Source organism: Coptis chinensis, chromosome 8 (assembly GCF_015680905.1).
Source record: "Coptis chinensis isolate HL-2020 chromosome 8, ASM1568090v1, whole genome shotgun sequence".
Classification (NCBI taxonomy): domain Eukaryota; kingdom Viridiplantae; phylum Streptophyta; class Magnoliopsida; order Ranunculales; family Ranunculaceae; genus Coptis; species Coptis chinensis.
The window spans coordinates 65,178,560-65,239,176 of NC_141463.1; the positions used below are offsets into that span (position 1 = coordinate 65,178,560).

At 37.6% G+C, this 60,617-nt stretch overlaps 5 protein-coding genes and 1 long non-coding RNA gene across 28 annotated transcripts; 5 read left to right on the plus strand and 1 right to left on the minus strand.

Moving 5' to 3' along the window:
• The first annotated feature begins 11,742 nt into the window (after positions 1-11,742).
• LOC147482458 (pentatricopeptide repeat-containing protein At1g62350-like) lies at positions 11,743-13,357 on the plus strand. Its single transcript, XM_086576847.1, has 2 exons — positions 11,743-12,383; positions 12,617-13,357. The coding sequence occupies exons 1-2, from the start codon at positions 12,237-12,239 to the stop codon at positions 13,037-13,039; spliced, it is 570 nt and encodes a 189-aa protein (XP_086432973.1). The 5' UTR covers positions 11,743-12,236; the 3' UTR covers positions 13,040-13,357.
• Positions 13,358-13,398: 41 nt separating this feature from the next.
• Positions 13,399-17,582, plus strand: LOC147482459 (chlorophyll a-b binding protein 1D-like). Of its 22 annotated transcripts, none has more exons than XR_015204248.1 (5): positions 13,405-13,539; positions 14,255-14,373; positions 14,464-14,564; positions 14,754-14,866; positions 16,678-17,582. XR_015204248.1 is itself a non-coding variant. In XM_086576838.1 (4 exons), coding segments are annotated over exons 1-4 (348 nt in total). In that variant the 5' UTR covers positions 13,405-13,412; the 3' UTR covers positions 14,755-17,582. The 22 variants fall into 22 exon arrangements, 16 of the variants coding, with proteins under 16 accessions (XP_086432957.1, XP_086432964.1, XP_086432969.1 ...); XR_015204246.1 differs by having other exon boundaries at positions 14,255-14,351; positions 14,464-14,639; XR_015204249.1 differs by having other exon boundaries at positions 14,255-14,351.
• Positions 17,583-22,321: 4,739 nt separating this feature from the next.
• On the plus strand, positions 22,322-22,928 carry LOC147482460 (uncharacterized). The gene is made up of 2 exons (XR_015205083.1): positions 22,322-22,489; positions 22,574-22,928. It is a non-coding gene; the product is annotated as an uncharacterized LOC147482460 (long non-coding RNA).
• Positions 22,929-43,281: 20,353 nt separating this feature from the next.
• LOC147482461 (chlorophyll a-b binding protein, chloroplastic-like) lies at positions 43,282-44,336 on the plus strand. Its single transcript, XM_086575353.1, has one exon. The coding sequence runs from the start codon at positions 43,364-43,366 to the stop codon at positions 44,165-44,167; it is 804 nt and encodes a 267-aa protein (XP_086431479.1). The 5' UTR covers positions 43,282-43,363; the 3' UTR covers positions 44,168-44,336.
• Positions 44,337-44,549: 213 nt separating this feature from the next.
• On the minus strand, positions 44,550-55,290 carry LOC147482462 (ras-related protein RABC2a-like). 2 transcript variants are annotated; one of them, XM_086575356.1, is made up of 6 exons: positions 55,012-55,282; positions 54,139-54,207; positions 52,480-52,545; positions 50,564-50,685; positions 49,951-50,079; positions 44,550-45,029 (listed from the first exon to the last, which is right to left on the minus strand). In XM_086575356.1, the coding sequence occupies exons 1-6, from the start codon at positions 55,145-55,147 to the stop codon at positions 44,919-44,921; spliced, it is 633 nt and encodes a 210-aa protein (XP_086431482.1). In that variant the 5' UTR covers positions 55,148-55,282; the 3' UTR covers positions 44,550-44,918. The 2 variants fall into 2 exon arrangements, with proteins under 2 accessions (XP_086431482.1, XP_086431483.1); XM_086575357.1 differs by lacking the exon at positions 44,550-45,029 and adding an exon at positions 48,074-48,442 and having other exon boundaries at positions 55,012-55,290.
• LOC147482463 (chlorophyll a-b binding protein of LHCII type 1-like) lies at positions 46,267-47,419 on the plus strand. Its single transcript, XM_086575354.1, has one exon. The coding sequence runs from the start codon at positions 46,726-46,728 to the stop codon at positions 47,206-47,208; it is 483 nt and encodes a 160-aa protein (XP_086431480.1). The 5' UTR covers positions 46,267-46,725; the 3' UTR covers positions 47,209-47,419.
• Positions 55,291-60,617: the final 5,327 nt, after the last annotated feature.

Consider the following 60,617-nt stretch of genomic DNA (forward strand, 5'->3'; position numbering starts at 1 on the left):
TAGGGGCTATCACTGGTGGGATTAGCATTAGCTCTAACTATGTGGCAAAATCTATGGCAATTGTTGAGGGTATATATAAAGAAATCTACAGAGTTGGGATGGACTAACATATGGGTCGAATCTAACTCCACAACTGTTATCAGGTCTTTTCAAACTGACAATGTACACTGGAAAGCTTGAGCTATATGGAATAGGGTGAAAACTCAAGAAAATATTTTGCTAATCAGTACTTAGAGGGAGGTAATAAACTTTGGAGTAGATGCGTGTGCCAAGAAAGGTGTTGCGCTTCCTATAGGAGCGAAGCAATAGTGGCCAAACAAACCTCAGTTTGTGCATAGGGTATAAAACCAGTATTCTACCTATTATAGATTTACAGTGCAACCTTATTCTTACATTATATCTTTTTCACCAACTGCACATTGGAGTGCCTACACAAGGCTCCCACATGTGTAAACTGTAAATTTATCTTTTTGCTCAACAGAATTACCATTTAGCAAAAAAAAAAAAAGGATATCTTATATATATATTGTGGCATATGAAGAAATGTTTGGTGTAAGAGTTCATGTTTGCTGATAAATAAAAAGGGACTTGCAACAAGGAGTTGAGCATATACATTCACATTTATTGTTTTCCGGCTTGAATGATTAGTTGATGATCGATGGTTTCGTTGTGTCCTGTCTGCTTCAGAGTAATGTGATTTTGCAAAGGATTTGTGATAATTAGGCATGAACAGATGTTATTGACAATGAAACAAAAGAAGTTGTGCACATGTTTGGAAGCCAATTCTATGCTTCCAATGAGAACAACTGGTCAAGGTGGGCACATTGTCAAACATATAAGACACTAACGGCATCAAAAACCTAATATAGTGCTACTGGTAACTGAGAGTATGGTAAACAATCTTTATACGAAAAATGACTAAAAAGGGTATCAAACTTTACACCTTTTGACAATATGGGGACCAAACATTTTTTCCTGACAGTTTGGGGACCAAATTGTTTGATTTTTGCAATGTAGTAACTTCCGTTAAATTTCTCTAACACCGTTTCTAATTTGTATTATTATTATTTTTTTCAACATTGCAAATTAGAAAATTTATATTAGTTTTTTTCAACATTACAAATTAATTTTCATTTGTATTAATTTATAAAATGAAAATTAATACAAATTATAAATGGTGTTAGAGAAATTTGACGGATGTTCCTACATTGCAAAAATCAAACAGTTTGGTCCCCATATTGTCAAAACGTGTAAAATTTGATACCATTTTTAGTCGTTTTTTCATCTTTATATTGGGTAATTCGTCCATAAATCTCTTTATATAGGGAATTCATTCATATCATCCTAGAAACCTTCTAAAACACTAAGAAACGCTTTCCTAATCTATCTATGTCATAATAGTAACTTTCTAAGACTACTAAAACTCAAAACTAGTCTTCTAGACACTTCTAAATTATGCTAAAATAATAAAAACGAAAATATCTTGTTTTTAGTAAACCTAATTAGACAATAACCATATGTGGCATATGTTCTGTACGAGCGAGGTAGAATATCAGATTCTATTGGGTAATGGGGTTCAAAGCTCCCGTCTTCCTAATTGTATCCACCTATATCATGTGGGTCCAAACTCCATGTTTTTTGCAATTAGTAATTTAATTATTCAAAGTAGATGGTGATTCGGTTTCCTTGAAAGTCTGAAGCTGATAGAGGGAACGAAGAATTATGACCGACAAACACAATAAGATCGTTGAGGCTCTTCATGTACTTCAATGCACTCGAGCTTAGTAAATTTAGGCAGTGACTCCTAAGGACAAAACTGCCGAAAAAGTAATTCTCAATGATACTTTTTTTTTTCATAATTCACAAGGACTGGGTAGATGAAAGGTCAAGTATACCCTTGACATGAAATAAAAAACGGATCGGCTAGATGAAATGTCAAGTATACCCCTAACGCAAAATAATTAATGGCCTGGCCCAGACGAAACGACCCGGTGTATTTAGTATGAACAATGCCTTTAAGCAGGTGTGAACACTCATCGTTCATTCCCCCATTACGAACATTAGTTATGAACAATGAGTGTTCATACCTATTGGAGCTATGAACAATGATCCAATAGGTATGAACATTGATCCAATTATGAACATGGATTGTTCATACTTATTTGGGAGTATGAAAAATCATTGTTCATACATCAACAGTGTTCATACATCAAACATGAACAATCATTGTTCATGACCATTTTTAAATTTTTTTCAATTGGTAGGTATGATCATTGATTGTTCATAGTCCTTGGGTATGAACATTGATTGGGTATGAACATTCAATGTTCATAGTCCTTTGGGTATGAACATTGATTGGATATAAACATTCAATATTCATAGTCCTTTAGGTATGAATATTCGATGTTCATAGTCCTTGGGTATGAACATTCAATGTTCATACATCAATATATTCTATAAGGTACATTCACCTATTTGGATATGAACAATCATTGTTCATACACCAACAGAAGGTATGAACACTCATTGTTCATAGTAAAATGACAAAAAGGGTAAAATCGGAAAATATTTATTTTAAATCCGAGTCATTTGTCCTTGAGGGTTAATTTCACGGAAGGGTATAACTGGTATTTAAAAAAATGTAAAAAGGCGAGGCCAACTTATTTTGTCCTTGAGGGTTTCTAATTTTGAAATAGTGGGTTAATGAGTTACTTTTTCTCAAAATTTGTCCCTGTGAGTTACTCACAAAAAAAATTTCCTCTAGACTTCCTTTTCCCCAAAATTAGGCCTTGGGACCAATTTCTTGTAGTAAATTCCAACTTGAATACAGCGAATCCGCGAGTATGATATTTATATGATTCGTCACTAACAAATCCTCTATCCCTCCTGATCATAAACAAGTCTCTAGATGATTCCACCAGATACTTGCCCACAATAGAATCGCACAATTAAAAGGGGATCATATGACCATGGACAATTTGGGACCATTAGGATCAAGGAGATCAACAACAGAAAGATCTCCAGTCCAATCCACCATGCAAAGCTGATGATATATATAGCAAAAGACATTGTTTTAATTCCGAGTCTACTTTTGTCCATGTTTTGTCACTCGGCATATAGAAGGCTAGTCTGCACTAGGGCAGGGATCGGGTTGGATATGGCTATATCCGAATCCGAATCCGAATAATTTTACAGTATCCGAATCCGACCCGAACCCGACTAACCCAATCGGATAACACTAAAAATTTATATCCGAATCCGAACCCAAACCCGACATACCCGAATCCAAACCCAATCTGAATACATAAACGGATATGAAAATTGACCCGAACCCGATGTATTCGGTAATAGGGTCGGGTCGGATTCAGGTCTACCCGACCCGATTCTCTGCACTACTCTAGATACCTATGAATGCCCTGATAGGCCTCACAACCTTTATATTTTCTAAAGTATGCAGTTTTATCTGCAAACCCGACATCATACCCTAATTATCTGACCCTAATTATCTAGTTTTGGCTATCTATGGTAATTGGTGGAGAACTAGTTTTGGCTATCAATGGTAATTGGTGCAGAGTTATAGATAGCCAAAACTAGATAATTAGGGTCTGATGTCGGGTTTGCAGATAAAACTGCACACTTTAGAAAATATAAAGGTTGTGAGGCCTATCAGGGCATTCATAGGTATCTAGAGTAAGTAAAGAAGGGCATACCCGCCACACATAGCTAGAAGCCTAGAACTTTATAGAAACTTCGTGTCTTGCCAGCGTGGTCAGATTGGGTGGGAATTATGAGCACAGGTACCCGTTGGGGTATGTGATTTCGAACATCCGAAATTGCTTACAAACAGCACCAAAGGGAATGTAATCCTTGACGTCGATCAACCTCTATGTTGGGGTATGCCATTACTTCTCTCAATGAAAAAATTGGGGGAAGAAGTACTTTTGACAAGAGTATGGTGGAGTTCAATGGTTTGATAAATGAGCTTGGCTTGATCGACCTAGGGTTCAAGGGCCCTAAGTATACTTGGAGCAATAATAGAGCCCCTCAAAGTCACATAATAGAAAGACTTGATAGAGCTATGGCTACTGATGCTTGGGTTATTCTTTTTCCTAACATGCATGTATACAATGTGGTTAATGCTAGTTCAGACCACCTGGCCATCATGATAAATCTAAATGACAAAGATGAGAGTAGAGGAGACCATGAAAAACCTTTTAGATTCTATAACATGTGGTTCACTGATAGTACTTGCATGCCTGTTATTGCTACTACTTGGAATTCTATTTCTCATGATTTGCCGGATATTAATGTCATTCTTAAACACAAGATAACAAAACAACATCTCTCCATTTGGAACAAGAAAGTGTTTGGCAATATCTTTACCAATATTAAAAAAGTCAATAAAAAGCTAGAAGATGTGTTGAAGAAACCTTTCTCTATATCCAATTATGAAACAGCAAAGGGTTTAAAAACTGAGCTGTTTGAGTGGTGAAAGCTTCTGGAAACAGAAATCCACTATTCACTGGTTGAAGGAGGGGGGGAAGAATACTAAGTTTTTCCACCTTTCAACCATTTTCAGAAGAAGGAAAAATAGCATAGAAAAGCTACAGAGGCAAGGGGGAGGATGGAGTGTAGGGAGAACTGAAGTAGGGGAGAATATAAACTCCTACTTTAGAGCTCTCTTCAAATCTGATCATCCCCAAAGAAATGAGAGTATTCTAAATCTGTTCAAACCCTGTATCACAGACAAGGAAAATGAGAGCCTTACTGCCATCCCTTCTTATGAGGATATTTGGAGAACAGTAAAAAAGATGGGCAGCCTAAAGGCTCCTGGACCTGATGGGTTCCAAGGGTGTTTCTATCAAAACACATGGGATATTATGGGCAGCAGTATTGTTGCTTTTGTACAAGATTTCTTTACTAAGGGGGAGCTTAACCCCACTTTTAATGAAACTTATATTGCTCTTATTCCTAAAATAAATAATCCGGAGACTGTGGCTAATTTTAGACCTATTAGTCTTTGCAACTTTTGTTACAAAGTTATCTCTAAGTTGTTAGCCAATAGATTAAAGAGGCACCTAAACAAGATTGTTTCTCCCTTTCAAGGGGCTTTCATAAAAGGGAGAAATATAGGGGATAATACTGGGTTGGCTTGTGAGCTCTTTCACCATATGAAAAACATGAAAGACAAGAAGAATGGGTGGGTTGCTTTAAAACTGGATATGGCTAAGGCCTATGATAGGGTAGAATGGTCTCGATGGATAACATTTTTTTGAAGTTGGGTTTTAGCCAAAGGTGGAGAAGCTTGATTAAGCAATGTATATCTACTGTTTCCTTTCAAGTCCTTTTGAATGGGAATCCTCTTGATAAGATCATCCCCGAAGAGAGCTGCGACAAAGGGGATCCTCTATCCCCATCTATTTATCATTATGTCTGAGGCTCTTTCAAGGATGATTGCCAAAGCTGAAGAGGAGGGGCAAATCCATGGGATTAAAATTAGGAGAGCTTCTCCTCCTATATCCCATCTTCTCCATGCTGATGACCTAATCCTGTTCACAAGAGGTAATCTTGAGGATGGGGGTCACCTCAAGGATATCCTGAAAGACTACTGTGATGCTTCTGGGCAACTGATTAATTATGATAAGTCAAGCATTTTCTTTAGTAGGAACCTGAAGTTTAGAAACAAAATAAAGCTAAAAAAGTTCTGGAAAATGAGGCTTTTTGATCCAAAGGATAAGTATTTAGGGATCCCTATTATGTTGTCTCAAAGGAAGGCAGAGGATTTTGACTTCTTAGTGGATAAGATCCACAATAAGATTAAAGGCTGGAAGGCTAAGGTGCTATCACAGACTAGAAGAGCTACCCTAATCCAGTCTGTGGTACAAGCCACTCCTCTCTATAATATGTCAACTTATATGCTTCCAAAGTCTACCTGTGACAAGATAGACAAAGCATGTAGAGAGTTCTTTTGGCATGGCACTGAAAATTCGAAAAGTGTCCATACCATTGGGTGGGACAACTTATGCAAACCCAAATCTGCAGGGGGGTTTGGGTTTTAGAAAGATGAGAGACATCAATGTAGCCATGTTAGCCAAGCTTCCTTGGAAAGCGACTCTTGACTTTGATTCAATATGGACAAAGACTCTTGCAAGTATATATGGAAAGAATTGGATTGGGGAAGTATGGAAACCACCTGGGTATGCTTCCTATTTTTGGAAAGGCATACACAAAACTTTCAATCTGATTAATAGGGGTTTGATATGGGGGATCCATAGTGGGACTTCCACATCTGTTCGGATGACCCTTGGGTGCTCAGAATGGGAAACCCAAGACTCACGAGAGCTAGGGGTGGAAGATCCCGTGAAGATCTCCATGTGGCGGACTGCTCCGTGAGGACAAGTCTGGATGGGATGAAGCAAAGCTCAATGCCTTCTTTCCTCCTTTCTTAGTTACAAGGATCAAGGAAGTTTTAATCAGACCTTTGGGGCAAGGGAAGGATAAGATGGTTTGGAGTGAGGAGAAGTCAGGGAAACTCACAGTGAAATCTGCCTATAAACACATCTCGATGGAGAAGGATATAGGGCAGAGCTCTAATCTAAATACACATACTGTGAAGCACATTTGGAAAGCTAGAATCCCAGCTAACCTCCAGCTGTTCCTATGGAAAGTGTATATGGATGCTTTGCCAATAGGGGATAGGCTGGAGGCTAGACATATGGTGGGGGATTTCTCCTGTCCTTTGTGCTACAAGAGTATGGAAACAGATAGTCATCTGTTTTTTGATTGTGAATGGTCCAGACTGCTGTGGTTCACCTCAGGCTTAGGTCTGAGAATGGAAAACAAAGGCAGCAACAATGCCAAAGTATGGATCACTAAGTTTCTTAGTTGGTGTAATAGCAAGAGCCAACACATATCTCAGGCAGGAGTCCAGGCTTGCTATCTGCTTAATAACATCTGGAAAACAAGAAATGAAGCCAAGTTTGAACAAAGGGTTCCAAACAGGGAAAGAACCATTAGAAGAAGTGAGCTGGAGGCCTGCAACTGCACCAATAGCTTTGAAGATAGCAAAAAACAGAATGAGATCTCTAACCCCCCTGAGTTTACTTTAGATAGATTTAATTATGATTTAGATGCTATGTTCCCTGAGATTCCTAATGATTGTGTTAACTTAAGATTTGATGCTGCGTTTCAGGCTTGCTCAGGAGAGGCAGCAGCTGGGACAATAGCTTGGGACTCGGAAGGCAAAGTGATAGGGGCAGGCACTAGGAAATTCAAAGCCAGGTCCAGAGGAAGCAGAGATGGTTGCAGCCGAGGTGGCTATAGGGATCCGCCCTTGCTTTTGGATGGACTGAAGTGTATATAGAAGGGGACTGTTCAGAGGTTATAAAGGCACTAAATAGCCAGTCGTGTTCATGGTTGTATGAGAGCTTGAGAGACTATGTAGTTCAGTCAAGCTCTGCTTTTGAGTTCTGTAAATTTAAGTGGATAAACAGGGAGTCTAATGGTGAGGCTCATCAGTTAGCAAAATGGGCCTCCCAACTGCAACAAAGGGAGCAGCTACCATTTTGTATCCTAACAAACAAGATTACCCCTGTAATGATCTAGTTCTATAAATATATAAGTTATTATCGAAAAAGACCTTGTCAGCACTACACCACCCACTATCCACCACCCATCACCACCACCATCCAGCACGGCAGCCACCACCACCGTTGGCCTTGAAAAACAGATCTACACACAAATAGAGCAACACCACTCGTGCTGCATCCCCACCATTCACCACCACTGCCACCACCCACCGCCATCACCATCGTCATCATACCGAAAACCCAACCTCGCAGCAACAGCACCACCACCATCCTCGACCTTCCACCCTCCGATCCCCACCATTCTCAGACTCTGCAACCACCGTTTTCCACCGCACCACCAGTTCAAACCGCCACCTAATCCCACCCACTATCCACCACCATCCACGCACCGCACCACCATCATCACCATACAAACATTCTGACCACGCAGCACCAGAGCCACCACCATTTTCAGACCTTGCACCCACCGAATTACACCATTTTCAGAATTTGCAATCACCGATTTCCACCACACCACCAGTTCAAACAGCCACCCAATCCCACCCCTTCCATCACCATCCAACTACCCACCCAGCTTCCAAACAAAAACGAAAACACAACCCCACAATTCTCACCAGCACCTTAAAAAATTAAAATAAATTAATTTAATTTAAAATAAATTAAATTAAATTAAATTGTTGGTTGGTTAATTGATTAGCTATTGGTTGGTTGTTGGTTTTGATGGCGGTGGGTTTGCGTCAATGCTCGGTTTGTTAGTTGGTTTTGTTGGTGTTGGGTTTGCTTCGATGCTATGGTTGTTGGTTGGGTTTGATTTATGGTAGTGCTCTTGGTTGTTGTGGTTTCTTATTGGTGTCGTCTGTTTTTGGGTTCGTTCGAGTATAGGGTATAGTCATCATGCTCTCTCAGAAGAAGCATGTGCATTGTCCTTTTCGTGAGTTTGACCAGTGCAAAGATGGGGCCAATGGTGGTGGCGGCTTTGCGGTTTCGTATATCGAAACTCACATTAAGAAACAGCACTTGGGTGGTCAGGGAGATATAGATAACCTGCGAGATAAGATTAAGAAGGACATAAGTTTATATTTATCCCTTCTTAACTTTTTGAAAACGGTGAACAAATGGATGTGTGGCCACTGTCTCAGCTTGCATGCATTAACCATACCATGTCGTCATTCAGGAGACATCACAAAACCACCGGAAATGACTGATAATGGAGAGTTGGGATGCCTTATTGTCGGCATACCAGAACCACCGCCTATCCCTATGACTATGCAATCTGCACTCTCATCACAAGGAGACGCTAGTGCTATCCTGAGGCCTCTGGGGGTTGTTCCCTCTCTTGATGAGACGTTACTTGATAGGGCATTTCGTATACCCTTTCGCACTGTGAAAAGTATACCACGTGCATGTCGGTTGGCATTTTCTGGTGCATTGAAGTCTGCTCTCTGGGATATTATGGCTGATCCTAGTTCAGTTTTGTCATGGGTTCGTCTTCTCCTTCTCCCGTGCTGCACTCTACAGGTTTTTCAACCACAGAATCGTCAGGAGCGTCGATCTGGTACTAGGAAAAACCTTCAGCAGAAACAGATACTCCATGCATTGATGATATGGAACGAGCCTGGAGGACTATTTCGCCTCTTAGAGTCTGCAGTAGAGCCTCCTTCAATCCAAACCACCCCAAATGATCTGTTTCTACTCGAAATCGCGCGCCCGATGCTTCTGAAGGTTCGATGGACATTTTACGGCCCGGCCGGTAAAAGTGTTGTCATCATCGGGGTCAAGCCCCCAACTTTCGGCGAGACTATCCAAGCATTAGAGGAGAAACACCCGGTCGACAACCACCGTGAGACCAACTATTCCCTTTGGCGAGCCTCCTTTATTTGTAGAGAGATACCCTTTTGTCATGCATTAGGTCGTTTCCGAAAGGCACTTCTTGTGGTCGGATGGTCTTCGAGCTCGGCATTTGTTGGATGCTATGAGTGGTCTTTGCGGCAGCTATATCGTCGATTTGCTAGATCGCATTGACCCTCGCGGTGAATCTTTGGTTCTGTGGACGATGTCCACGACCTTTAAGCGAATTCATAGCGAGTGCTCCGCTTTACTCCACTTCTTAAGCCGGATAACGATTCGCCTAAGCCCTATAGGCGTGGGCATGGTCCGGCGTCGTCGGTCTCCAAGATTGCAATGAGAGGTGTTTCGGAGATGTGGTTGGGTACTTACGAGGATTTCGGTATGGGGTGGGTGTTTCGGTGGAGCGGGAGGCGATTTTACATCTTGTCAACCGTATGGTGTATGCTAACAAATGACAATAGCTCTCTTTCTATGTTTGGTAGATTTTCGAATGCTTTTAACATGGTTGATCGAACCATCATGTTGAAAGAGGTTCGTGATCGATGCCCGACTATTGCTCCTTGGGTCGAAAGTACTTGTATTGTCGACCGCGAGGTTATCGTGGGGATGGCTATATATGGTCCAAGCATCAAGGGGTCAAAGAAGGCGACCCCCAGGTCCCCTTCTATTTTTGCCGGTGTTGCATCCTCTTATTCTACGGATCCAATCCGGTTGTCGGTTATTGCTACTGGTGGTGGTACCTAGATGATGGGACTCGATAGGGATACGTGAAGCAGTGGCGGCGGCTTTGGGTATGATTCGGGAAGAAGGACCTTCTTATGGGTTGGTTCTTAATGTGGCTAAAACGAGATATTTTGGCCATCACTAGATCCACGCCGCTCTACTCTCGGTCTCTTTCCTTCGATCCGTCCCATCCTCGCCAGGGGGTCGTTGCTTGGAGGTGCGATTAAGATCGATGCATCTTTTGTCATGGGTCTTGCTTTCATGGCGTATTGACAAGGCTATGACTCGATGGACCGTTTGGGCCGTATTAGAAGATCCACAAGCAGAGTTAAGCTCTTACGAGCTTGTGTTGGGCTCTCTAAGTTGGTCTTCGCGATTAAATACTTGTCCACCATCCTTTTCGCAGAGGCGTTTCAGATTTTTGATCGGCATCTCCGCGGTGTTCTCCGTGGTATTGTGGTTTCGATGGTCCCGCTTCGGTGATTTACAGATGGCGGTTATCGACACTCCCATTACGCCTTGGTGGTTTAGGTATTTATTGTGCCACCGATGTCTCTACATTTGCTTTTGTGGCCTCCCCATCGACGACTTCGAGCTTCAAAACCACATTCTTAGGAGTTGTGGCCCGATACAAGCCGGATGAGATTCTTGATGTTGCTAGCGATGCATTGAGTCGCTTCACCCGATTTTGACCTCGGTTCTATGCCCGTGAGTCTTCCGTCCCCTCAAAACCACAAAAAGTTTTGGCGGAAGCGTTCTATGGTAAGATTGTTCTTTGTCTTGAGAGGGAGTTTGTGTTATCCGCTTTCGTCGAAAAGCGATCGTTGGATGCTTCTGATCGATGAACATGCAAAGGATTTCCTACTTGCTATTCCGATGGAGGGACTTGGGCAAAGATATGTCGCGGTAGAGTATCGTTCTATTCTCCGCGACCGCCTCATGATTCCTTTGTACTCGATGGTGGTCTATGCCCCGCTTGCAAAAAGAGCGGACTAGATGCTTTTGGGGACCATCGCAAACATCATTGTAGATATTTCCCGTGGTTTCAAATACCGACATGATCATGTTAGAGATATTTTATGTGATGCATTTTGGAGAGTGGGTACGGTGAAGAAGGAGGCTCCGTGAATTTTCTCAATCGATCCGAATGAGGGAGATCGACGCTTCCGCCCGCGGATGTATTGATCTACAATTGGTCCGAGGGGAGGCATGCGTGTGTGGATGTAACCGAGCCTCTCCATTGGTAGGGCTTGGGAATGGAGTCTTTGAGGTGGGAGAAGCGACTAATAGAGCAAATGGGTAGGGAAAATTGAGAAACACGAGGAGGCTTGTAGAGCTAACCAAAGATTGTTTCATTCCTTTCGGTTTTGACACTTTTGGTTTTAAGACAACAAATCATTGAGCTCCTTAAGAGATTGCAAAAAGTTATGGACCGCAACGTAATGACAGTTGGTTCTAACGAGTTTGTTTTTAGGAGGATAGGATTTGCCATTCAGAAAGGACTTGCGGCGCAGCTTGTTGCACGCTTGTCCTAATTATTTGTAAAACTCGTTATCATTATTAATAAAATTTCCACTTAAAAAAAAAAAAAAAACCTCTATGCAATTAGACATAGAACATGATTCAGGGAAATCCAACCAGTCAAATCCTCATTGGAGTACTAGGGATATAGTCCATCAGTTCACCACAATTATTACCCTGGAATTCCCGTAACAATCTAATCGTGAAAGATTTCACAGCCCTGAAATTATTCAACAGCCATATATATGTTTATTTTTGTCACATACTCAATTGCTAGAGTTTTCACAGTTGGTCTCACTAAAATATATATTGTCTAAATTATTATTCACATACTCGCAAGTCGCAATTGGCACTAGAATGAGTGTGGGCCTCGGTGGCGTATCTGAAGAATGAGAACTCTGGAAAGAAAAATGTCTAGTAGGAAAAATGTTGCGGTCAGCTGCAAATTCACTCCAGCGACGAGCAACAACCTTAAAATCACTTATACTGAATGGCCCTCATTTTTCTAGTACAGCATCAAGTCCTAGTTTGTGAATATGGAGGAGAAAAAAGGAAATGGGAAAAGAAGCTTTGATTATAGTTAAGGAACTGAAAAGATTGAAGTCTGATGGAATAAGGTTTGATAGGTTTATGAAAAGTCAAGTTTCACGTCTTCTTAGGTCTGATCTTGTTGGCCAGGATCAAGTCTTTCTCTCCATCAAGGTCAATAACTTTCTTTTACTTTATTGTTTCTTTTGGTTCATGCTGTAGTTTGAAGGGGCAGTTGATTTTGTTATGGGCAAGATGTACTAGGCTGCGACCACCCATAATAAATTAAGAATGATGTGTTCATAAACAAAAAAAATCAACTTTATTTTTCACTGACCCCTCCCAGAGTAGTGGAGATTAGTTTCTATCTGTGTAACTTGTGAAGTTTCACATTTACTATTTTTCAGCTATATGACGTGGTGTGCAAAGAAATATGGTATCGATCAGACATGTTCTTTTACAGGGACATGCTTGTGATGCTTGCAAGGAACAAAAGAGTGGATGAGATACGGCAGGTAAGGGAGGATCTAAGGAGGGAAGATGTTCTATTTGATCAGCATACTTATGGTGACATTGTCAGATCCTTTTTAGATGGTGGAATGCCTTCTGAGGCAATGGACTTATATGAAGAAATGAGGTGCTCTCCTGATCCGCCACTCTCTTTGCCTTATCGTGTCATCTTGAAAGGGCTGATTCCATATCCTGAATTACGAGAACGAGTGAAGGATGACTTCTTGGAATTATTCCCTGATATGATCGTGTATGACCCACCTGAAGATCTATTTGATGATCCAGAATTGAAAAGCGGGAGCCATCTCGGATATCGATAGTGGTCACTGACCTCACTGCTGTTATGTGATCTTCATTACCTACAGTGATGAACACCTATGATTGACAACTGCACTCCATGGGCAGATGGAAACCGTTCCATTCGGAGCTCTTAAAGATTAGACTGAAGACTGTCTTCATTTAAACTGAAAACATGATTATTGGATAACTGGGATATGGCGTCCTTTGTAACATTTTTGGATACTAGAGTACCAAATGCATGATTGGATATTAGGAATTTGAAGGTTAAATGTATAACAGATCCATTCTTTTTGCTTCAAATTATTAGCAGAGAGGAAGAAAGAGTTGGTTGTAGTTCACCACATCATAACCACAAGGGATAGAGTCCACCACTTTTTTGTACAGGATTCACCTATGCGCTTACCTGCTGAGCAGTTTCTTGCTCTGAGGGCCTTTGGTGCTCCAGCCATAGTAATTGCACTTGCTGCACAAGGAACTTTCCGTGGATTTATGGATACGAAGACACTTCTATTTGCCACAGGTAAGTAGCTAATTCTTAATTGTTGCACTCTCATGGTTTATCTTTACTAATGATGTGCTAATTGATTTAACTAGCTGACTCCAAAGAAGCCTCAAATGACTCGAATCAGAATTGTTCTATCTGTTAAATCTAAGTAGCAAATTGAAGTAATATTAAGTGATAAAATTATTACATGAACTTACACTATGCAATTTGCAACTGAAAAACCATTAAAATGTTGACTACTATTCTCCTTTCCCCCCTTTTTTTAGAGTTATCAAACAATATGACTTACCGTTTTCTTAGTCGATATATCAAGTAATTCCTTTCGGTCTCTCTCTCCCTCATACGTAACTTTAATTACTGGAGTGAAGTAAAACCTTGATGAATAAGATAATTTGTTATTCTTAGTAACTTATGTAGTTCATACACAAACATGGTCTTCCGAGAAAATTGAACCAAGTTGGTCTTATAGGATGCAATGCTTCCAATGCTATGGAAATTGTGTTAGCAAACCTTCTCTTTACTAGTGTGACCAGATGTGCTTATTGATGTAAGCTCATACCATCAAAAGTTGGTTACCTGTGGGGGGTAGATCTTTTATAAGTCAAGCATTCCCCTGTAATTCTTGGCCTTTTTGTTTGTAAGAGCTCGTGGCAGTTATGAGCTTTGTGACAATTGTCTTGAATGTACACTTCTGCAAGTTGTCTAATATATTGCTGTTTTGGTTTATCAGTTACTGGCAACTTACTCAATGTGATACTGGACCCAGTTCTGATATTCGCCTTTGGTCTGGGCATTGGTGGTGCTGCCATCTCTACTGTGATATCTGAGTATGTCAAGAATGTGGTAAAAGTAATTACTAAATGATGTTGAGTTCACATGAATGTTTTTCCTCGTGGACAACTTTTGTGATATTTGCGTAGTTGTCTGTTTTATATTAAGGTATTTGATTGCCGTGATCCTCCTTCGGCAGTTGAGTTCAAAAGTGCTACTTGTCTCTCCAAGTATAAGTGGGAGGGGAATTGGCCGATATCTGACATCTGGTAAGCCTTCCGCCAACCAATGTCTTGAGGTAGAAGAAAAAGCTTGTTTCTCAAATCAGGGTTACATGAAAGGAAGTAATTTTAGCCTCAACTTAACATATATTTTAAGTTTAAGTTTAGGTTCATAGTTTAAGTTTAGTCGTAGTTTCATTAGTCCGTAGCTTACGTGTCTAATTTTGATTTTTGCAGATCTAGATAAGCGTACGTAAGTGTACAGGTTCCAAGCTTGAAAAGAGAACGTAAGAGTTTGCTTACTTGTCGTCACCTGGCGTCGCAAGTAGCCCTCGAAGCTCACGCCGGAGGTATGTCTCTTTCCCTTGTGGGGTTGGACTTTGTTTGCTTTGTGTGTTTTGTTTATTTTCATTGTTTCTTGCATTTAGGAAGGTTAACTCACCTTGACCAACCCTAAGCATTTTGCATTAGGACAGGTTTAGCCCGCTCATTAGGAAACCCCTTTTGACACATGGATCGAGTGACGGTGGTTTTGCACAAGAACTGGGAATCATGTTATATGGGCTTAGGAGCAAATATATTAAACAATATTTAAAATTCAATCTTGTTTGAAATATATGTTTGATATTGTTTGTGTGTGCATCGTCTGAATCATTTATTAGAGTCTTAGGTTTTAGAAGTGGTTTATGGTGAGACTCAATCTGATAACACTGAGTTAGCACCGTTTGATTCAGATATTAAACGGACACTCCATAGGAGGATTAGAAATCCCCACCGAGTCAGAGATACCTTTAACCTTTGTTGGTAATACACAAATTTTTACCGACATGGATGGTCATAACAATGACGTAGTTGTTATGAGTTATGACCATCCATGTATATGCTTTTGTAGTCCTGTGTTCTGTGTTTTTCCAGGACTACAAAAACATATACGGGACACTTTAGATCCTTTTGTAGGCCAATATGTGTAGTCTCGTAGTGGTCTAGAACCATAGTTGCGATAATCAAAGAACAAACCGACTTTGAAAAGGAGATGGACGATACTGCGGCATATACTATCAATGACTTTTGGCATAATAGCAAAGGTCAAAGTTAGGTAGGCATGATGCCCATCTACCATAATGGTGTTTGCAGATACAACCTAGGGAGAAGAATTAGGCCGCATTTTATTATTGTATATATAAGCTGTTTGCAGTAAAGAGTTTTACTTTGCAGTTTGAATGTAGTGCGTACGCAATCACCATTCCCTGATCTAAACAAGTGCAACTAATAAGAGCAGTTTAATGGCTTCTGTAACTACACGTCTACATGTTTTGCTGTGGGATGTGACTCTTTTTGTGCCTTACACACCCCCACTTCCTTGGTCAGAAGAAGCGTTTATAAATAGAAAAAGGTTTTGGAACAAATGCAATTGCCACTAAACCCAACAACTACTGGAATTTTTTTTCCTTTTTCTAATGTTTCTGGTCTACGCCTTCAAACAGTCTCATAGTTATCTTGGTAGCCGTGAATCCGTGATAGACTAAACTTGAACTTTATATGAGATAGAAGCAGGGGTACAAAAGTATGCTTCAAAAAAAATTAGAAAGCATAACAGAAGAAGAAAAGAACGTTGGTAACAATGTCATCACTTGCCCAAAAGTGTGTTAGATTTAATAAGACCAAATCCAGTTAATCAATAGTTGCAGGTCAATGCAACTCTTTAAAGTGACAGCTTCTCAATTCAGAAAAAATGATGGGCAACTACAAAACTAAATTAAGCACTAACTTGGAGTGGTTTTAACATGATTCTTAATTAACAAATATATAACAGGGCTAATTGACTTCTCTTCATTCAAGTAACTAAGCATTGTAATTGGAAATAATGAATTTGTTTGTTTGCCATCATAAATTCGTTTCATTTCAAAATAACTAATAACAAAGATAAAGAAACCCACGCAGATAATATATTGGTACAGAGATTGGGCATGCAATATGCTAACTTGGAGAATCTGATGTATATCCAATGTGGCAGAAGCAGAGCCACCAAGACAATTGCTGTTCAACCCCAACAAATGTTTTTAGAAGAGGTCTAGATGTGCATGGATAATTACATTTTGTTTCTTTCCCCATAGCACATATCCTCTTTACCTATATATACATCATCATAACACTCCTCTAGTAGGGAAATCCTTGAAGCTCGCTCCATCCAACTCAGAGCCGAATCACCATGCGAAAAACTGTAGGCAAGTCCAAGTCTGTGTCTTCAACTAGCCCATAGTATGGTCCAGACCGTGTAAAATATCTGGGACCATTCTCGGGCGCGTCTCCTTCGTATCTCACTGGAGAATTCCCTGGTGACTATGGCTGGGACACTGCCGGACTCTCAGCAGATCAAGAGACATTTGCAAAAAACCATGAACTCGAGGTGATTCACTCTAGGTGGGCGATGCTTGGAGCTTTTGGGTGCGTCTTCCCTGAACTAGTTTGAGTTAAGTTTGGTTCAAGGCTGGCGCACAAATATTTAGTGAGGGTGGATTGGACTACTTGGGTAACCCAAGCTTGGTCCATGCACAGAGCATTTTAGCAATTTGGGCTACCCAAGTCATATTGATGGGAGCGGTTGAGGGGTACCGTGTTGCTGGTGGACCACTGGGTGAAGTGGTTGACCCACTATACCCTGGTGGGAGCTTCGACCCACTTGGACTTGCTGATGATCCAGAGGCATTCTCTGAACTCAAGGTGAAGGAACTTAAGAATGGAAGATTGGCTATGTTCTCCATGTTCGGATTCTTTGTTCAGGCTATTGTGACCGGCAAGGGCCCAATCGAGAACCTGGCTGACCACCTCGCCGACCCTGTTAACAACAATGCTTGGGCCTTTGCCACCAACTTTGTACTCAGCAAGTAAACGAGTTGACTGATTGAATCTGACCTCAACCTATATCTTTTGTGTGTTTGTTTTTGAGACTCTTGGTTTCTTTTCCTGCACAACATTTTTACTAGGAATAATTTTGTGTACTTACGTTGTTCGGCAAGTGTAAATTCATGCAATGTGATATTTCATTAATTGATTTTTTCTACTGTTTGATTTTGAGTCTTATTTGGTTGGTTTTTAAGATTATATCTACGCATTCCACCGCATGGGCCGGTGTTCTCAAGTTTGTTGGCTTCAGTCGTCAGCATAATTACATAGTAACACTGATTTTTAGTATTTCAGATTGATAAATCATTACTACATACTTTATATAACCTAATAGAGCTCTTTGATAAGGTCTTCGGAAAAATGTTGATTCACCATAAGCAGGCTGTTTCCATAGAATAATTGACAAAGACATAGGTGGTTCTGTATAAACTGAAAGAAGACGGAATTTTCAATTCTATATATATAAAGCTTTCGTTGTAACATTGCACCATATGATGTTTAATTACAGTAACATCGTCAGTAGGTAACACATTTAGGCTTTTACCCACTTTTTGGACATAAAAAAAATGAGGACTGAACAAATGTGAACATGAGAGAATTTACAGAGTAAATGTTATGAGCAAGAATTTCTTAAACCATGTCACGGACTTGTAAAATAACCAGACTAGATTAGTATACTAATGTTCAAAGACTCAGTCATCGTGTCGTTTATTTTGAGTTTTAATCACTTTCAGAAACTGGTATGGGCTCAGAGTTTCTTGGTCTCCAAGATATATTGCATTGAAATGAGATGTAAATTTGTACTTAAGAAAAGGCACAATTCAATCTCAAGTTATTAATCCATGCATGGCATTGTGCTATGGTCCTTGGCTTTTGGCTAATCACCACCAGAAATACTATACGATTTGACAATTTTCAAACTAATATAGTTTTTCATCTATTTGAAGCGTTCGATCGATCATTGAATAAAAGACAATGTATGCTGAATTAATGAGTGTAAATACTAGATATAGAGTAGGGGGGTCTCTTTTTGTCGAATTTTCAATTTTTTCGAAATCCGATCCGAAATTAGTCTGGCGGGTGTAGTTTTCATGGGCCGATTTTCCGATTTCTGAAAATTCCGAAAAAAAATTGGATCGGATTCGGATATAACTCTAAAAACCAATCCAATCCGATATCCGATCCGAAAGTTCTGATATATAGCCAATCCGAAATTTCCGATATTATTGCCAATTTATTTCAAAAATATGTATTTCTCTCACTATTCACTTGATTAGATCTCGACCGTTCATTTATTTTCTAGTTTTTTACTTCCAAAAATAAAACAAAAACATAACCTAGCCGCTACTTCCTCACTCGAATTGGACCATTCCACTGTCATTACACCGTCTGCCATAACAACAATGATATGAAAAAAAAAATGTCATTGAGTCATACCATGACTTCTAGACCAATCTAAAAGCCAAATTCCAATAGATAGAATGTTATGTAAAGCTACTTAGAGTTCAAGACCAGAATCCATTATTCATGCAGACACTTCACGCTTCAATTTCCACCCATGAAAAAAAATTGAAACATTACAAATACCAAGACCTCAACAGAATGCAATGCTTGCTATTGGTGGCTGTAGATTTTTTTTTCTCATTTTTTCTTGGATCACTTGTTTGAATGAAAATGAGTTTTCTCAGTAAACAAATGTGTATTGTTGTTGGTACATTGGTGTTGTGGACATGGTTTTCTCTCCCTACAATGAACATTGGCGTATGATATTCCAAAAATAATTGAAAGTAAAGAGATTTTTGAAAATTTATAAAGTATTATGATATTTCCGAATTATTTTGAAAGTTCCGAAATTAGAAATATATTTTGAATCCGAAAAAAAATTGGATCGGATTTGGTTAGCATATTAGGTTCCGAAAAAAATTCAGAAAAATTCCGAAGGAGATTAATCCGATCCGAAGTCACCCATAATATAGAGGAAGCAAATGAAACTGAACTTGTCATAAATTGTGACTTAAAAGCAATTCAAGAGTAATTAGTTCTTCACTATATACATTTCCTGCAAGTGGTTCTTTGGGGGTTGCGTATAGGAAACGGAGTGTTGTCTGACAAAACTCAAATGTAATCAATTGTCTACCGGTACTCAAATATTTTCAGGGTAGGTAGTGGAGCAGCGGATGGACTTTGTAGCAATTCTATATACATTGAGCTGATCTATCCATGCATGGTGGTGCACAAAGTCGGAGTGCATTGCTCGAGAGATATGTATATCTTATAAGAAAAAATGAATTTCTTGGCATCCAACTATGGGCAATTTCACATAATGGGCAACATACTTTTTTTTAACACTTTGGTCATCATGGTTTTCTATTTTAACAATGTGGGGATTTGTCTAAGTTTCGTCACAAATAGTTAACAGACGCTTATGTGGACACTCAATTACACACTATAAAAATAAATTAATTGCAAAAAAAATTAAGAAACAAAAAAAAAAAAAAAAAAAAAATATATAAATATATATATATATATATATATATATATATATATATATATATATATATATATATATATATATTTAACTACAATCACACATGTGATATTTTCATTTTAAGTGAAATATAATGGACCACAACATAAAAGGCATTTTGGAAATAAAGTGTAATAATATATTTATTTAACAATAAAAAAAATTCCATTATGTTATTTGATTTGGATGGCAACCAGACGGAATCCTCACATTGTTAAAATTGGAAACCACAAAACTTTAAGTGTTAAAAAAAAAATTTGTTGCCCATTATGTGAATTTGGCTATAATTTGATGCCTAGAAATTCATTTTTATCCTATATTATAAGACTACAATGTTATAATCTATAGGTTGGCCCACCATGTGCCCACCATGAAGTCTATCAGTTATTCATGAAGACGTTACCTAATATAACATATGTTTCCTATTATGCTTTATATCTTGGAGGAGATTACCTCATCTATATAAAGGTAAACCTCCTCCCATTATCCTACACACTTATAATAAGAATTTCTCTCTTACTCTCCTATATTAAACTTTACGCATTTGCATTATTATTGAGTCACAACATGTTATCAGCACGCTCTACATACGAGTTTCTTTTACATCTTGTTTCGATCAAATATGATCAAAACACTAAGTGGTGACGAAAGAGATGAAGAACGTAGAAAAGTAGTGAATAAGCGATTGTGATTGAGTGAATGATGAGACTGTACCTTTCGGTTGCCTACGTACCCAAATTATCGATAGGATCAAGTCTCAAGAACATCGTTCTGTATGAAAAATAGTTTGATATTTATATAGATAGAGTAGAGACTCCTTGTAGCTTAAGTAATTGTAATTGAATATAACTTTCAACTGATAATTATCTCTTTGATAAGAAACGAATCTGAACATAAATTAATGTACGTTAGTGGCAAACCATGTGGTAAGGTAAGGTTGACACATGAACCACGTAAGTTAATAGAACTTGTACATTGATTTATAATATTGCAAATTGAGTTTTAGCTTTATTGATTAAACGAATAAAGTGGAGACTCCTACCAATAGACGTTTGCCACGTAGGTGGGGGTCGAAACACCGCCCCCTTTTTGGTATGCGAACAAAATTCATATGGCAAAGAAAAGAAAAAAATCGAGAAAAAAATGGAATAAGAAAAGAGTGAGCAAAATGTATAACAAAGTGTCGTGTGAATGTAAACGATAGAAAAATAGACTATCGGAAAAAATTCATGAATTATTGGGAACGAAATAATGTCAAACTAATTTATATGGAATGCAATGTAGTTAAATGAAAGATGGGTGAAGTGAGAATTGAAATGGGTGGCACAGAAAAAATTGCAAAAGAAATTGATGGCACAAACTGTACCGAAATAATTACGTAATAATAATAAAATTGATTTTGACAACTCATGTCAGTAGAAGATTTATATTAGGATTAGACAGTTAAAATTAAATATAGGGGTAGTTTAGTAATAATAGAAAGAAAAAGAAGTTAAATACGAATTGGATTCGAAGGTGAAGACTTGAGCGACTAAAACTGGATGCCAACTTCGGATTATATAAAAATTCGGATTATATAAGAATTAGAATTCGGATTAGATAAGAATCCAAACAGCAACCAGCAATGTAAAACTGAATCTAAGAAATATTATGTAAGTGCTAAACTCCATATGCAAAACAGTAGACAGAAAAAACTAAATAGAGCCCAGTGGTTCAAGTCGAGCCTAGCTTGGTGCTGGCAATGGACTGGTTCAAGGTCGTAATCCACGGGATCAGCAGAAGGTTCTCTTAGTCGGTTAGAGCTCATGTTACATTAGAACTTGAACTTGTGTGGGTGACACATGGCTTGGAGTAATTTATTTGGGGGAGTTTGAATTGAGAACAATCCAAATTAGTGAAAACTTTGGATTTTAGTGTAATACACATGGCTTGGATTAATTTATTTGGGGGCAATTGAGGATGCAAGCTTCGGAGCAAAAATAGCAGCAGCTCTTGTCTTTATTGATGTGGATACGACATGAAGTTGCAAGATCCAACAAAGGGGGTAGCGGGTGGAAAGAAAAAAGCTTTTATTCAAATTGCACAAATTGCAAAGAGATGAGCGTCGAAGAACTACGATCCCTAAACCACTAACCAAAAATCGACAAAAGAAATCAGGATAGAATAAGATATCTTCCCCTGCTATTATTAGTCGTAGCTTGCAAGGGGCTTCCTGTGGGTTCAGTGGAGGCAGCATCTGTACGGCCTCTTGGTTCAGACGCAGGGAAAAAGGAATACGTGGAGAGTGCGTGCAATCGCTCGTTCTGAGCGAAAGAAGGCAACAGCGACTTAGGTAGAGAAGGGCAGGCTTTCAACTAAGGTATACCAGGAAAACGTTTGTTATGGGTTTGTTTATGACATGGCCCTTGATGTGCTTGACGGGAATTTGACAATGGTTTTATTTGTACATGACAACATTCTAAGTGTGACTACAGCCCAAACAACGAAAAATCGCCAGGATGACGACAAAGTGGTGTCAATGATTTTCAATAATATGAAACAGGTATGTTAGTATATTTTATCAGTTATCTTAAAATTTTGATTAAGTCTGAAAAACTGACGAAAAGTTATTTTCTTTTTGCCGCAGATAGAAACGAAGGTGTTATACGAGCGAAAAGTTCACGAAGAAAAGTTCTGATTAATGTCTTTGAAGAATTAAATAAGATGACAGAAAGGTTTGCTAAGAAAGTTCCGCTCAAAAGATTGTCTTAATGCCGTAAACGAAATAAAGAAGCGGGAGAAAATTTTCGCTCGGAAAATTTTGCTCAGAAAGATAGGCTCAATGAAGCTGTCGGAATGATTCACTCATAAAGATCGTCTCGTTGCCTTAGAAAAAATAATGAAGTTGTTGGAAAGTTTCAATTCGCTTATAAAGATTCGCTCAGAAAAAAAACTCAATGTCTTATAAAAAATAATGAAACTGTTGGAAAGGTTCAAGTGCTCGGAAAAATTCGCTCAGAAAAATCGGCTCAATACCTTAGAAAAAATAATGAAACTGTCGAAATTTTTTTGCTCTGAAAGTTTCTCGTTGAAAGATCGGCACAATGCCTTAGAAAAACTAATGAAGCTGTCAAAAAATTTCGCTTAGAAAATTTCCCGTAGAAAGATCGGCACAATGCCTTAGAAAAAATAAATAAGCTGTCAAAAATCTTTGTTCAGAAAATTTCTCGTAGAAATATCGGCATAATACCTTAGAAAAAATAATGAAGCTGTCAAAGATTTTCGCTTGGAAAATTTCTCGTAGAAAGATTGACATAATGCCTTAGAAAAAATAATGAAGCTGTCAAAGATTTTCGCTTGGAAAATTTCTCATAGAAAGATCAGCACAATGCCGTAGAAAATATAATGAAGCTGTCAGAAAATATTTAACCGAAAGCGCTAAGCGAAGCGAATGCAGATGTCGAAGAAGAAAACGAAGATTTAATCAAGCGACCGTAAGACAATTGCCAGAGACAATTAATTAGGTAATTGTGGGAATGTAATATCATAAAGCTAAAAATTCTGTTGATGAAAAATAAAAATAAAGTATAGGTTTGCTATTGAATATTGTTGTTGTGTCAAATAACATACCTACGGAAAACTGACAATGTTGTTGATTTATGTAGTTGAAATGAAATAGAACGAGACGCCCCCAAGTAGAGAAAAACGCTCCCAATACTAACTTAACTTTGCAAAATTAGACTAAGCGAGCGTAAAAACGTTCAAACTTAGACTAACAAAGCTAAACGTGGTAACTTCGTCAGAGTTATCGTAACGAACTAAGCGAGCATAAAAGCGTTCAAACTTAGACTGATAAAGCTAAACCTGGTAACTTCGTCAGATTTTTTCGTAACGATAGTAACGAACTAAGCGAACGTAAAAGCGTTCAAACTTAGATTGACGACGCTAAACGTGGTAACTTCGTCAGATTTTTTCGTAGCGATAGTAACGAACTAAGCGAGCGTAAAAGCGTTCAAACTTAGACTGACAAAGCTAAACATGGTAACTTCGTCAGATTTTGTCGTAGTGATAATAACGAATTAAGCGAGCGTAAAAGCGTTCAAACTTAGACTGACGAAGCTAAACGTAGTAACTTCGTCAGATTTTTTCGTAGCGATAATAATGTTGCGATGGAAACCAAATTATACCATTAGAACAGAAGTAAAAGAAATACTTTATTGATCACCAAATCTTGAAAAGTGCAAAGATAATAATGGAAAAAGAAACTATTGAACTGGAAAAAGACTAACAAATTGTTGTTCGGTTTTTTGTTCAACTTGTCTATTTTGTACGCTCACTTACTAAAATAATTTGTTACGACGAGCAAGAAACGAACACTGCTGGGGCCGTCGAAAATAAACCAACAATGTCAAGGCCCCATTTTGCAAATGACCAAGATTTATAGATTAGATGACGCTTCATCGTTGGAATTTTGACCCATATCACATATAATGTTTTTGACAAAGCATACACTTCTCGGACAATCGCTTAACATCCTTTCTCATGTATGGCCACCAATACCATTGGGTCATTGCTATGTGAGCGAGACTTTGCCCCCGGAGTGGTGTTCACATAGTCCTGAATGAATTTCTTCGAGGCCTAGTAAATCATTCATTCTGCCCAAACAATGAAGGATATGATTGAGACTTATGCCGCTGCGATAGAGTTTTTGGTTATCAGGAATTCCGAAGCATCGGCAGCTGCATGATCGTCGTCGGTAGATACCGAGACATTATCAGTGTCAAGCTCGTTGAAATCATCTGACAACATAAGTGGTTAATCCAGTATTATCGTGATAGCGATGACTTGATTTTCCACGGATAAGTATGCGATAGAATCAAGATACTGTATAATACTGATAGATGTAAAATTTCATGCAATTTGTTGAACTAAGTCCAAATAAACGTCCATTCTATCATCGTGAGCCGCATATTATCATTCAAAGTGGATATCGACTAACTTAGAATAATTAATCGTAACTTAGTCACCCCCAGCTGAAGAGTTGTGTGTATACCACAAATGACAGTTTCGTACTCGGCCATATAATGTGAAGCGTCAAAACCCAAACATAGAGAGCTCCCAATTATGTCTTCATTCAGCTTCAAGATGACAAAACCAAGACTGGAGCCAGACTTATTATGCAAACTATCGGTGTAAATCTAACAATCAGCTGATATATCCGATAAGTATTTCAAGTCATCGCCCAAGGAGGTAATGACAATTAGGGATCAACGTGTTCCTCATCGAGTAATGCGTTCGACATAGGAATATTATCGATAAGAAAATCAGTCATTAGCGAAACCAAAGTTTGTCTCTTTTTAACTGTATGAGTGTCAGAGATAATGTTGTAAGCACTAAGATAATTTTTCCATTTTGGGACTCGATCCGTAGACATTGCAAAAAAACTTGCGCAGCGGATATTCGATAAGAATAAACTTTGACTATTCCTTCTTTGAAATAAACTTAAGACGTTTGACAGCATGAAACAAAGCCAATGCAATTTTCTCAAAGCAAGAATGCCTCCATTCAGGTGATATAAAAGCCGTACTAACAAATAATATGAGATGACCATCGTCACTATCAAATGACAATGGACAAATATGAATTAGATACGCTTTGCTGAGATTCGTAAAAAGTAACCATTACGAAGTCTGTATTTATTGTCTTGAACTCGTGGGTAACCATTGCGAACAACGAGAATCTAATCATCACCACGTAAACAATCCCACACACAACTATGTTGTTGGTATGTGTAACATTGTGGTGTGACAGATACAACACCAATTTCAAGAACTCATGGATGACGTACGTTGCAAACAACGGGAATCTCATTCTCACCACGTAAACGATCCCACACGCTACGATGTCGTTGGCGTGTGTTATGTTGTGGTGCGATAGATGTCACATCATCTTTGAGAGGAATGACTCATTTTAGACGACACTTATAGTAACTATTCTATTTCCCATCCGTACACGCTTGAACTTTCGAAAAAGTGCTTCTCGAGGTATTTGGCTTATATTATCAGTATCAGATTGCGGAGACCATATCTTCGTGGAAAAGTAGTAATGTCGTGCGGCGCTGAAGAAGAGTAAGACGGTTTTTTTTTGTCCGTTGTCACCAGGTTGACCTTGAACATCATGGTTGGGTTGATCGACAATAATTATATCGAGAACTTGAACTCTTCTAGTATTTGTCATAATTTTTACAGAACGTGATCGAGGGTGTTGAAGAAGAACCGCAGACGGCGCCAATTATGTTTCGACCCCAACCTACGTGGCAAATGTCTATTAGTAGGGGTCTCCACTTTATTCGTTTAATCGACATGGCTAAAGCCCAATTTGCAATACCATGGATTGATGTACATGCTCATTAACTCATGTGTCTAGGGTTAAACCCTAACCACATGGCTTGCCACTTACGTACATTAATTGGTGTCTAGATTCGTTTCTTATCAAAGAGATAATTATCAATTAAGAGTCATGTTCAGTTACGATTACTTGAGCTACAAGAAATCTCTACTCTACTCTACACATATAAATACCAAACTATTTTTTATAAAGAATTGAACTACGTTCTTGAGACTTGATCCCATCGATAATTTGGGTACGTAGGCAACCGAAAGGTACAGTCTCATCATTCACTCAATCACCATCACTTTTCTCATTACTTTTCCACGTTATTCATCTCTTTTGTCACCACTTAGTGTTTTAATTATATTTGGTCGAAACATAATTGATACCGTCTGCGGTTCTTATTCAACACTCTCGATCACGTTCTGCAAAAATTATGATGAATACTAGAAGAGCTCAAGTTCCTGATACAATTACTGTCGATCAACCTAACCATGATGTTCAAGGTCAACCTGGCGACAACGGACAAGAGAAGCATCATGTTCAAGGTCGTAACTCTTTAACGCTCATCTCTTTGAAATTTGTGCAATTTGAATAAAAGTTTTTTTCTTTCCACCAGCTACCCCCTTTGTTGGATCTTGCAACTGCATGTCGTATCCACATCAATAAAGACAAGAGCGGCTGCTATTTTTGCTCCGAAGCTTGCATCCTCAATTGCCCCCAAATAAATTAATCCAAGCAATGTGTATTACACTAAAATCCAAAGTCTTCACTAATTTGGATTATTCTCAATTCAAACTCCCCCAAATAAATTACTCCAAGCCATGTGTCACCCACACAAGTCCAAGTTCTAATGTAACATGAGCTCTGACCGACCAAGAGAAGCTTCTGGCGATCCCGAGTGGATTCTGACCTTAAGCTTGAAACAAATGCCCGCGCCACCGGGCTAGGCTCGACTTGAACCACTGGGCTCTACTTAACTTTTTCCGTCTACTGTTTTGCATATGGAGTTTAGCCGGCACTTACATAATATTTCTTAGATCCAATTTTACATTGCTGGTTGCTGTTTGGATTCTTATCTAATCCGAATTCTTATCTATTCCGAATTCTAATCCGAATTCTTAACTAATCCGAATTCTAATTCTTATCTAATCCGAATTCTTATATAATCCGAAGTTGACATCCAGTTTTAGTCGCTCAAGTTTTCACCTTCGAATCCAATTCGTATTTAATTTCATTTTCTTCCTATTATTACTAAACTGCCCTTACATTTAATTTTAACTGTCTAATCCTAATATAAATCTTCCACTGGCATGAGTCGTCAGAATCAATTTTATTATTATTACGTAATTATTTCGGTACAGTTTGTGTCATCAATTGCTTTTGCAATTTTTTTCGTGCCACCTATTTCAATTCTTACTTTCTTCATCTCTTTCGTCACCACTTAGTATTTTGATCATATTTGGTCAAAACACATCTCTAATTTGAGACCAAAATGATGGGCATTGAATGTTTAGTGGATAGTGCTACCACACATACAATCCTACAAGAAGGATTTTCTTCTCTGACTTTAGTTTGTTGAAAACAAGTCTACATACCATTGGTGGACAAGTTACCATCATAGAAGGGTATGGCAGGGCAAGTTTCAAATTACAAAATGGCTCCATATTGTCTATTGCAAATGCTCTATTTGCACCAAAATCCTAACGATCCTTAGCATTAAGGATTTAAGAGCAAATGGATACCATATTGAGACTATTGATATCAAAGGAGTTGAATACCTCTATATCACTAGAATAGTTTCCAGGAAAAAGCAACTAGTTGAAAAACAACCAGCTTTATCTAATGGTTTGTATAAAGCAACCATTCCCCAAATTGAAACATATGCTACTAAAAAAAACTAATCTAATGGTTCCTTTCTTGATTTGGCACAACCGATTAGGACATCCTGGAAAGAATATGATGAGCAACATCATCAATAGTACAAATGGACACAAGTTCAAAGATGTAAAAGTCTTACCAGCTCATGAATTTGACTGCCAGTCTTGTGCACAAGGTAAGTTAATTACTAGACCATCTCCTTCTATTATCTCACTCAATACATTCATCTTTTGGATCTTTTAGATATTTTATGGTCTTAATAGATGCTTCAACTAGATGGTCACATGCTAGCGTTCTATCAACATGAAACTTGACATTCGCTAAACTCTTAGCTCAAATTATTAGACTAAGAACTCATTTCCCAAACCACTCTATAAAGTCCATAAGACTTGATGGAGCCAGGGAGTTCACATCAAAAACATTTGATGATTATTGTATGACACAAGGGATTGATGTTGAACATCTAGTCCCATATTGATAGGGTTATATACTAAAAGCATTACTTTTGTATTAACTATAATTCTTCATATTTTGAATGAGAATCATATGGGCAAATGTTATGCATATTATATATGTTATTAGTTATATGCATGCGTCTAATACTTTGTGTTTTAGATGATATGGTGTGTGGTGACATTCAGAAGATCATATCATCAATACATTATAAAGTATAAGTAAACGTTCACAACCTAGATGGATTTGGACAAACCATTGGTATGGTTGTAGTATAATTTGGTATTAGTCTATCTTGACTACAATATTACACTAGTACACTTTGTGTATATTGAACAGGACAAAGTGAGGTTGTTTCTATTTATACTTACTATATAAGAAAACAAACACTCCTATTATTGTGGATGCCTTTCCTCTTAATCCGGATATAATAACGGTCACTTACGTGCATTGTACATTGCTTTAAATCATTAATGAGTGAGATTCATTTGTAAATCAACAAACTCGATGGATTGGATAATGACATTATATGTAAGGTGTACTGTTGATTATAGAAGGAATATGTGACCCACAAGAAGTCGGGTTGATGATATCCCCTTGAGGAACTCATAAGGATTGTTATGTAAATCCTGCAGGTGGATTTAATCCGACATGACAATGAGGTTGAGTGGTACTACTCAAGGACATAAGAAGTTGATTAATGTAGTTGTCAGTAACTTGACTTAATCAACGGGCATTCGATATCTTAACTCTGGGAGATCAACAAGCATATAATATGAAGCCCATAAATGTAATACACGTAATTTGGGATTAGGGCAGTAGTGCAACAATGGCCTTTAGTGGAATAAGCCATTTGTTGAAGGACTTGGGCCATGTGTTCTGGGCGAACATGGGAAGCCCAAGCCCGTCAGGAGACCTAACCCTAATTTCTCCTCATGGTCCCTATTGTAGCCTATATAAGGAAACCCTTCTTTCCTGGCCAAAACACTAAGTTATTGCTCAAGAAAAATTAGTTCCTAAATTCGATTATAACCTTGTGAGTGAGAGAGGCCAAGAGAGAAAGAAAGGGCTGGTAGATCGGCCCACACAACGTCCATTCCAAGGATAGGAATACAATAGAAGATCAAGAGGTTGTTGATTCGTAGAGCTTGGATTCTCAGAGATATCACAACTGATCAATAGGTATGATTCCTAATCAAAATCGTGAACACCCTTATTCCGCTGCGCATGGGTTTTCATGATTTGTAAACAATGACATGCAACCATAACGGTTCCTACAATGCACACACACAAAATGGTTTAGCATAATCCTTGATAAAATGGATTCAACTCATCGCACGCCCTATGCTAATGAGAACCTAAATACCAGTTTTGCATGGGGACATGTTGTCTTACATGCTTCTACATTGATTAAACTTAGACCAACATCTTATTTGAAGCAATCACCATTTGAAATGGTCTCAGGCATTAGACCTGACATATCTCATCTAAAGATCTTTGATTGTGTAGTGTATGTTCCCATAATACCAAATAAGCGTACAAATATGGGACCCCAACACTGATTGGGAATTTATGTTAGTTATGAGTCACCTGCTATTTTAAAATATCTAGAACCTCAAACATGTGATTTTTTTACTACTAGATTTGCAGATTGCAGGTTTGATGAGACAATCTTCTCTACAGTAAAGGGAGATACACCTAATAAACAATTAGAATTGACTTGGATTACACCAAGTTTGTCTCATCTAGATCCACGTACATCTCTATGTGACGATGAAGTACGTAGGATATGCTACTTACAAAACATTGCACAGATGTTACCAGATGCCTTTAATGATGCAGCAAAAGTAACAAGATCACATGTACCAACTGCTAATGCTCCATCACGTATTGACCTTCCTTCAAGGAAAGGCATACATCAAGTTGTGATTGAAATAGCACAAATGTCTCAATTCAAAACTATAATTTGCAAAGAAAATAACAAGCTGATATACACTCATGAGTGGTAGACCAACTAATGATATACATCTTAAACCCGCCAAAAATGAGATGGTTATGTTTTCACAAATGGCAACACAACTTTCTCATGGAGATCCAACAAGCAAAGCATGGTGGCTATTTCATCAAATCATGTTGAAATCATAGCATTGCATGAAGCAGCTCGAGAATGTTTCTGGTTGAGATCAATTATCACATGTACATATAAGAAGCTCAAGTGGATTGCCAGCTATCACAGACAAACCAACAATCATATATGAAGACAATGCCGGTAGCATATCTCAAATGAGATAAGGTTACATCAAAGGTGATCGTACAAAGTATATTCCACCAAAGCTTTTCTATGCTCACGACCTTCAAAAGAAAGGTGTCATTAATATCCAAAAGATTCATTCTTGGGACAATCCAGCTGATCTTTTCACGAAAGTCTTACCAACTACTATATTCAGAAAATATGTCTTCAATATTAGAATGAGAAAAATACAAAATTAGTCTTGCTAAATTCAAGGGGAGTATTCCTTGAGAATACATTATCAGATATAGAACATGTTCTACTCTTTTTTCCTTAGATCAAATTTTTCCCATTGGGTTTTTTTGACAAGGTTTTAATGAGACAACATTAAGCATGTCACCAGATCTAAGTTTACTTAAAATTTGTACTCTTTTTCTTTTGCACATATTTTTCCCACAGGGTTTTTCTAGCAAGGTTTTAATGAAGCAATATACTTAGAAATGGTGGACATCCAAGGGGGAGTGTTATAATCTATAGGTTGACCCAATGTGGCTGCCCACCATGAAGTCTATCAGTTATCTGTGAAGACGCTACCTAATGTAACATACGTTTCCTATCCTGCTTTATATTTTGGGGGAGGTTACCTCATCTATATAAAGGTAAACCTCCTCCCATTATCGGAGACACTCATAATAAGAATTCCTCTCTTACTCTCTTATATTGAACTTCACTCATTTGCATCATTATTGAGTCGCAACACACTCTTAATTTTTTTTTCGCAGTTAATTTAATCACATATTAAATTATGAGGACTTCTGGTATGTGCAGGGTGTATGGCTGCACAGGTCTAAGAGGACATAGATCCAGTACCCTATGGAGCAATACACCCTCAACTTCTCTGTATTAGTGGCTCAGATTCACCTTCACTTTCTCTCTACGGAGATTTACTCTTAAATTATTAATAAATTTCTATTAGAAAAATTGATTTGCTTTGCACAAATGTATTGAGATATAAATGAGTAATTTGTCTCCCAAGTTACCCCACTTGAGATGAAATGGGTTTTTCTTGAAATAGTACGTAAAGTGAAAAAAAACATTTTCAAAAGGATGCACTAGTTCGAAACAGTGCATTATGCCGAAAAGGTGCGACCTTTTGAAATGTGCACTGGTTCAAAACAATGCATCATGACGAAAAGGTGTGACCTTTCGAAATAAGCACTAGTTCGAAATAGTGTTTTATGCCAAAATGGTGTGTCTTTTCGAAACATGTGACTTTTCAAAAAGTTGCTTACTTTTTCCCAAGAGTCACTGTGTTGTTTCGAAGAGGCACCACTCACCTATAAATAGTGCATAAATTTGGAGAGAAAGACACACCAGATCACACAGAGTTCTGATCTTTCTCTTCTCCCTCTGTTCTTAGTCAAATACTATGTTGTGTTCGCTGATTCTATAGAATTGAAGTGCTAGCTTTCTATAGAAGGAAATCCGTTCTATCTTGGGAGACAATTTCCCATCAACCTTCAAGCACCGTGAGGGGAAAAATCTGTCTTAAGAACATAGTGTATCTACACTAGGCTCGGATTTAATTAAGAAGTACAAGACACTTACAAGACAAAAGGTTTGTATAGTTTGGTAATTGGTAAAGAGTAAGTACAATTAAGTTGTATATTCCTAACAACTTAAGACATATTTCTTTTTCTTATTTTTATTTACCGAATAGAATTTGTTTATGTTTTCTTTTCTTTTTTGGTTTAAAGAAATAACAAAGTGTGGTTGTATTTCAGAATATGGCAACACCACCAATTACACCTGTTGTTATTGTTTCCTACTACTGTTCCTCATGGGGAGAAGCCTGAAAAGTTCAATGGAACTAATTTCAAGTGATGGCAACAGAAGATGCTCTTCTATCTGACCACCCTTAGCTTGGCAAGGTTTATGTGGGATAAGGCTCCTAATGTAAGCCCTGATGAAATCGACAAGGAGAAGGTTTTGGCCAAGGATGATTGGTTTCATGCTGATTTCTTGTGTAGAAATTATGTCCTTAGCGGGTTGGCTGACTCATTATACAATGTATATAGTGTGTTCAAGACTGCTAAGGAACTTTGGGATTCGTTGGACAAGAAATACAAGAGTGAAGATGCTGGCATGAAGAAATTCATAGTTGGCAAATTTCTTGATTTCAAAATGACGGATTGTAAGACTGTCATAAGCCAAGTCCAAGAACTTCAAGTAATTCTCCATGATGTCATTGCTGAAGGAATAACCCTAGGAGAATCTTTCCAAGTGGCTGCTATGATTGAGAAATTACCACCATCTTGGAAGGATTTTAAGAACTATCTTAAGCAAAAACGCAAAGATATGAATCTTGAAGAATTGATTGTCCATCTAAGGATAGAGGAAGATAACCACTTATCTAAGAAGAAGGGCAAGGATCCCATGGTGGCAAAGGCCAATGTTGTGGAAGGATCAAGTGCTAAGGGAAAGAGGAAGTTCCAAGACAAAGCTCAAGGTGAAGAGAGTAGTATGCCTACTAAGTTCAAGGGCAACTGCTACAACTGTGGAAAGGCTGGACATAATGATAGGGTTATATACTAAACGCATTACTTTTGTATTAACTCTAATTCTTTATATTTTGAATGAGAATCATATAAGCAAAAACGCAAAGATATGAATCTTGAAGAATTGATTGTCCATCTAAGGATAGAGGAAGATAACCGCTTATCTAAGAAGCAGGGCAAGGATCCCATGGTGGCAAAGGCCAATGTTGTGGAAGGATCAAGTGCTAAGGAAAAGAGGAAGTGCCAAGACAAAGCTCAAGGTGAAGAGAGTAGTACACCTACTAAGTTCAAGGGCAAGTGCTACAACTGTGGGAAGGCTGGATATAATGATAGGGTTATATACTAAACACATTACTTTTGTATTAACTCTAATTCTTTATATTTTGAATGAGAATCATATGGGCAAATGTTATGCATATTATATATGTTATTAGTTATATGCATGTGTCTAATACTTTATGTTGTAGATGATATGGTGTGAACACACAGAAGATCATATCATCAGTACCTTATAAAGTATAAGTAATCGTTCACAACCTAGATGGATTTGGACAAACCATTAGTACGGTTGTAGTATAATCTGGTATTAGTCTATCTTGACTATAGGATTACACTAGTACACTTTGTGTGTATTGAACAGGACCAAGTGAGGTTGTTTCTCCTTATACTGACTATATAAGAGAACAAACGCCTCTGTTATTATGGATGTTTGTCCTCCTAATCCGGATATAATAACGGGCACTTACATGCATTGTACACTGCTTTAAATCATCAATGAGTGAGATTCATTTGTGAATCAACAAACTCAATGGATTGGGTAATGACATTGTATGTAAGGTGTGTTGTTGATTATAGAAGGAATTCGTGTCCCGCAAAAAGTTGGGTTGATTGTCATGTAAACCCTGCAGGTGGATTTATTCCGACATGACAATGAGGTTGAGTGGTACTACTCAAGGACATAAGAAGTTGATTAATGTAGTTGTCAATAACTTGACTTAATCAATAGACATTCGATATCTTAAACACGGGGAGATCAACGAGCATATAATATGGTGCCCATAAACGCTGACACGTAATTTGGGATTAGGGCGGTAGTGCAACAATGACCTTTAGTGGAATAAGCTATTTGTTGACGGACTTGGGCCGTGTGTTCTGGGCGAACATGGGAACCCCAAGCCCATCAGGAGGCCCAACCCTAATTTCTCCTCATGGTCCCTGTTGTAGCCTATAAATAGAATACTCTTTCTCTCTGGCCAAAATTCACTATTCATTATTCTGAAAAAGAGGCAAGAAAAGTAGATCTGAATTCGTTTCTGATCTTGGGAGAAAGAAGGGGGTTGGTAGATCGTTGTCCACACAACATCCAATCTATTCTAAAGGAATACAACAGAAGATCAAAGGTTGATTGTTGATTCGGATTCATAAAGCTTGGATTCTCAGAGGTATCAAAACCGGATCTAAAAGGTATGTTCTCAATCACAAATCGTGAGAACCCATTGATTCCGCTGTTCGTGGTTCTCGCGGTTTATAGAAATAGTCATTCTGAAATAACGGTTCCTACACATAAGGCAAGTGAATGTCGCAAGCCAAAGAAGTACAAGAAGCAAAAGACTGAAGCAAATGTGACAACGGACATGCTTTCTGATAATGTTAATGACATGAACCTATATGTTGTGGTTTTTGAATGTCTCATGATTGGAAATGAAAGGGAATGGTGGGTGGATACTAGTGCTACTCGCCACATATGCTCCAACAAGTCAATGTTCACCACTTATCATGCTGTGGAAAAGGAAGAACAACTCTTTATGGAAACTCTTCTACGTCCAAGGTTGAAGGCAAAGGAAAGGTGGTGATGAGGTTGACTTCTGGGAAGGAACTAACTCTGAATGAGGTGCTCTATGTGCGACATTCGCAAGAACTTGGTTTTACGGGTCGCTTTCTGAGCAAGAATGGCTTTAAGTTAGTCTTTGTTTCTGATAAATTTGTACTAACTAAGAATGATGTATTCGTGGGAAAGGGCTATCTTCAAGATGTGCTCTTTAAGATGTCTTGTTTTACTATTGCGCCAAAGAGCACCAATAAAGTTGAATCTTCTGTTTACTTGATTGAGTCTTCACATACATGGTATGGTAGATTAGGACATGTTAATTATGATACTTTGCATAGATTAATTAATTTGGACTATATACCAAATATAAAAATAGACCCACGCCATAAATGTAAAACTTGTGTAGAATTCAAGTTGACCAGATCATCCTTTCATTCCATTGAAAGAAGTACTGAACCTCTAGACTAAATACATACAGATATATGTGATCTTAAGTACGTGCAAACTAGAGGTGACTTTTATTGACGATAGCACTAGATATAGTTAAGTTTACTTGTTGAGAAGTAAAGATGAGGCAATTGAAGTGTTCAAACACTATAAAAATGAAATTGAAAATCAACTAAGCAAAAAGATTAAGGCTATAAGGAGTGATAGAGGAGGTGAATATGAATCACCTTTTGAAGATTTATGTTATGAACATGGAATCATTCATCAAACTACGACTCCTTATTCACCTCAATCAAACGATATTACGGAACGCAAAAAACGAACTCTAAAAGAGATGATGAATGCTATGTTGTTAAGTTCTGGTTTACCCCAGAATTTGTGGGGGGGGGGAGCTTTGCTTTCTGCCAATTACATTCTCAACAAGATTCCTAACAAGAAGATGCTTAAAACACCATACGAATTGTGGAAAGGTCATCAGACTTCCTACGAATTCTTAAAAGTGTGGGGGTGTCTTGCTAAAGTGGTGGTCCCTAAACCTAAGAAGGTGAAGATAGGACCCCAAGACTATTGATTGTGTATTCATTGGATATGCAAACAATAGTAGTGCATATTATTTTCTGGTTCATAAATCAGAGATTCAAGATATACATGTTAATACGATTATTGAGTCAAGGAATACTTCATTCTTTGAAAATACATTTCTGTATAACATGTGTATAGAGCCAAGTTCAACAAAGAGAACTTTAGATTCTACAACTAGTAACCATTCTACACAAAGCGAAATTGAGGAAGAACCTAGACGTAGCAAAAGGTCAAGGACGTCAACGTCTTTTGGACCTGATTTTCTAACATACTTGTTGAAAAATTTAGAAAATAATCCTCAAACGTTCAAAGAGGCAATGTCATCTCCAGAAGCTACTTATTAGAAAGAAGCAATAAATAGTGAGATTGAATCCATAATGCAAAATCATACATGGGAATTGGTGGATTTACCACCAAGTTCCAAGACTTTGGGATATAAGTGAATATTCACAAAGAAAATTAAGACTGATGGATCAATCGACAAGTATAAAGCTAGACTTGTGGTCAAAGGATTTAGACAAAAAGAAGGATTGGATTATTTTGACACTTACTCTCCAGTTACAAGAATAACTTCCATAAGGATGCTAATAGCAATAGCATCAATACATGGATTTGAGATACATCAAATGGATGTAAAGATGGCATTCTTGAATGGTGAGTTCGATGAAGAAATATACATGGAACAACCCGAAGGGTTTATTGTTCCTGGACAAGAAAGGAAAGTTTGCAAGCTTGTTAAATCCTTATATGGATTAAAGCAAGCACCTAAGCAATGGCATGATAAATTTGACAATGCAATGTTGTCAAACAGTTTCAAAATAAACGAGTGTGACAAGTGTGTCTATGTCAAAAGCACTCAAAAAAGGTGTGTTATTATTTGTCTCTATGTAGACGATATGCTAATTTTGGGTAGTAATATAGATGTCATAAAATCTACCAAACAAATGTTGTCTAGTAAGTTTGACATGAAAGATTTAGGTGCTGCTGATGTTATCCTAGGAATTAAGATATCTAGGACAGAGGATGGACTTGTTCTATCACAATCTCATTACATTGAGATGATTCTTGAAAAGTTTAAGAAATATAACATCACACCAAAGAGGTCACCAGTTGACGTAAATCTTCATTTAGCCAAAAATACTGGAGATAGTATATCTCAACTAGAATACTCTTGTATACTTGGCAGTTTAATGTATGTCATGAACTGTACAAGGCCTGAGATAGCATACTCTGTGAGCAAGCTAAGTCGTTATAAGAGTAATCCTGACAGAGATCATTGGACTACCATACTGAGAGTTTTGGGATACTTAAAGTATACTCAGAATTTTGGTATGCACTATACAAGATATCTGGCTGTTCCAGAAGGGTACTGCGATGTTAATTGCATATCTGACACTAAAGACTCAAAGTCCACAAGTGGATAAGTCTTTACACTTGGAGGTGCAGCTGTTTCTTGAAAATCCTCAAAACAAACGTGCATAGCGAGGTCCACTATGGAATCAGAATTCATTGCATTAGACAAGGCTGGAGAAGAAGCAGAGTGGCTTCGAAATTTCTTAGAGGATATTCCAAACTGGGCTAAACTTGTGCAAGTAGTGTGTATACCCTGTGACAACCAATCTGCTATTGGTAGAGCACATAGTAGCTCGTATAATGGGAAGTCTCGACACATACGTCGTAAACATAACACCGTTAGACAATTGCTCTCAAATAGAGTTATCTCAATCGACTATGTAAGATCAAAAGATAACATTGTGGATCCGCTTACAAAAGGTTTAACAAGAAAGCGAGTGGAAAGATTATCAAGGAGAATGGGCTTAATGCCTTTGAGATAATCAACCAAAAGTCATCATAATGGAAAAACCAACCTAGTTGACTGGAGATCCCAAGATCAAGGTTCAATGGGCCAACTGAATTATGTTTGTGACTCAGTTAGCACTAGAGAGTAATATTATACTCTAACCCATTCCTATATAAGACAGTGTATATCTGCCGCGAGACCCAGGATAAGTCAAGCTTTTAATGATTTACTATATCTTGGAAAGTTATGTTATCTAAGTGGAGTATTGCAGGATATACTCTTTATAAAAATCACCTATGTGAGTGTGAAGTGGGGCTGCTTCTATGAGAAATATTTTAAGGCAAATGTCTCAAAAGCACTCTCTGAAACCAAGAAGTGTTCAAGGCCAAAATGAACACAAACGTGAGAACCAACAGTATTCGATAAGGTACTGCGTGAAGATGATTGTCTAGGTTTATACAAACGGCTGACAGTTCAAGGATATTAATTGAAGTCTACTGATCGTTCAATTAAATCCGATTGTCTTTCACTAAAGCAAGTTCAAGGCCTCCCATGCTACTTGACCTGATGCGGTGTCTTTTCATTTGTAAAAAAATAGAAATCCGATGTTTATGATAGAAGAAGCTAAATTTTCATTCATGTGAGGGATTGTTAAAAAAATTGATTTGCTTTGCACAAATGCATTGAGATATGAATGAGTAATTTGTCTCCCAAGTTACCCCACTTGAGATGAAATGGGTTTCTCTTGAAACAGTACGTAAAGTAAGAAAAACTTTTTTCAAAAGGATGCACTAGTTCGAAACAGTGCATTATGCCGAAAAGGTGCGACTTTTCGAAATGTGCACTGGTTGGAAACAGTGCATCATGCCGAAAAGGTGTGACTTTTCGAAATAGGTACTAGTTCGAAACAGTGTTTTATGCCGAAATGGTGTGTCTTTTCGAAACATGTAACTTTTCAAAGAGTTGCTTATATTTTCCCAAGAGTCACTGTGTTGTTTCGAAGAAGCACCACTCACTTATAAATAGTGGATGAATTTGGAGAGAAAGACACACCAGATCACACAGAGTTCTAATATTTCTCTTCTCCCTCTGTTCTTAGTCAAATCCTACCTACATTAATATCTATTCTCCCAGGATACTCATATTGAGCCACGTCAGCAAAGTTTTTAAAATAGTCCCTACTTGAAAAATAATTACTCATTTTCTTACCAAAATAACCCTGAATTTGGCCTGCTATCTAATTTAATATAAGTCAAATTTGTCTTTTTATGTGTTTTGGAAAAAAGAAACAAATCTACGATTATTTGAGCTGCTTTGGGGTAATTTAGTAATTAAGAACCCAAAAAAAGAGAAACAAAACCCAACCTTTCACAAACTCTTCCTCCCAAAACACCACCACCACCACCGCCAAGAACACTTTGAAACGAGCCAAAGATGGAAGTGTTTTCCCGATGGTAAATCTATCTTCTTATTAAAACTTCAAATTCAATCTCATTCAACTTCTGCATGAAGTTGTTGACAAAGAGTTTTCATAGCCATGATAAAAGCGAGTTACTTTTTGGAAGAAGAAGAAAGGTATGATTTTATATCTCTGAGTTGTTTATCGTTTATGACTTAGTTGTAATTCGACATATATTTGTAATCACATTAATTTTTATTAGTGTTTTCTAATGGTTTGGATTGGATATTCACTTTACATCTCAAGTTGCTTAATGAATTCCTCTAACTGGAAAAATAAAATAAAATAAAAAAAGATCAACAAATAAATCTCGCTAATTAGCGCTCTGTCTTAGAGATATATCACAAGGAGAAAAGAAGCTAACCACAAACACCATAAGCACTGTGTCGTGTCTTTGTTGGTATAACTGATGCAGTGATGCCATCTTATGAATGCTTTAAAAAGATATTATACCTTGATATAACAATCTTAATAAAACAATGGATTGTTTAGATTCTCAGACTCACGGAGTCGAGAAGCAAGCATATACTTCATTCAGTTTTTCACTCTTCTTAGCAAGCTATGCTGGATTCAACTTTAATTTTCTTCGCCTCAATAGTTGGCACCTACGTTTTGGCTACACCCACAAATAGACTATCCAATTGATGATTTAATTATTTTTCAGTGTACATAGAAGTCTACCCACAGAGTTCACATGTTATCGATTTAATATGCTCCAGCAAGAAGCTAGGTACTACAGGATAGAAACTTGCAACTAACAAAAAGGTAAAACAGATAGTAATAAACAACTAGGTGACTTTGTTTTGATCAAGTGGAAAGCCATTAACCCATGCATAAATGCATGACACTTGCGGGGGAGAACGTAAGAAGGGACATACATAAATGAAATATGAATAAGCTTCATGCGAAAGAAAAGCAATTTGATAAAGCCCCTAAACCCATCCTTCACGAACTCTATAAAAGGATGTTTAATGAAATGTAACATCACAACAGGTAACCAACAGTAACATAATTGGTACTGTGTTCTAAGAGTAAGACTTAGGATAATTCTAAAATTGGCTAGTTGTTAAGAAAGTTGCATCAATGGCTCACCTTATGGTGAACATTGTTGTTCTGTTAGCAATACTGACATATATATAGTTTCTAAATGTTGAATTGATTTGGGTTGAGTTTTATTTTACCAATTTGATATTTCTTTTAGAATTTCTCAAGGTCAAATGCTTAATGGTTTGTGAAGTGGCTTTTATCCTTGATCGTAAGCACGAACAACTTCACCAGATGTCTAATGATCCCATGAATCAAGTTTTTCAGTATGCTCTCTCTCTCTCTCTCATATTTAGCTTACTATTTGAACAACCTTGCGAGCTTAACTTGAATTTGATTTCTCTCTGGAGAGTTTTTGAGAGGTCACTGCAATATGTGAAGCCCTTTAGCAGTTAAACGAACCCAGATGCTGTTAGGCAGGTTCAAGAGTATCCTCCAAATTAGTTTAATTATAGAAAACTGTTTTTGCTTTAAACTTATATTAAACACTTCTTCGGTATATAATAAAAAGTCCCATTTGTAGTATGATTACATGATTAGTTATTAATCGTGATCACATAATCACATTTTGTAATGAGAAGAGAGAAAGTGTGTTGGTATTATACATTTGTACCACGAGGGTTATACACTCATACTGTCATGCCTATACCAAATCATCTCCCTTGCTACAAGGGAAAACCGTTATTCGTGAGTCATTCTTTTTGCCACCGTTTGGGTTGTATTCTTTGGAGTGGAACTCGCTATATCTTAAATTTATTTGACTTGAAATGAAAGGGATATTATGATTAATACTTCCAAGTGTTTATGGTGTGTGTGGTCTGTGTCATAGTTTGTTTCAAGAGCTCTATATTGGCAATATGATCCTTAACTGCCCCTAGAATCCTCGAGTAGGTACCAGTTGGCCGAATTCGAGGTAATGTTTAGTATGTATTGTTTAATGAAAAAAAAAGCTTATTTGAGGATGTTGATTTTAGTATTAGAACCTACCTAAGAACAAATTTCAGTGCTTAACCAATGATTTTGATGGTGCCAAGTTGAGAAACATATCATTCTTTAAGACTAAGCCCAACAAAATAATAATGGGTTAACACCTTATCATTGAACATAAGCTACCCACTCAGTTTCAGTTTAGGATCCTAAGTGTTTTGAGTATTAATCTAATAACGAAAAATGTCTTTTTTATTTCAGGTGTCTCAGGAAGCATGTCAATCTAATTACCAGTGACTTTCGAGATGTGAGCATGGATAGGAGTTGGGTTTGGACGATACAATTTCATTCTCTGACGACGATTATGAAAGTTTATGATAGGAAAGCCCGGCGATTCTTTGTAAGTAATGATTTTGAAGGAGATATAACTGAAATCTTATTTGATAAGGCAAAAAGTTTAGATGAATTGTACTACTGGAGCTTGACTAAGTGGTGGAAAGGATTGATTTATGGAGGATGAATGATACATGTACTAGGACTTCTCAATCCTGGAGCTAGATGAACATAAACATGCTCTATTAGTAGAGTAAAATAAAAAACAATATTTACTGTGACTTCATTGAGAGAATCGGATTTGTGCTCACGTATGGTTGGATCGTTTGAACTTTGGAGGTAGTAACTCAAAGACGTGGCGATATAATTTGAATTGTACATATTAGTTAGTATTTAGAATTTCTTAGAGAAATGATTGTTGTGGGTATATTTGTTCAAGTTCAAGAGCTGCATGTTAGCCTTGCATAACGAATTGTTGTCTAATAGGAAAATGCTTGCTCTTTATTTCATTAGATATTAAACCTCACAAGTCAAATTAACAAGCTCGGCCATAGGGGGGGCAGCGTGGCTAGTACTATATTGTGTTCGCTGATTCTATAGAATTGAAGTGCTAGCTTTCTATAGAAGGAAATCCGTTCTATCTTCGGAGACAGTTTCCCATCAACCTTCAAGCATCATGAGGAGGAAAATCTGTCTTAAGGACATAGTGTATCTACACTAGGCTCGGATTTAATTAAGAAGTACAAAACACTTACAAGACAAAAGATTTGTATAGTTTGGTAATTAGTAAATAGTAAATACAATTAAGTTGTATATTCCTAATAATTTCCTGGGGCCTCCAACCTGCACATGAATCTTAAATCCTGCAGTTATATAGCCTATAGGCAACAGGGCATCACTCAGATGCAAAATGTACGTTCTACGGTTCTACCCACACTTTGCCTTCAACACCGCACACGCTTCGGCATCTCTCTGGTTGCATCAGGATAGTCTAATTCTGAAAGACCTTATGGTAGCCAATTCAAGCATAGGCTACACACACCTTTTCTTTTTCTTTCTAATATGTTCTAACTGAATGTTTATGTTGATTGATTGGGACACATATCAGAACAATTAATGGTGACTTACCTAAGTTCTCTCCCAAATAGTTACAAATCGAAGAGATACACGACAATAGTAATACAGGATATTGGAAAATATATTAAAGCATAGGATAGGCAAACTGAGCGAATCTGATATCAATCCAATGTGGCACATGCACAGCCACCAGAGAATTGCTCTTCAACTCTCTCCACTAATGTTTTAACTTGTAAGATGTCTAAATTTGCATGGATGTTACATGATGTCTGGATTTCCATGGATAATTACATTTTGTTTCCTTCCCACGTCACTTCTCTTCTCTACCTATATATACATCCTCATAACACTCTTCTCAACCCAACAGCACCTCATTTCTCTAGTTACCTTTAATCATTCTTGTAGCTTTATTCCTAACAGTCCCCCAATGGCTGCTTCTACAATGGCTCTCTCTTCTCCCTCTCTAGCAGGGAAATCATTGAGGCTTGCTCCATCCACCTCAGAGCTCCTTGGTGAAGGGAGAGTCACCATGCGAAAAACTGTAGGCAAGTCCAAGTCCGTATCATCATCTAGCCCATGGTATGGTCCCGACCGCGTCAAGTATTTGGGACCTTTCTCTGGCGAGTCTCCATCATATCTCACTGGAGAATTCCCTGGTGACTATGGCTGGGACACTGCCGGACTCTCAGCAGACCCAGAGACATTCGCAAAGAACCGTGAACTCGAGGTTATTCACTCTAGGTGGGCGATGCTTGGAGCTCTTGGGTGCGTCTTCCCTGAGCTTCTTTCACGTAATGGAGTCAAGTTTGGTGAGGCAGTTTGGTTCAAGGCCGGTGCGCAAATATTTAGTGAGGGTGGATTGGACTACTTGGGCAACCCAAGCTTGGTCCATGCGCAGAGCATTTTAGCGATTTGGGCAACACAAGTCATATTGATGGGTGCTGTTGAGGGATACCGTGTTGCTGGTGGACCGTTGGGCGAGGTGGTTGATCCACTATACCCTGGTGGGAGCTTCGACCCACTTGGACTTGCTGATGATCCCGAGGCATTCTCTGAACTCAAGGTGAAGGAACTTAAGAATGGAAGATTGGCTATGTTCTCCATGTTCGGATTCTTTGTTCAGGCAATTGTGACTGGCAAGGGCCCAATCGAGAACCTGGCTGACCACCTCGCCGACCCTGTTAACAACAATGCTTGGGCCTTTGCCACAAACTTTGTACCCGGCAAGTAAATGAACTGACTGATTGAATTTGACTCATCAACATCTATTTTTCTTGTTTGGTTTTTCTTATAGAGACTTCCGGTTTCTTTTCCTCCCCTACATGTTACTTTTGAGTACATATGTCTTCGGCAAATGTGAAATTATGTAATGTGATTTATCTTCAATTGTTTGTTTCAAATGTTTGGTTGGTTCAAGATTATTACTACTCATTGCACCATAGACACGTTGTCGAGTGTGTAGGATTCTGTCGTCAATCTCTGCCGTATTTCATATGTAACCTGATCGAGCTCTTTGAGAAGGCCTGCGAAATAATTTTCACCATAAAGACATGTAGGTTCTGTATAAACTCAAAAACGGAGAGAACATCTGTCTCCATAAACCGTCTGTTCCAAGCATATAAAGTTCTTGTTAGAACATAGCACCATAAGAAGTCTAATTACAGAAATATTGCCAGTACATAACTTCCTTACAAGGAGGTTTAACCCGATTCTTCGGACATTTATAAAAGAATGTTGGGTACTGAACACTTGAGGACCAGAGGATTTTTACAAAGTAAGAAACATATTATGAGCAACAATTTTCCCGACATGGACCAAGAGAAACAAAATAATGTAATTTCCTTTTTTGGTTGGGCGGGATCATTCTATCAATTCCAATTTTGTGGTTAGCTGGCTGGACATAGTTGCTCAATCTGCTGAGCATGAGTTCTTTGATTCTGTATGTATGTTGTGGCTTTCTGCTGAGTCCTTTTGCTATAAATTTATGTGCAGCATCCACCACTAGGAGGTGCCTGGTATTCTTGTTTCTGTTTCAGAATGTTCCTCTTCATGAGGATAGATCCCTCTTCCAGTAGACTAGGAACCTCCAGTATCTGTGTGAGTACAAAGTATGTCAGTGAAGCAGTACAAACTACATCAGTCTGCAATATATAATCACCCTATGAACCCAAGGGCCTCTATATAAAAAGGTAGTCTCCATGATATAGATAGAAAAGAAAAGGGGGGGACAAGCTCGCAAAACAAAGATCAGACTTTACTGTGGTAAATGCAGGTATGTTTGGTGTAAGAGTTGGTGTTTGCTGATAAGTAAATAGGGGCTTGCAACAATGAGTTGAACATATATCTCAACTTTTATCATTTTACCCGTTGAAAGATAAGTCGATCACGTGGAGTTATTATAAGTCTACAGAGTAATGTAAGTTTTTGCAAAGGATTTGCAATAAGTAAGATGAGAAGATAATATATCATCGAAGATGAAACATTGGAGCAAAAGAAGTTGTGCACATGTTTGAAAGTAAATTATATGCGTCCAATTGAACAACAGATCAAGATGTGCACAATATGAAACAGATAAGACACTACTAATGGCTTCAAAGACACTATGTAATGCTAACTTTTAATTTCCGGGCGACTCCATTATAGTCATGAGAAGATGGTGAGACTAAATACGATGAAGATATATAGGAAATAGTGCATTAAGATCATAGCAATATAGCATGTGGGCAGCCTAAACCATTCTAATGTTTTTGTACGCTTCAAACAATCTCGTAGTATTTCTGTAGTCATGACAAATTGAATATGAACTACATATGAGATAGAAGGAACACAGATGTTAGCTTCAAAAGTAATTAGAAACCATAAGCGTTATCCTTGGCTGATAGCATGTCAAATTTGATTAAATCGAATTCAATTAATGAATAACTGCGTCAGTGCAACTCTTTAAAGTGGTAGCTCAGTTCACAAAGGACTGGCCAACTACTAAACTCTACACAAACCTGGAGTGATTTCAACAGTAGTTTGTATAACAAAGATAACAGGGGTATTTGACTTCTCTTCATCGGAAAAATGAAGAATTGTACTTGCAATAAATGATTTTGTATGACTTCCAAAATTATTTTCATTTCAAAATAACAAATTCTTAGACACCCACGTAAATAATATACTATAAAATATATTAAAGCATACAATGGGCTTGCTTAGAGAATCTGACGTGTATCCAATGTGGCAGACTCTCCACCAGCCAATTTCTCTTCAACTCCCTCCACTAATGTTATAAGTAATCTACATTTCCACAGATATCCCAAGATGTCTAGATTTCCATGGATAATTACATTTTGTTTCTTTCTCTACATCACATAGTATCCCTACCTATATATACATCCTCATAACACTCTTCTTCAGTCCAACAATAATTCAAATCTTTAGTTCACCTTAATCTTTCTTGTAATCTTATACCTACACTTTTCAATGTCTGCTTCTACAATGGCTCTCTCTTCTCCCTCTCTAGCAGGGAAGTCACTGAAGCTCACTCCATCAACCTCAGAGCTCCTTGGTGAAGGGGGAGTCACCATGCGAAAAACTGTAGGCAAGTCCAAGTCCGTATCATCATCTAGCCCATGGTATGGTCCCGACCGCGTCAAGTATTTGGGACCTTTCTCTGGCGAGTCTCCATCATATCTCACTGGAGAATTCCCTGGTGACTATGGCTGAGACACTGCTGGACTCTCAGCAGACCCAGAGACATTCGCAAAGAACCGTGAACACGAGGTTATTCACTCTAGGTGGGCGATGCTTGGAGCTCTTGGGTGCGTCTTCCCTGAGCTTCTTTCACGTAATGGAGTCACGTTTGGTGAGGCAGTTTGGTTCAAGGCCGGTGCACAAATATTTAGTGAGGGTGGATTGGACTACTTGGGCAACCCAAGCTTGGTCCATGCGCAGAGCATTTTAGCGATTTGGGCAACCCAAGTCATATTGATGGGTGCTGTTGAGGGATACCGTGTTGCTGGTGGACCGTTGGGCGAGGTGGTTGATCCACTATACCCTGGTGGGAGCTTCGACCCACTTGGACTTGCTGATGATCCAGAGGCATTCTCTGAACTCAGGGTGAAGGAACTTAAGAATGGAAGATTGGCTATGTTCTCCATGTTCGGATTCTTTGTTCAGGCAATTGTGACTGGCAAGGGCCCAATCGAGAACCTGGCTGACCACCTCGCCGACCCTGTTAACAACAATGCTTGGGCCTTTGCCACAAACTTTGTACCCGGCAAGTAAATTAGCTGAGTGATTGAATCTGGCTCACCTCAACAGCTTGACATTTATCTTTCTTGTTCTTTCTTGTTTTTGTTTTTGTTTTTGTTTTTCTGAGATTCCGGGTTTCTATTCCTGCCTAACAAATTTACCAGGAATTATTTGAGTACATACGTTGCTCGGCAAGTGTAAATTGTTGCAATGTGATATATGAATGTATCTTTTATTGTTTTTACTGTTTGATATATTTGGCTGGTTCATAAAAATATTCCTTCTCAGTACATCATATATGCAGGTTCTCAGATAAGTTTAAAATTTTGTAGTTGAATGAATTACTTAATAATGATTTTTAGTGTTCCAGATTAACAGATATCTGAAGTTTTTATCAACAGCCTAACCGAGCTCATTGTGAAGGTCTAATGATAAGAGCGACACAGATTGCCTGGAGAAGTTTTACTCACCAATAACAAGCTGTATCTTCAACTACTGAATAAAGACACACAGGTTCAGTTTAGAACCGAAGACAGATAACTTAATGAATTTTCAGGTCCGAGTTAGGGCAGGGAATCGGATCGGGTTTGACCCGAATCCGACCCGACCCGAACCCGAATAGGTCGGGTTGATTTTTATATTCGTTTACTTATTCGGGTTCGGGTTCGGGTCTGTCGGATTCGGATTCGGGTTCGGATATATTTTTTGGGTTTTTTTTTTTGAATTTTTAGTGTTATCCGATCGGGTTAGTAGGATATAATCGGGTTCGCGTTCGGATTCGGATATAGCCATATCCGACCCGATCCCTGCCCTAGTCCGAGTATATAAAACTCTTGTAGACCATGTTTACTCTTTTAGTAACAGAAACATTCTGAGTACATAAAATCCAAATGAGCCCTTTCACACAACTTCTAGTGTATTCAACTATTCATCAATAGTGAGGGAAATTGATCCAATGTGTAAAACAAAGGATTTTACAAAATGATCAATATTAGGAGAAACAATTTTCCCTTAAAATGCACCAAGTGTTATTTTTCCTTTTCGTTGAAGGGGGCGAACCATAAGTTTCTGGCTTGACATAGTTCCTGAACCTGCTGTCTGAGTTCTTTAATTCTATATGTATATTGTTTGTGCTGAGGCCTTACGCTACATATTTTTAAGAGCAACATCCACCACTAGGGGGTGCATGGTATTCACGTTTCTCTTCCAGTATGTTCCTCTTCGTAAGATTATAATCCTCATTCAAAAGATTTGGAACCTCCAGTATCTGTGTACATACCGTGCTATGTTAGTGAGCCAGTATAAAGCAAACCACATCAGTCTGCAGATAAATTATCACCCCACGAATGCCAAAGGCATCACATATGAAGTTAACCACCAAGATCTAGCTAGAAAAAACAAAGTGGAGGAGCTGGCAACAAAGTTCAGATTTTCCTGTGACAAATGCAGATGTGTTTGCTTGGGTACTTATAAATCGATTTGTGTGGATGTTTATGTATTGTACCAGTTTTTATCATACTTTTCCCAATCAACACGATGCGGGCGGATTTAGTGCCACATCGTAACTTTGTGTTTGACATTGGAGCTAGTAGACTTCTCAAGGGATGTTATTGACTCAAGGACACCCATGAAGATTCACTAGGTCTACATAATTTGACAATTCGCAGTAGGTAGTTAAAGTAATGAATATGATCAGAGACTAGTTTTCAACAGGCATCACACACATGTAATTTGCCTAGGTGGCCATAGCTGTAGGAGTGACTGGGACCACCTACTCAACATGAACAAAGTTCAAGCAACTTGATCTTTTTTGTTGAAACGTCACTTGTCCAAGCAAATACCATTACTCGATCATTTCTACCTCAGGACTTGCTACTCATTTTGATTCAGTTTTCTGATTTATATTCGGAAAAAATAAAATAAAAAATAAACAAAAAAATAATATCCGATTTTTCCAGTTCAAGAAGAATGTGTTATTATGGGTTGTTAAAATATTTGAACGCCTATATGCTACTGCTCTTCTCAAAATTAGATATCCGAAAAGTCTGTCACATTAAATACTTAAAATAGCACTGAAAATAAGAAATCTGGATTTACCATTTTGTCAAGAAAAGAACTAGGAATTGAACAAACTTTAATGAATAAAATCGTTTTTTTTTTCGGGTTGAACTTATCAATAAAATACAAGAATAAAAAGATAAATTTACAGATTTACTCGACAATATGGCAATCACATATTCCTGTAATGTTCTTTATTTTTGTTGCCGTTTTTCCTGTTTAATACTGACCCAGAGACAATGCTCTTTGTTGCCCGGATTGTTCTGTTAAAGAAACTGTTAGTGTCCTATTTTAGCATGCACCCTGAGGACAAGTGACATCTTGACATACTCTAGAGTTGAACGGCATAAAGCCATTCTTTGGTCCAACGACACTGCTCTACACAATTGATTTATCCAATTTCTTCTTTTCACGAGTCTGAATATGATATATGCTTAAGTTGTAGACCAACCATATCATATTGTGTAGATTTATATCCTCATGACCGATTCTTGTAATTTATGTTCAATACGATAAATATACATGGTGGAAAAACAAAAAAAACAACAATATATAGATATTAAATAAAAGCAAAGATGACAACTTTGTAATATTAACATATATCATTATTAACATAACCAGTAGGGAACTGTATTGTATATGCAATAAATTAGTAAAGTACCTTAAAAGTACCATACTACATTTGAAAAGAGGTGTGTGGTTTTGCAGAATGCGTACCTTTGATGCAAGCTCTTCAAAGCACTGCTGCACATTTTCTCGGGTTTTAGCACTACTTTCTAGAAATAAACATCCACACTCTTTTGCAAGAGCAATACCCTCTTCCCTTGTTACATCCCTTTCACTATCCTGAAAAGCATCATGTCTCAGTAAGAAGAGGGCCGCATTCTTTTCTACTACTAGCATAACTGAGTGACGAATAAAACTCTACAGAAAACACCTATGTTATATACCATCTCTAGAAATAGTTGAACTTGATTCTCTCACAAGCACGCTAGGAGTAAAGAAGTGTTTTTTTCAGCTGGAGATTGGAGTAAGAGCAAATTGCAAAACTACAAAGAAGCTTTCAAACCTCTAAAAGTGTTTATTTTTAAAATATTTTGTTGAACATTACTGAACATAAGGATTGCATTAATGTTGAAATCCAAATTCTGTTAATGAGAATAATCTCAAAGATTAGCAGAGATCGGTGTTTAAAGTATGATCTATGTATGAATTAATTACGTGGGAACTTCATTTGGTGCAGACCAGTATCAGCATCATTATGAGTAAAACTTCTTCTCATAAGCTGCTTAATGGATAGAAAGCTAAGAGATAGATAAGAGTAACTGGCCTTATCAACTTTATTGCCGACAAGCATCTTGATACAATCAGGGTTAGTTGAGTAGAGCTCCACTTCCCTTGCCCAAATATCTGATAAGTTGGTAAATGTTTCTCGCCTTGTGACATCATAAACTGAAAGGAGAAATAAGCTGAATCACTACCACACATACAAATTAAGAAATCCTATCTGAACCAGAAATGTTAAACACTTAAACATACGTAAGGTAGAGACTAGCACGCATGGGGGGAGGTAGAGCAAGGGGGAGCAAAGCGGATACGGAAAGGATATGTACTGTGATATACAGCAGGAGACTTCTAATGTTTTCTTAAAAGTGGCATCGTTATTCAACATTCTGGGGAACGGTGTAACATTTACAGAATATTAACAGCTTATACTTTCCAATAGTGCAGAATTAAATATAGAGGTTTACCAGACTGAAAGTAAGATGGATTCTTCATGTTATCAGTTAGTTTGAAAGGTTCAAACTTCAAACTAGAGAAACTTGGGTCTAGTCATCTCAAACTATAATTTATAAGGTCACTAAAGTCTATGTATGAAGAATGCTTACTCTTACCATCCAAAATAAAACTGCCATCCACTGATGTTTCAATAGCTTTTCGTATCGAAATGAATAAGAAAAATCAATCAAAGAAGAAAAGCAAAAGAGAAGGATGAATAAGAAGAAGAAGAAGAATACAAAGAAAATGGAAGAAGAACACTGAAACTTCAAACATCAATCAAAGACAAGGAACAAAAGAGAGGGTGGTTTATTCTCCCTTTGCAAGCGTTCAGACAATTTTGATATATCTATCAAACCACAAAACAGAACAAAGGAATTAAAGGAGCCAAGATTACTTACAGCTTCCAAAGTCTCAGAGGAAAGTTTCCAAAAAGAAAATTGTACGGGCATACATAAGAGACCATGCAAAAAGTACTTTGAAATTGAGATTTACAATGAATTATATAATTGTGTGTTTCTTTAATAGGTACTTGTTGTTGAAAATATATTTTCTATAAGAAAAATTATTTGGGAAAGCAAGAGTTGCAATCAACAATATAATAGTGTTTAGATAATGAGAAATAATGCTGGAAAAAAATTTCTTCAACAGATAGCATTTCTGTTTTTTTCCTTTTTTTTTTTTTAATCCCCTCATCATCATCTCCCCCCCCCCCAAACACACCGGGGGACATTTACTTGTGTGGAAAGTTCCCTATCAGTCAAACACACAATAAAGCTAAGCACCGCCGTGCGGAAATTCAAGAGATTTTCTTTCTGACCCAACTATTTTTCAACCATTGTTGTCTTCAACAACAGTAAAACTAACCATAAAAGAGTTGGTAGAGAGAGAGAGAGAGGAATTTCTCCAAAAATCTTGACAGAAAGAGTTGTCTTCAACAACAGTAAAACTAACCATAAAAGAGTTGGTAGAGAGAGAGAGAGAGAGAGAGAGAGAGAGGAATTTCTCCAAAAATATTGACAGAAAGAGTTTTGGCTTGCAACATTGCGTGTATCTCAATAATGGGTAATTGTTTCCAGCAACACACTTGAGCATGAGTACTGACCTAAAATGAGCTAAAGGATGGCTAGAAGCCTCCATATGAATAACATGTATAATGCATCAGAGCTAAGTCAAAACAAAAAGGATGCGTGAAGTAACAGAAAAACTGAAAAATATATAATAACAAAAAAAAATGTCTTTTAGTGTCTCTGTTCAACGATCCAGGTTATACATACTGTAATGCATTCCGGTATCTGTTAAATATCATATAACTGTTACGGTATCAAATCCGCTGCTTAACTTCAGAAGCAGAATTTGAGACATAGCTATGTTGCAAGACCTATGTGTTCAATAACCTACTTGCTGCCAAACCCAATTAAAAAAAAGCATATGAGATATGACTTCACAATACATAAAACTACATACCAAGAATGATCCCCTGTGCACCTCTATAGTAAGAGCTTGTTAAAGTTCTAAATCTTTCCTGTCCAGCTGCAAAAGAAATCAAGGTTCACTGGATCAATAAAATACGTCAGTGCAGGATTAATTTTGAAATATTCTTCACACTTTAAGGAAAAAGGAAGTAATAGGAAAGGAGTGATAGGAAAGTTCTAAAAACACATAAAATTCAGTGGGAAAAAAGAAAAATACAAAACGCCAATAATGATTATGAAAAAATATACTATGTTTTACACAGAGAAGACAACATCATCATCGTCATCATCATCTACCAACACCTTATCCTAAGATCTCTACTTCTCTTCAACCATGCGAACCTATCTAGTATCCACCTACCAAGAAAGACAATATTCACCACTATCCATCAGCTGAAAGCAACTCAATGAATGGAAGTGGGAAGTCCAGCATTCATCAAGTCCCTTCACATTCTGGCAGCTACAGCGTCCATAAGGACCCCATCCTCAAGGAAGACTCCATGCATCAAACACAGTCCACCTCTCCTTCCACTCTGTTCCCGACATTGAGCTGGCACCGTAAGAGGCCTTCCGTCTAATGAAGTTCGGAATCAATGCTTATGCTAGGAACTATAAATAAAAGAGAAGCAAGGTGAGGGAGAGGGGGGATAGACTCCATTGATAGTTAATCCAGTAAGTGCTAATTTTATTTTATGTTCTAGGATCTATTTGTTTTGTTGCTTTAGGAATGTGCTTCATTCATAGTTAGCGGAACACATTCCAAAAGCTATTATTTCAGGTTTTTGGAAGGAAAAAACTAGTGGATGTTTAGGCATGAAAAAAAGGACCTACATCACATCATCCTCGATTTCAAATAATTCCTTTCTGAATGGGCGGTTGGAAATTCAGCATTTAGGCAGCTCCAAGTAGAAGATTTTATGTGGAAGTGGGATTCTAATATTTTATGGTATGGTTTTATACGGGAGCAAGATGTAGAACAGAAAATGATGAATGGGCTAAGGAATATCAGCCTAGTCGGGATTTCTTAGTGGTTATGCAGAGGGCTATTTCCTTCTTTTAAGACAGCCTTGCACGATAGACCCCCAAGTCATCTAAAAACAGACCAAAAGGAAGGATCTGAAACTCCTGAACTAAACAAAGAAACAAAACCCCCTTGCTTGAGATGATCAGTTGAGGATTGACCTCACATCTTTATAATGTCTTCTGTTCTCACTTTCTGTCCAGAAAAACACACCCTAAAGGACTTTAAAGTGTTGAGCGGGGGAGGTACCTCCAGCTCGAGCTCTCATTCAAGGAATGCACTCTTTGAAAACTTATGGAGTAGTATGCTCTTCCAATAGAACCAGGAGATACCCACTATATATAACTCATAAATACACAAACGAATACGAAATGCACCACAGTAAAAGATAGTGAGGAGAGTATGGTTTACTGACTCACCATCAGGCACAAAATAAACAAATATTTACTTTCATTTCCTAAAACCCCTATTAACAAGATTTTGTGGTTAAAATCCTTGCCAGGGCTGCCAGCCACATGTATGATTCTCTACTTACTGAAAACAGTAATGAAATTGATGCAAACAATAGATAATGGATTTATATATGTATTTCTAGTAATCATATGATAGTTGACCATTGCCACAACTTACCAGTGTCCCAAATTGTAAGCTTCAATTTCTTCTCACCAACAGTGAGCAGTTTAATCTTGAAATCCACACCTGGACATGGTTGATAAAAATGTAAGAAATCAGTATATGATGCAAAAAGAAAAATGAAAGCCCTGTGTTTCAATACAGCATAGGAAAGCAATCACATATTAATCCATGGAAGCAGCTAACGAATCATAGTGAAAATGCATACAAACCAACTATATGACAGATTTTCAAAGGAGTTTTCTGTGTGTACTGTGTATCCAGATGAAAAATGATCACACTAAGGGTTCGCTAAGAATAACCTTAGCACTATAACAGGTGCACTTCCAGGCCAAAATGGCTTTGGGCACCCTTCGAGGTCTCAACAGAAAGTAACAAGGTGTCAAATAATGCTGAACTACTTCTCTTTACATACATTGACATCCCCAGCTCCATTAGGCACTAAAGCACAATGAACGTATAGGACTTGTTTCGAAAGCAGAGGAACAATTTTGTTGGATAGATTTTGGACCTATTTGCAAAGAAGCAGGGTTATTAAGCATTTGTTTTGCCTCAAGTTTTTCCTTGATCATTTGAATTCCTTCATGGTTAAATATAGATAACAAGAGGACCTTATGTATTATTTAAGATAGATAAAACTTAAATCATGTCCCTAAAAACATTAATGCAGTATCCAAAAATAATCGCAAAGTCGTTTGTGGCTTAACAAGTTGTATTAATCATCAAAAAGATACAAGAACCAACCTTGAACTCTTCTCTTTTTAACCATTTTCCACTAGACTAGTAAATTTTTCAGTACAAACTTTGAAGTTAATTATTAGAATCACAACACAGACATCTAAAATGAGAGGGGACAAAAAAAAACCATACCAATTGTAGGGGAGAGATTATCATCAACAGAGTTAGAAATGAAACTGAGAAGAAGACTACTCTTCCCAACACTAGAATCACCAATCAACAATATCTTGAACGAGTAATCATAGTTGTTCCCATGTCCCGAACCCATAACTCTTTCTTTCTCTTTTCTTCTTCGTTAGTTCCAATGTAAAAAGTGTATAACAAGAAGAGAGAGAGAGAGAGAGAGAATATATATATATATATATGAAGTCATGAAAGGAGAGAAAAAGTAAATGGTTTTCGAGGTGGGGTGGTGGGGTTGGGTTCGAAAGGTGGTGGAGAAGAAAAGAAAACGAAAAAGAATGTAAAAAAGAAGGCGGCATCTCTTTATCCATTGTAAAGAGGACAAGGAAATGTGAACTCTTCTCGCTCCGTGTGACAAACGTATTCTTTTGCTGCTTTTTAAGGTCGCTTTCAACTAAAATCTAGTTTGATTCCAAACAGCCGACAAATACAACAATTCCTCTGATGTTGACTGGCTTTGGGACTTGTACCAGTTGCGAGTTGCGACTGCAAAGAGCAGGTCCAATGGGTGCTATACGGGCTTTTTTTTAGAAGAAAGGAATATATAGCACAATAGCACCCCAAACCCCAAAAAAATGATTCCAATGTGAGCTTAATAGCAAGTCCAATGTGGATGGGGAGCAGCTATAATGGGCTGCTAAAAGGTGACGCATAGGCTCTTTAGCAGTCCCAGCTAAATTTGGCAGCCCAAATTCGAAAAACCAGTTCAATGGGACTTTTAGCAGTTGTTAAGTTCGGGATACGGACGACAAAAATTCTGCAGTCTGTACGTTAAATTACAACAGACGGCATAAACTGTACACTCCTGACGCTATAACGCACGAATTCCTTCTCAATTCACTCCTTCAATTCCTCAATCCCTCACTCCTTTTCTCTCCTCACTCCCAAAAACCAAAAACAAAAACAATTCACTTCTTCATTCCTCAATTCACTCCTTTTTGTTCTCAATACTCGTAAGTTTCACTCTCTCCTATTTAAATTCAATTTTAGAAATGTTAATTGTGATTGAATTGATTTTAAAATTGAATTGAATGGTGATTTTAGAATTGAATTAAATTGTGATTGAATTGTCGATTTTAGAATTGAATTGAATGTTGATTTTAGAATTGAATTGTGATTGAATTGAATTAGAATTGCAAATTCGATTTTAGAATTGAATTGAATGTTGATTTTAGAATTGAATTGAATTAGAATTGCAAATTCGATTTTAGAATTGAATTCAATGTTGATTTTAGAATTGAATTGAATTAGAATGTTGGAATTGATGAATGTTAGTTTGAAATTGTGCATTTTGTTTAAATTCAAGTTATAAAATGGATATTGTTGATTGAATTGCAAGTGCCACGCAAAATGAGTAACAAGGGTAAACAATTTTTCGGTCGAAAATCAGTTAGTAGATTGACACAAGAGTCGACGTCAGTGCTAAACGACGATGAGGATGAAAACGTCGATGAAGTCTATAATTTGCAAAACCCTCCAGTAATTGATTTTCCGGACCCAGTCGATCCACTAACACATGCTACATTAGCTAGAAACCCTGAAACTCACATCTCTCATCGTGTAAATATGGTAAGTATTTGATTGTTAAATTTGATTTCTTTAACATCATCATTTGTATTTTCTTTAATTTTAATGAATAAATATTTAGGGAGGGGGGGGGGAGATGAAATTGCGGTATTATTGGGCATCCGTGAACAAGTGGTGGAAGATAATGGTTGCCAAAGGAGATTGTTTTGAAGGCATAAGAAATGAAATTTTACAATCTCTGTTTGGGTCATTATTTCGATGTGGTTATCAAAACGCCGACCGTGGTTTGATATACGGTTTGATCGAGCGGTGGTGGGACACAACCTCACACTTTTCACTTTCCACAAGGCGAGATAGGCATCACTCCAATGGATGTTACTATGCTCATGGGAATGAGCGTAGAAAGATGAAAGACCGTTACGTTTGGAGAAGGTCGGTTCGTGGCTTTTGATTATGCACAGCAAAAATGGCCAAATATAAAGCCAGAGCATTGGGCTAAAAGGGGTATCAAACCCTCCCTTTTTGTAAATGAGTTCATGGAGAAGACGAAAGAGAGTGACAAAGGTTGGTGCCCGAGTACAAATCGGGAGAGATATTTGAGAGCATTCTATTTTTACTTTCATACAGTATTTCTTCCCCATGGGTGATAGTTCACTGAGATTAGGTTGGATAGAGTGTTTGGTTTAGTTAGATTACATGCATCAGTATGATTGGGGTGGTGCTATGTTTGGAGCTTTGATTTACACGTTGGATCAAGCATGCCGAGTCACAACTAATGTTATGGATGGTCAATGTGGTGGCTTCACCCCTCTTTTACAAGTAAGTTTTAAATTTTTAGTATTATAACTTTATGATAGTATTATAATTTTTAAATTACGTACAAGTTTGATTTTGATATTTGTTTTTATGATAGTATTGGTAGCATGAGTACGTACCTACCATGGCTCCTCTTCTGAGACCGAACATGGACCGTAATATCGTCCCACGGATTAGAGCATGGATGAATGACTTTAAAGATTGTCGAACTAGTCAAGGACACCACAACATTCACTTAGATCATAACCAACTCGAGACTAGGTCGGCATTGGCGATACAGTGGACACCATGGTTTCATACTCGATATATGGAATTAAATGTTGATGATGTGGAGGGAGATACCATGGATGATGTTTGGTTACGTGAGGCGATTCACCGTATACGTCGTTCGTATAATCTTACAATGCGCCGAATCATCTTTGAGTTTGGAGGTATCATCGTGTGGTACCTGGGCGATAGGTGTTGCCACTAAATCGTTGGGACACCTTTCATCCCACACCCTCCTCCGAAGAATATGTGCCCATTGGGAAGAGCCAGTCAGTGGAGGTCATATCTTAGAATGCATGAAGACTTGTAGCCACAAGCTTCTATATATTTAGATGTGAATGGTGACTACGATAGTTACTGGAATCGCATTTCAAGGGGTCCTATATTGCCTACTAACATGGACTTTGTAGGACATAATGTTATTAGAAGTGATTTGTGTATCCCACACCCTGCTGAGCCTTACTCTTCATCTTAAGGTCCTTACGAGTCTTTTGTTCCATCTCCTTCCGATCTGGATAACCCATGGAGCTATGACATAGTTACATCTCAGGGAATGCATGTCGCCATACCTATACCTCATGTTGATCAAAATTATCTTTCGAACCTTGTCCCGGATTTTGACACTCTAAATGAGGTTAGTATTTGGTTTATCTTTTAAAACTTGAATTATATTTGGTTTATAATGATGATTTTCTTAAAGTTATTGATTTTTTTTGTAGGCTACACTTAGAGCGCGATATGCCGAGTCACAGCTAATGATGCATGGGATGCGCAATTCGTTTGTGACAACAACTGACGAATACTATCATTATTTGGTGGTCGAGCGAAAAGAGAAGAAAAAGACACATGTTAGAGTCGTGGAGTTAGAAGCGTATGTGCTAGAACTGACATTGCGAGAATCACGGCGAGCGAGTAAATCAAAGAAGAAGCAAGCTGGCAAGGGTTCGAGCAGAAATTAGTTTAGAATTTTTTTTATGTGTGTTTTGATTTACTTTTATGGATTTTGTTTAGATGAATGAATTGAATCATATTTGTTTAATGAATGAATTTTGTTTAGTTGAATCATATGTGTGGATTGTTGTCTCTATTGTATGAACGAAATGGATTGGAATGGAATGAAGTGGAGTGAGTTTGTATATGAAAAGAAGAATGAGATTTGTCAATTTTTGTGTCTGGCAGGTACAGACGGTAGAGTTTCTACCGTCCGTCCATTTAATTAAAACGGGATACGAACAACATAGTTTCTACCGTCTGTACATAAATAACCAATAGACGGCAGAAATTATGTCGTCCGTCTCCCAGAACTTTTTATGGTAGCTGCTAGCGAAGGTCTTAACTTTGGCTGGGTTTTTGACTCCTTCCAAATTTAAAACCTTTTTAGCAGCCCCATTGGAATGACATTTTTGTGTTTTGGGTGCTATATTTGTCTTTAGCATCCCATATAGTGTCCCATTGGACTTGTTCTAATGTGAGGGCTTATATAGCAGCTTATATAATTTAGTTAACGGACGATAAATTTTATGTTTTTTGAACCATTAAGTTACCAATGGACGATAAATTCAAATTTATGCACAATTTCCCATTTAAGTGTAGATACTAAATGGACGAACTACGGAAATTGCCATTCGAATCGTATTGCATTGGAATGACTTGCGGCTCTTGGGTTCCAACAACTACACATTCTACAAAATTTCAAAGCTGTAACTTTGAAATTGGAATTGGATAACAGTTGAAACTTTGAAAGCATCTCTATCCTTCAGCAATTGGGTTCCAAAAAACTAAACATTGTACAAAATTTTGGGAAAGCTTGTTCCATGTCTGATTTACTTAATGGGGATGGTTATATGAACTCCACCTTATAGTAACTGCAAAGTTACTCCACTCCTAAAAGTGGACTTACAAAATGAATTGGGGACTAATTTTTTTGTGGAGAGACAACATATGATAGACAACACTCCTACAAAAAATTAGCTCAATTGAATATATTTAATCTTGTCAAAAGTTATTATGAAATTAAAAAAATCTGGACTGCTAAATAATTTCATAATTTTCTAAACAATTTTTGATGAGGTTGTACATCTTCAAATGAATTGATTTTTTGTGAGGATGATCTCTATTGTGTGGAGAACATCTCTATCAAAAATCAACTTCTAATTCATTGTATTTAGTGGTAGAGTAACTTTGGAGTCACTAAGTGGAGTTCATATCAAGGGCAAATATTTTGATGTACGTCGGGCGATATATCGGACCCCAAAAAACTGATATATATCGGATATATCGGTGGATATATTCCTTTTGTTGACCGATCAAACTTTTGTTTTGTATGTCAATATATCAAAAAATATCATAAATATCATCGATTATATCAGAAATATCATTGATATATTAATAAAAATTTGTCAAAGATTGGTCAAAGTAAACTATATATCGGATATATATTGTATATATCAGACAATATATCAGAAAATCTGATATATATCGAATACAAAATGTGTCAATATATCCATTCGATATATCAAAATATATCCATATCGGGTACGTCAAAAACCTAAATATATCGGCGATATTTCAAAAATATCGAGGATATTTTGGTCCTTGGTTCATATAACACTACTACAAAAAAGCTCATATACCACTGTTATTTACAGTGGTAAAAAGCCTTTAGCCACTGTTTTCATACCGTGGTAACAACCACCGTGACAAATACTTCTAACAAAACCGTGGGGAAAAATATCTCTTATATACCACGGTTTTTAGTAAAACAGTGGTATTAGAATTTACAAACCGTGGTTAATAGCCCGAAAAATCTGCTATATTCGATGTCTGCTATATTCAATGTGAACCGTGGGAAATATCTCTTATATACCACGGTTGGATACAAACCGTGGGTTATATAAACTGATATATACCACGGTTGGATACAAACCGTGGGTTATATGTTGCAA

Coding starts and splice junctions, on each gene's coding strand:
- LOC147482458 (XM_086576847.1), top strand. CDS start 12,237: ATGGGAAAAGAAGCTTTGATTATAGTTAAGGAACTGAAAAGATTGAAG. Junction 12,384..12,616: donor AAGTCTTTCTCTCCATCAAG/GTCAATAACTTT, acceptor ACTATTTTTCAG/CTATATGACGTGGTGTGCAA.
- LOC147482459 (XM_086576832.1), top strand. CDS start 13,413: ATGCGCTTACCTGCTGAGCAGTTTCTTGCTCTGAGGGCCTTTGGTGCT. Junction 13,540..14,254: donor GACACTTCTATTTGCCACAG/GTAAGTAGCTAA, acceptor TTGGTTTATCAG/TTACTGGCAACTTACTCAAT. Junction 14,352..14,463: donor ATCTCTACTGTGATATCTGA/GTATGTCAAGAA, acceptor TTTTATATTAAG/GTATTTGATTGCCGTGATCC.
- LOC147482461 (XM_086575353.1), top strand. CDS start 43,364: ATGGCTGCTTCTACAATGGCTCTCTCTTCTCCCTCTCTAGCAGGGAAA.
- LOC147482463 (XM_086575354.1), top strand. CDS start 46,726: ATGCTTGGAGCTCTTGGGTGCGTCTTCCCTGAGCTTCTTTCACGTAAT.
- LOC147482462 (XM_086575356.1), bottom strand. CDS start 55,147: ATGGGTTCGGGACATGGGAACAACTATGATTACTCGTTCAAGATATTG. Junction 52,546..54,138: donor GCTTACAATTTGGGACACTG/GTAAGTTGTGGC, acceptor TTTCTTTTGCAG/CTGGACAGGAAAGATTTAGA. Junction 50,686..52,479: donor TGCACAGGGGATCATTCTTG/GTATGTAGTTTT, acceptor TTCTCCTTTCAG/TTTATGATGTCACAAGGCGA.